This window comes from Drosophila hydei, unplaced genomic scaffold (assembly GCF_003285905.1).
Source record: "Drosophila hydei strain 15085-1641.00,03,60 unplaced genomic scaffold, DhydRS2 tig00000063-arrow-pilon, whole genome shotgun sequence".
Taxonomy (NCBI): domain Eukaryota; kingdom Metazoa; phylum Arthropoda; class Insecta; order Diptera; family Drosophilidae; genus Drosophila; species Drosophila hydei.
Window position 1 is genome coordinate 7264197 of NW_022045657.1, and position 68521 is coordinate 7332717.

General features: G+C 40.0%; 12 protein-coding genes across 18 annotated transcripts in view; 7 read left to right on the forward strand and 5 right to left on the reverse strand.

Annotated features, from left to right (window-relative positions):
- Positions 1 to 316: 316 nt before the first annotated feature.
- On the reverse strand, positions 317 to 2875 carry LOC111596078 (lipase 3). Its single transcript, XM_023310139.2, has 3 exons — positions 1995 to 2875; positions 1560 to 1741; positions 317 to 1494 (listed from the first exon to the last, which is right to left on the reverse strand). The coding sequence occupies exons 1-3, from the start codon at positions 2097 to 2099 to the stop codon at positions 549 to 551; spliced, it is 1233 nt and encodes a 410-aa protein (XP_023165907.2). The 5' UTR covers positions 2100 to 2875; the 3' UTR covers positions 317 to 548.
- A 5535-nt stretch (positions 2876 to 8410) lies between these two features.
- On the forward strand, positions 8411 to 14136 carry LOC111595421 (probable serine/threonine-protein kinase kinX). Of its 3 annotated transcripts, none has more exons than XM_023309156.2 (3): positions 8411 to 8807; positions 11765 to 12091; positions 12158 to 14136. In XM_023309156.2, the coding sequence occupies exons 1-3, from the start codon at positions 8627 to 8629 to the stop codon at positions 13801 to 13803; spliced, it is 2154 nt and encodes a 717-aa protein (XP_023164924.2). In that variant the 5' UTR covers positions 8411 to 8626; the 3' UTR covers positions 13804 to 14136. The 3 variants fall into 3 exon arrangements, with proteins under 3 accessions (XP_023164924.2, XP_023164916.2, XP_023164930.2); XM_023309148.2 differs by having other exon boundaries at positions 12155 to 14135; XM_023309162.2 differs by having other exon boundaries at positions 12152 to 14134.
- Positions 14137 to 15914: 1778 nt separating this feature from the next.
- LOC111595235 (xaa-Pro aminopeptidase 2) lies at positions 15915 to 23044 on the forward strand. Of its 2 annotated transcripts, XM_023308876.2 has the most exons (8): positions 15915 to 16016; positions 18970 to 19140; positions 20408 to 20481; positions 20549 to 21223; positions 21284 to 21396; positions 21485 to 22197; positions 22263 to 22331; positions 22392 to 23044. In XM_023308876.2, the coding sequence occupies exons 2-8, from the start codon at positions 19074 to 19076 to the stop codon at positions 22820 to 22822; spliced, it is 2142 nt and encodes a 713-aa protein (XP_023164644.1). In that variant the 5' UTR covers positions 15915 to 16016; positions 18970 to 19073; the 3' UTR covers positions 22823 to 23044. The 2 variants fall into 2 exon arrangements, with proteins under 2 accessions (XP_023164644.1, XP_023164652.1); XM_023308884.2 differs by lacking the exon at positions 15915 to 16016 and having other exon boundaries at positions 18552 to 19140.
- A 613-nt stretch (positions 23045 to 23657) lies between these two features.
- Positions 23658 to 27640, forward strand: LOC111595371 (beta-mannosidase-like). The gene is made up of 10 exons (XM_023309064.2): positions 23658 to 23916; positions 24203 to 24349; positions 24411 to 24927; positions 25089 to 25176; positions 25229 to 25403; positions 25467 to 25577; positions 25638 to 26123; positions 26186 to 26817; positions 26882 to 27064; positions 27119 to 27640. The coding sequence occupies exons 1-10, from the start codon at positions 23799 to 23801 to the stop codon at positions 27389 to 27391; spliced, it is 2730 nt and encodes a 909-aa protein (XP_023164832.2). The 5' UTR covers positions 23658 to 23798; the 3' UTR covers positions 27392 to 27640.
- A 700-nt stretch (positions 27641 to 28340) lies between these two features.
- Positions 28341 to 32818, forward strand: LOC111595801 (beta-mannosidase-like). The gene is made up of 9 exons (XM_023309694.2): positions 28341 to 28689; positions 28913 to 29059; positions 29123 to 29636; positions 29718 to 29814; positions 29894 to 30182; positions 30773 to 31252; positions 31317 to 31738; positions 31804 to 32184; positions 32498 to 32818. The coding sequence occupies exons 1-9, from the start codon at positions 28539 to 28541 to the stop codon at positions 32756 to 32758; spliced, it is 2742 nt and encodes a 913-aa protein (XP_023165462.2). The 5' UTR covers positions 28341 to 28538; the 3' UTR covers positions 32759 to 32818.
- On the reverse strand, positions 32781 to 39068 carry LOC111595810. Its single transcript, XM_023309706.2, has 2 exons — positions 38918 to 39068; positions 32781 to 34077 (listed from the first exon to the last, which is right to left on the reverse strand). The coding sequence occupies exon 2, from the start codon at positions 34060 to 34062 to the stop codon at positions 32881 to 32883; it is 1182 nt and encodes a 393-aa protein (XP_023165474.1). The 5' UTR covers positions 34063 to 34077; positions 38918 to 39068; the 3' UTR covers positions 32781 to 32880.
- A 2067-nt stretch (positions 39069 to 41135) lies between these two features.
- Positions 41136 to 41945, reverse strand: LOC111595860. The gene has a single exon (XM_023309779.2). The coding sequence runs from the start codon at positions 41855 to 41857 to the stop codon at positions 41204 to 41206; it is 654 nt and encodes a 217-aa protein (XP_023165547.2). The 5' UTR covers positions 41858 to 41945; the 3' UTR covers positions 41136 to 41203.
- Positions 41946 to 43629: 1684 nt separating this feature from the next.
- LOC111595672 (cyclin-G-associated kinase) lies at positions 43630 to 49198 on the forward strand. The gene is made up of 9 exons (XM_023309501.2): positions 43630 to 44105; positions 44602 to 44832; positions 44893 to 45032; positions 45280 to 46278; positions 46337 to 46746; positions 46814 to 47196; positions 47261 to 48276; positions 48331 to 48492; positions 48548 to 49198. Exons 1-9 carry the CDS (start codon positions 43913 to 43915, stop codon positions 48656 to 48658), a joined length of 3645 nt encoding a protein of 1214 aa, XP_023165269.2. The 5' UTR covers positions 43630 to 43912; the 3' UTR covers positions 48659 to 49198.
- A 174-nt stretch (positions 49199 to 49372) lies between these two features.
- On the reverse strand, positions 49373 to 51277 carry LOC111595556 (guanine deaminase). Its single transcript, XM_023309353.2, has 5 exons — positions 51131 to 51277; positions 50816 to 51076; positions 50440 to 50594; positions 50106 to 50379; positions 49373 to 50049 (listed from the first exon to the last, which is right to left on the reverse strand). The coding sequence occupies exons 1-5, from the start codon at positions 51224 to 51226 to the stop codon at positions 49495 to 49497; spliced, it is 1341 nt and encodes a 446-aa protein (XP_023165121.2). The 5' UTR covers positions 51227 to 51277; the 3' UTR covers positions 49373 to 49494.
- Positions 51278 to 51672: 395 nt separating this feature from the next.
- On the forward strand, positions 51673 to 55318 carry LOC111595565 (GTP-binding protein 2). Of its 4 annotated transcripts, none has more exons than XM_023309365.2 (4): positions 51673 to 52001; positions 53130 to 53810; positions 53865 to 54739; positions 54812 to 55318. In XM_023309365.2, the coding sequence occupies exons 2-4, from the start codon at positions 53144 to 53146 to the stop codon at positions 55085 to 55087; spliced, it is 1818 nt and encodes a 605-aa protein (XP_023165133.1). In that variant the 5' UTR covers positions 51673 to 52001; positions 53130 to 53143; the 3' UTR covers positions 55088 to 55318. The 4 variants fall into 4 exon arrangements, with proteins under 4 accessions (XP_023165133.1, XP_023165158.1, XP_023165151.1 ...); XM_023309390.2 differs by lacking the exon at positions 51673 to 52001 and adding an exon at positions 52427 to 52534; XM_023309383.2 differs by lacking the exon at positions 51673 to 52001 and adding an exon at positions 52765 to 52851.
- Positions 55319 to 55395: 77 nt separating this feature from the next.
- On the reverse strand, positions 55396 to 56868 carry LOC111595589 (evolutionarily conserved signaling intermediate in Toll pathway, mitochondrial). Its single transcript, XM_023309403.2, has one exon. It carries the CDS (start codon positions 56762 to 56764, stop codon positions 55508 to 55510), a length of 1257 nt encoding a protein of 418 aa, XP_023165171.2. The 5' UTR covers positions 56765 to 56868; the 3' UTR covers positions 55396 to 55507.
- A 6981-nt stretch (positions 56869 to 63849) lies between these two features.
- The window catches only part of LOC111595521, a 4913-nt gene continuing 241 nt past the window's right edge, over positions 63850 to 68521 (forward strand). The window contains exons 1-2 of the mRNA XM_023309305.2: positions 63850 to 64499; positions 67896 to 68521. The exon at positions 67896 to 68521 is cut by the window's right edge and continues 241 nt beyond it. Of these exons, the coding sequence (XP_023165073.1) occupies positions 64187 to 64499; positions 67896 to 68065 (483 nt within the window). The 5' untranslated portion in view covers positions 63850 to 64186 and the 3' untranslated portion in view covers positions 68066 to 68521. The remainder of the gene's footprint in view (positions 64500 to 67895) is intronic.

Below are 68521 nucleotides of genomic sequence, written 5' to 3' on the forward strand. Positions count from 1 at the left end.
ATCCTACAAATGAGTGAATGATTATATGACGAAAATTAATAAAGGAAACTAAATTTAATGATGCCTTGCTTTATGATATATCCAAAGTTTTCTTCATCTGATTCCTTTTGTTTCTCTCACAGAATCAATTAAATAATTAAATCCATTATTGTTATTATTATTATTATTAATAGAACATTGCTTAACTGTATTAGAAACTCTCAACTTTTTTAAATAACTTTCTAGCTATCATTCAGAAGTTCTAGTTTAGTTGAAAGACTAAGTTGAAACTATAAATAATATATTTATTAATCAGTACGCATATCCGCAGGTAATATCTTAGGAAGAATCAACCGTGGACTCATTATATATACTTAGCTAATTATTTGGCACTAGTAGAAGTTGTGGTTCAAGGTCCCTGGCAAATAACACTGTACAACCGCGATTTTGCCAGAGTTATTTGATATGATATTAAGACGAAGTCTGAATCGAAATTGAAATTGAAATCTGCAGAAAAAACCCTTTTAGAATCATATCATATTCTTGTGGCATAAGAAATTTCATTTCGTTCAGCGTCGACGGCGCTGCTCGTATCGATTCATGGAGAGCACAATATTATCGAAGATGTATTCGCGCACGCCCAGACCGCATATGAAATCAAAGTGATTCCAGCGCTTCCAGGGTACCTTATAGACAGCCTCGACGTTAGGCAAACGCTTGACCAGACGCCAGATGTCCGCGGGCGCTACAATATAATCGTTTTCCGCAAAGAAAATTGTTACCGGTGTCTTCACCATTTCCAGTGCATACTCCGGCGGCTCCAGCTGCTGATAGTGCAGCCAGTTGAGTTCCGGGCCATAGTCGTACTGTCGAAATTTGGTGGATACGTAGCCCTGAAAGTAGTGCATCAGCTGCTTTACGGAACCACCCGCCGGAAAGTTGGCCATCAAATCCGGCAGCAGGGTCTTGTTTAGAAAGCGCGTATCATAGCCAACCGCTGGCCAGAGTCGGGTGATGCACACCAAAGGCTTCTCGTTATCCAAGCATGTCATCGACAGAAACTTCTTAAAGAACTTGTTCGTTGAGAACATCTCAATGCCCTCGAGCATCTTGGAGACATAGTTGCGTGTGCCCAAGATCGGTCCAATGATTTTTGCCAAGCCACTTTGCGTATTGTCCACGTAGGCAACTGGCGCCAGTAGTGTGGCCGTCTTGAAGACTGCATTGTACTGCGGCAGCATTGAGTTGAGCACCAGAAACACTGTTCCACCCTGGGAGATACCCACGAAATGCATCTGGGATACCCCGCTTGTGCGTAGCACACGGTCAATCTGAGCAGGCATATCGTAGACGCTCATCTCATGCCAGCTGAAGTTCCAAAACTCGCGATCTGTCGTGTTAAGCCATAGATTGTGGCGGCAATAGATGTTGCCGCGATTATTGCCCAGCCACACATCGTAGCCCGCGCGCCAGAGTAAATATGCCAGCGAGTCCTCCCGTCCGTTGAGCAGCCACCTGCAAATGGACAGCTGCAAATATCAGTTACCAGGTCAAACGGAAGACGTTGCAGGCATACGCACACATCCGACGAGGCATAGAGGCCGGAGAGCAAAAATACTACAGGGCGTCGGAGCACTGTGTAAAACGTTCCATTTGCATCCAGCTGGACTTGGGGTATGCGATGCAGAGTCAGCACGTAGCCATCCTTCGTTATCACCGTATGCTGCTCCACATTGTAGCCGTCGTGCTGTATGCGACGCACCTGCAACGAGCACAAAAACCGAGCAAACATTGGCAGGAAGTCACACTTAGGTATTTACTTGGCTAACACAAACATAAATACACACACGCACGCACACACACACACTCTCAGTTGGCACATTTATTGCTTGACATTTGGAGGCCAAGCGACGCGTGCGTTGTGACATTCAAGTAATTAGGAATTCCAGTGGCGCGCACACGTCAGAGCTTGGAGCGGTCCCCTCCCCAGGTAGCCCTGGTACCACCACACCTACCGCGTCTGTGATAATAATTTCGCGCGAATGGCGTATGGTGGCCAGCACCTGGCGCAGCAGCAATGCCAGCATGACGAAATCCAGGCCCAGGCGCAACGATCTCATGCTGGCAGGATGGCGATTGCATGAAAGCTGGATTAAGTAATGCTAACCGTTTAGCCCGAACCGGTTCGCTATCGATCGAAAATGAAAGCTGCCACGCGTTTGTTTGCCAGCCAAAAGGATCGAGCGCACAATGAAAGAAGAAAGTGCCGCCGGAGCTTTCATAAACAACGGCCGAGGCACAGAGACCAGCGCCAAGAAGCAGTCGCAATATGTTCGCATGAATGGATATGAATGAAAATTGCAATCAAAGTGCCGTCACCGTCGCCTTCTTCGTCGTCGTCGTCGTCGTCGTCGTCGCGATCACGATCGTGGCCAGCGCTCGCTGCTTACGTTCGATTCGAGTGTGCTTTATCGACTGTGCACGCGTTTGCGGCTTTGGGCCGCACCGAGCGACAATCGTCGAGTCGCAGGGCTTGTTACTCACGCCGCTCCAAGCTCCAATCGGCTGAGCCACTGAGCGCAGCCAGCCAAGCCACCTGCATGTCGTGTGCCTTACCTGTGCGCCCAAGCTGCGGCGCATCCGGACGCCGCTACCTTCAAGTGAGCGTCAGTTTTCTACACTGCGCTTAATACTTTAATAGTTGTATCCAATTGGCCCCCTCCTGCTCGCCCCCCAGCCGCACCTATTTTCACTACGCTTCTGGCCAATGACTTGGCTAAATGCCACGGTAGTTTTTTAATTATAGCAATCCACTGCTGAAAGAGAGCCTATGACCAAAAAACTGTCAACGCCTCGGCTACAGTGGTTACAAAACGTGCTCAACTGCAAGAACCCACAGAACAAATACAAATACAAATACAATAAATTTGAAGTTCCTTGTTTTATTTTGCGAATATTTATTTATTAATTATTAAAACTTATTTTTTGTATAATTTTCGCAAGTAAGATAAAAGCTGTAAATATGAAAAATGAAATATGAATGTCCGAGTTTCTATTAACTTTTGCATTTTATGAAGATAATTGAAATATTTTGAAGTATTGGGATGCTTGACCAAGCATTACCCAAAATTGTTATAATTATTAAATTATTTCTTATTCAATATTGTAATATTACTTATTTAGCTTCTTTGAAGAGCGGACAATAGAGCTTTCGTTGCTGTCTGGGAAATTTTATGAAAATTTCATTCAATAGTATGCCGTGTATATGTTTTAGCACACACCTTGCATATTTTGTGCGCATGCAACAAATTTTTGGCGCAGTGTATTAATTTTTGGGAGCTACTTACATATTTGTTTTTTTGTTTTATTTTTTGTCGTCTTGAGTTGGCGCGGCTTCCACCACGTTCCATTGTCGTCTTCGTCTCCGCCTCCACCTTTGTCTCCATCTCCGTTATTTTCGCTGAATTGCAATAACCTGTTGCCTAATGTAAGCGCTGATCGCAGTGGCTGAGTTCCAACTGCGCCGACTGCGCCGTGGCAGCGGCAGAGCGTCTGCTTATTTAGGATCTGTACTCTAGGCCAAACCAGCCAGCCAGTCAGCCAGCCCAAGCCCAGATTTCTACGGCTACTCATATGCATGGCTGTGTGTGTGAGTGTGTGTACTTAAATACTTGAAAACAATTGACAGCACGTCCCACGTGCACCGCCGTCTTCATCGCCATCACAACAGTTGGCTCAAAAGCTTTCATTACGACAAGCTTGTTTGTTTATATGGCTTTTTAATAACGCGTCAAAAAGTTGGCAAGGGGTTGTAAAATGCTGTGCATACACTCATACACTCACGCGTACAAGTGTGCTCAGACCAACTCAATTTCGATTTCTGTTCCGTTCCGTTCCCGGTCAAATTTACCGACCGACCCACTGGCCCACAGCTGACCCTCATGTCAACTGGCTGCTGGCTGTTGGCAGGTTGGTTGGCTATCTGGCTGTCTGGCTGGCCATATATTCACGTACGATAAATATAGTATGTACTTTACATTGCATTGGGCAAGCCCACTGCCCAGACTGCGGCTTTTTGGCGTTAAAACAGTTTACGCTAATTTAAATATTGTGACACATCCGTTAAGTTTGACGCGTGCTGCCAGCGTCCGACTCGGTAAACAGTTGACAACAAGGTTTGACAATTAAACCTACGAGTGCCGGTAATTAAAAGGGATTGAGGCCACGGGCATAGCTAGTCAAAAACTCCGTCAACCAAGGCGCCGGCTTTAGCTTAAGGCCAACCATTTATCACCTTGTTAGCTTTCTTTCGCTGTCGCCTAATGGATTCTATGCAATAGGCACTTGCACTCTTATACCTCACTGGATTGTCCAACATATTTACTTTGCTCTTTCTACATGTAGTATGCATATATTTACGTATGATACTTATGTAATGGAACTTGGCCTGCTCGGGCCACTTTCATGCACTGCCTGACGAGTGTATTGTGCTTAAGGTTTACAGCCCTAAAAAGTAAAACAATTGATGCAGGTATGTTTTTATCAATTAATTAAATGTGTGTGAACCATAACTTGGCCAAAAGTGTAAGCTTATTATGCATAAAAAATAAACTTAGTTTGAAATAGTCTTGGCAATCTTGGCGATCTTTCATCAATAGTCTGGGTTATGATACCGATCCTCGTTGACTTACTAGGTCTTCATTGCAAGTGAAATATTTCAAAACTTAGTTTAAAGTTTATGGAAAATGGAAGTACTGTAATGTTCGAGTTTCTATACATGTGGCCAGTCTCTTCATCTTATTTATTTTGGCTGCAGTGTACAGTGAGGCGCGGATATGCTTTCGCTTTTTAATTGGTTTGGTAAGCTTTGCTTTGAACTTGAAAATCGAAACTCGAAATACAGTACATCTGCATAATGTGCGCGCACACAACCCGAAATATCGGCCACAAATCAAAGGCCGATTCAACTTTTCCCTGGGACAATGAATTGACATTTCACTTTTCACTGCGAGTGCTCGCTCTTGTTGTCTGATAAACTTAACCATTTCTTTAATTTTTCTGTTTTTTTCTTTCAATATTTACTTTGGTCATTTTCATACGAATCGACTCTGGCTTTACGCACTGCATTTCCGGCCGGGGTTAGCCCTTCTACTTGGTTATCGCATCCAACTAAAGAGCTGCCTTTATGTATATACATACATTTACATATGTATATGTAACTGCATTTTTATGTGCATACATATATGCATACATACATAATCCCATGCAGCTTATCAGCTGCAGCAAGGGCAGCAGGGGCCATATAGCTGCCGCCGGTCATAAAACGAAAGTGATTGATGCCGCTTGGGAAAAGACCCGATCCAGGCCTTGGCTGTAGCAAATAATCAGCAAAATGGCTTAGCTCTGCGCTAATCTGCCGCTAATTGTTTCTTAATGTGTTTATGAGTCGAAGTCACTTGGTAAGACCAGGTAGCAGACAGCAATTGCCAAGAACCATTTAATTATTGTCCATCTCGGCCGGTTCATTCGCGTCTCTAATTACATATGAGCAACTTGAGCTCTCGAGGTATTACCCGCATCTGTCTGACTCATAAGGCACGGCATCGTCTAGCTGGGCAATTGCCGATCGTAAAATGTTGTGAGCACTGCGGCAAGCAAAAAGTAAACAATAAAAAAGATAAACAACAACAACTCGCGCTTGCCACCGTCGTCGCCATAGACAACAACAAAAGGAACACTGTAAGGCCTTAGGAGGAAGTGGCCAACGGTCGACAGTCGTTTCCATCTCCGTCTCATCGCCGTGACTAAGGAAAACCAATTGATTCCTTCCTGTTGCTTGGCCGAGCTACAATAAGAGATCTAAAAGAAAAAACACACGAAATCTAAATATTTAACGACTAAATTGAATCTGAAGCCGCGCTCACATTAGTCAAATTTTTCATGCCACGACCCGGGCTTACCTGCTGCCGCTGCTGCTGCTGCCATAATCAATAAAACATAAACAGTGGGCCGACAAGTTGTGTCGAGTCGAGTTAAGTCGAGGCAGAAGCAGACCTCCCGACTGCGACTCCGAGTCCCCGAGTCCCATTGAACTGGCCGCATCACGTAACGGCAAATGTTACAAGGAAAACCTACTCAAACAACAACATCAGCAGACACACAAAAAGAAACACAATACAACTACTACAAATGTATGTAAATATATTTCAGAATACACTCGAACAAAAATAAGAACTTTCTACTATCTTCAATCCTACATCTTACATATTCAGTCTTCCATTTTATAATGAACAACTTTTAGCATCATACTGAATAAAATATTTCAAGAAATTATTAACACATTTTTATTTATGCTTATTTTATAATGTATTTTTTTAAGTGTACTGGAGTATATGTGAATAGTTCCATACATTGCGTAGTCAACGTCATCAACGTCTTTGTCGTCATTGTCGACAGCTTATCGAGAAGTTTTGTTTTGGCATTCTGACAGGCCAGTCAGTCTGTCAGTCTGTCAGTTAGGCAGTCAGTCAGTCAGTCAGTCAGTCAGTCAGTCAGTCAATGGACCGGTCTTTCAGTCAACTTTCAGTGCAAGACCCCCATGGACCACAGCTTGCAGGCGGGTTGAGCGCACTTGAACCAACGTTGGGTTGGTTGATTTGTTGGGTCTGAGCGGACAACTTGAATCAGATCATTGATAGAGGTTCGAGCTGCAGTTGCTTGGGATGGAGCTCTCCGTTTGCAATCTAAAGTTCATCATTTTATGAGCATGTCATCTATTATGCATTCAATTGCAATGTTTGCACGTGCCAGATTTTAACCAGTAGATTTTAGCTCATGTAATTGGAAAATGTTCAAAAGACACTTATTTTAGTAAAACAAAAATTGTTTTTGACATTGTTTTAACATATTTCTATATGACATGTATGTAGCTTTGACAATCCCACAATTGGACATCTGCCAGTTATATGAAGTGTGGTTTTTGCGATGTTTGTCATTTTGCGGTTGTAGTTCACATGTTGCATGTTGCATGTTGCATGTTGCACGTTATTCGCTACTGAGTAAATGTCTTGTTGATAATTCAAGTGGATTCACGACAAAACTATCTTGTGGTTAATCTGCTGAATGAAATTAAAATATATTGGGTATATTCGAATATTTTACTTAAATTCTTGACTTATTTTCCACTTACACTATAATCAGGAATCATTGAATGAATAGCTTATCCAGCAGTAAGATTAAATAAATTGTATACTTATTTCAGAATATATCTATTCATATTATGCTTTTAGTTAGAATTGAAAAAAAAAACGTATTTCAATGGCAAATGGGCAGACAAATAGCTAGATTTGGCTTTATTGGGTCATTCAAATATGTATATAGAGCACACTTTAATGCCTTATTAACATACTCTCCACAAGGGCATCAAAATAGCACAGAGCTAGATAATAAAAAAATTATTTTGAAAATTTATGTAATGCCTGGTCACTGAGCATTAAATAAAATATAGTTAAGTCGAAATAATAGGTTTAATCAATTTGAATTAACAGATACACACTACATACAGACAAATATATATATGTATAAATATATATATATATTTATATATAAATTCATATTTATGCTACTCAAGTGTATCTTGTGGCTCATGCGTTTACCGTTCCATTCCTGGTTCATTGCGTTCTACAGTTGATGCTCAATGCGGTGGCTGGTCCGAAGCTGTTTTTTTCATTGTTCCTGCTCTGCTTTGTATGGCGGGATATTGCATTGTGTCCAATAAACAATACAAGTACAGCGAAGAGGCTGGGACCTGAAACTGAAACTGCGGCACGACGACCTACGTGTCCAGCACGAAGTGCGTAACAGCGAATTGGCTACCTACAAAGTTCAAGATTATGATGATGTATAACAGCTCGAGCACAGTAAAATGTTGGTATACATACATCGGTACACCCCACGCAGAAGCCTGATCGGAGGGGTTCAAACAGTTCGGTGGCGCTTATAGGCACTTATCAGACCAACACAAGCCACTCACAGAGTAGGCCCACTCAGTAGAAGCAGAAGCCTCTGCCCTATTATTATCCAAAAGCAAATAAATGCAAGGCAGCTTCGCCCAAATGGTCGCATGTTGATGGATCTGGCAGGCAGACGGGTATAGGGGCCAACAAGCAGCCGGCAGTCAGCAGTCGGCAGTCGACAGAGGCAATGACAGTGGCAGAGGCATAAGCAGAGGCCGAGGCAAAGACAGAGACAGAGTTAGAGGCAGAGGCAGAGGCAGAGAATCTGACAGAGACAGAGACCTACACGACAACGTCAGCGTCATCAATAAGCGACGGACTCTTGTGTGTGGTGTGCATTGCCTGGCAGCACACAGGCAGAGGCAACAAAATTCCAGAGCGCACGCGTTCTCAACTTTAGTTCTTTGTGAGTGGCCAACGCGTTCGGTTCGCAGCGTGGCCTGAGTCGAAGTTGAAGAAAACGTGAAAGTGACAGCTGAATAAAACGAGAAAAAGAACAAAATCTTTCTCTTTCGCTCCCAGTCTGATATTAGTTCTATAACGAGTGTGTGTGTGTCGGTCGGGCTTTGGGCCAGTTTTATTCGGACGACGTTGCAACAAGAAACGACAGACTAATCAATCACCCATTCAACATGGCCATTTCGGAGAGCCATCCACTGGACAGCTGCAAAGCCGTTCCTGACAGATGCTACAACAGGAACAGGCCACATGCCCCCGCACATGCGTCGTCGTCTCAGCTGCTCCTGCTGCTGCCGCTCTCGCTGCTCTTCATGATGCTGGCTGCGATGCCCACTTCGTGCTTGGCACTGACTTGTAAGTACTCGTATCAGACACGCCAACTTCATCAGCTGCGCCTGCATCTTTACTTCGCAGCTACTTCATCTTGATCGTCATTATTATGGTTGGCGTAATAAACTTGTTGTTGTAGTTGTTAGTGGTTGATGTTGGTGTTTGTTGTCTTTGTTGTTATTGCTGGAATCGCTATAGGCCTTTGACTTATTTTGTAGCAGCCGCATCAGTAGCCGCCGCAGTGGCATCATTGGCATTTTCCTCCTTTTGGCTTTTGTTGGGGGCATAATTCAAAAGAGTCGCGCTGCCTGTGCTGTTCGTGTAATTATGCCACGGAAGAGGCGCCGCCAAAGCCACAACAAAACTCCGATAGCTTTTGGGTGTCATAGATGCCCCCTTGGTAACCACAATCCAACCCAATCCAATCGAATCCAATCCCTAAGCCCAAGCACCGTGCGAAAGTTCAATAATGTTTAGTAACATGGCTATTGAGACGATTGACGCGGGTTCAAGTTGTCCGATAAAACGCAGATAAGCGGAGCCGTTCAGATAATTGAGTTTGATTAACTCCATGTGTGTAAGGGTCAGCACATAAGCACTCATGCACTCTCATGAGCAGAAACCAAATTCGTAGAAAAGATTAATTTTATGTTGAATACTATATTTAGTTTTTCACATTACATTTAGACTCTATGCTGTTATTGTAATGTTTAGTGGGCATCTAAAAAAATAAAAAAAAAAACGCTATACAAAAGAAGGCAGTCCCATTGTATAAAGAAGCTTCTGGCAGCCAGCAGCCTGAACAATAGAATCAAACGCAATAAAACGATTTAGCTGCTAGCCGCACTCTTAAAGGACAGATGTCTATGAACTCATGTACAGGCAGATGTATATAAATATGAATATTATTAGATTATCTATATTCGTCACTGAAATTTGCTTATTACTCTAAGAATTCGTATAAATTATAAATTGTTCTTTTGTTATTATTATTACTCAGTTAACTCAGCGACATGATCTTCAGCTAAGGTTATACTAAATATACGATTTCTTAATATTTGTTCTGGCATCCCAAGCCGTTATCAGACAACATATATTTATATGCATTTAGCTATATATATAATTCAATATTTATATACACTTACTTGCATATTCCGGAAGTTAAGCGCAGTTACAGATATGCTTTTTGATTGATATGCAGTTTGCAAACTGCAAACTTTTTGCAGCTTATTTCCGCTTCCATGCTTAAAAATTTTAATCAAGACAAGAACTAACGGAGCTTTAGCGGAATTGAAAAAAAGATCCCAAAACTTTCCATTCGAATTTTGGTTCCTTATTTGTTATGCTTCGATGTATTTTTAAGCAGACAGACTAAAGTAAGACGACTTAAGCGCAATCATGAAAAATTCCAGCTATACATTTAGCTTTTATAATTCATAGAGTAGAGAATTGACAACTGAAGAAATTTGAGTTTTAAAAATATTCATATCAATAAAAAGTAAGATGTGCGAGCAGGAAATAACTTCCTGTATCAATAACCATGATTGTCATACATAATGAAATGATTTGTATGAGCTATATAGAATATAGGACATATCCATGTAGTATTCCTTTTAACACACTTCATTTCAACAGTGAAACACATGTATGTACGAATGTTTTCCCACCTATAAAACATGCCACACAACGTGAGGCCATTTCAATGCATTCACAACGATAATTTTCTAACACACATACACACACAGATGCATTTATAAAAGACTAGACTGGAACTGGCAGATGACACTGCTCCGGTTTGGGCAACTGCAGCAGCCGCCGCAGTCGTTGCAGCAGCATCAGCGGGCGGTGCAGCAGGCACCGAAAACTGAGAGGAAAATCGATTTCTTTTATTTTGTGTAAATGCCATTTCATTTGGATTCTTTTTGTCTTTGTTTTTGTTTGTGCCGCATGGTTTGTCCCATTTTAAGACATTTAGACACTTGGTCGCTGCCGTTGTTCTTGTTATTTTTGTTACGAGGCGTTCCCAAAGGGATTTGAGTGGATGTGAATGTGGCAGAGAAATGGTCATTGAGCCCAACGTAGATGCGTATCTCGTGCAGGGTAGTAGATAACTAATTTTCAATTTCCACGAATGCAGTTGCATCCATGTGAGGCATGTGTTAGTGTATGTGTGCGTCGGGGAAGAACAATCGAATCATAAATAAAGCAGCTACTTTGGGCGACTGCCTGTTGGATGGGGCGGTCTGCCTGGTCTCGTTGGTTTGTTTATTGTGTTACTAATTTGGGATTCCTCGATTTTTTCTGTGGTTGTTGTTGTCAAATGTGTGTTTGGAATTTTAATCACTGCATCGCGGACAATTGGACGCATTTTGAATTATGAGGCGCGGGCGTTTTTCTGGACTTCGTGGATCGTGACGTCGACATGGACATGGACATATGTATCTAGATAGCGACTGCAATGGAATGGGGAGCGTCAGCCAAAACATTTTCTGAATGGAAGTGTGTGAGAAAATGTGAGCTGCTGATGACGGCGATTATAGGCTATGTGGATGTATACACAATATATATATATATATATATATATATATATATATATATATATGTATATATATATATATTTATGTATTTGTATTCGTCTGAATGGATTGGGTTGGGTTGTCGTGAACCATAAAATAACAATCGATGTGCGTATGTGATGGCAGTTATATTAGTTTACGATTTGGTTAAATGGCATGTTTATCAAGTTTGTAGCGTCTCAGCTATTAATGAAACGTATATGAGAATGCATTTGGTGCATTTCTATTATTTATAATATTTTTGAATCTTGAATTGATTGGAGCAAAGAGAAAGTTCAGCTGGTGAAAAGCAGTTCTTGAAACTATTCCAATATGAATTTATTATGATAACGTTTTAATTATAAATATCATGTTCACACAACAAATATTAGCAAGTTTTATTTATTTATTTTCTTTTTGGTTTAGCCGAGTCAACAACCCTGCCGTCTGTTGACATTGATGAAGTCACCACGGCAAACTCACCACTGCAGCTGACGAACTTAGCCAATGTTGATCTAAATCCGACAGTTGTTGCCGCTATCAACGAGTCGAGCACTCGGCTCGAGGCCGACGAAACCGATGCCGCTGCGGTTTCTGCTGGTGACGAAGGCCTGGAGCAGAGCATACGAAACGCGGTGAAGAGTGAAGTGGAGTCGGAAATCGAAGCAGACTCCTCTGTTCTGGTGGAAACATTACAGGTTAACAATGAAGAAATTCAATCACAAACATCAAGCAACAATAATGAGCAAACAGGTGAGCTTACTCTAAAAAAAACCTTTGCACAACAAATATAAAATGGGTTCCTTATTTCAGAAGCAGCTCAAGGTGTACGCGAGCCCAAAACTCTAGCTGCTGATGCCAACGATAAGCCTAAAGAGGTCGAAGTAGTAAAGCATACTGAAAACGTGGAGCAACCCGCAAAGGAAGAGATAGCTTCAGAGGCTGAGCAAGCTAAGGATGAGGAAAATGTTGAGACAGAAAATGAACAGGAACAGAATGGGCAAGCTTTGACAGAAAAACAAGCTGAACTAGTTCATAAGGCAAGCGATTCACAGACGGAAATTGAGAGCGATTTGGTGGAATCAGAGAGCAGGCCGCTGCCCAGTGTAACCAGCGATTTGGTGGCCGTCATATTTGATGAGAATCGTGCGATTACCGAACAGCCCATAACGAAAACCAATTTGTTAGCCTTCGAAAAGGAACACGAATTACTCCACAAGGTGGTGACCACACCGCAGTCCAACATTGAAGTGCCCAAGCATCAGGTGACCAAAAAACAAGGTGTTGAAGACTTGCTGCCCATCGAGGTTCCCAAGGTGAATTCAGAAGACCAAGAGGAGCCACAGGCAGTACAGTCAGAAGATAAAGATCAGCACAATCTGGAGAATGTTGTGGATAGTACTTCTGAAACATCAGCTCAACCAGTTGAAGCAGTTCAGTCCGTTGAACTAGTTCAATCTGTTCAGTCAGTTCAACCAGTGCAATCTGTTCAATCAGTTCAACCAGTTCAGTCAGTTGAAGCAGCTCAGTCTGTTGAGCCAGTTCAGCCAGTTGAACCAGTTCAGCCAGTTGAACCAGTTCAGCCAGTTGAACCAGTTCAGGCAGTTGAACCAGTTCAATCAGTTGATCAGAAGGAAATTGAAAGTGAAGAAAAAGGATCGATCGTACAGCCTGCAGCTTCAAGCACTGTTGAACCCGATCATGTATTGTCAACGGAGGCAGCAGTTGAGAAATCAGTCGAAGAATCAGTTCAGGAATCAGTTGAAGAATCGGTTGAAGAACCAGCTGAGGAATCAGTTGAAGATTCGGTCGAACCCAAGGAATCTAACAAAGATCAACCGGATGCAACTGATGTAAAACCAGAGCTTGTGCAACCTGTTGAGCCCAGCTCAACAAATTCCGTGCAACCAAGTGAACCCAGCTCAACAGCTTCTCCAGTAGAGCCTAAAGCTGAAACAATTGATGAATCTATCGAAGATGAGAGCAGAGATGAGAGCAATGCCGATCAAAATAAATCGGGAACAGAGCGAGTCGCTGTCGAGCCAGTTGAAAAAGATTCATCCGAGGAATCTGACGAGCTGTCGGAAGAAGAGCCCAAGGCCAAAGCAGAAGATAGTACTGCAACGCCCCTCGTCTCTTATCCACCGCACAATGCAGGTCAAACATTTGACAGCAATTTGGCTGATGAGCGCAGCGCTCATCTCTCACTGGCATCCACAAACCGCTCCACTTTAATCATTGCCCTTTGTTCTGGCACCGCCGTCTTATTCATTGTCATCTCGTTGGTAATATTTGTGTTGTCGTTCCAACGTCAACATGGCACACTGGACATTGAAATGCAAGAGCAGCGTTTAGGCAAGGATGATCTGGACCAGGAGGATGCACAGATGAAGCTACTCGATGTAGAGCTATCTCCACCAGTAATAATTGCCATGGGCAATGAGGAAACTGATGAATGCCTCTAAGTCTCCAACACAGACTGCTTGTGGTGCATTGTAAATATTTTCAAATTTGAAATTTAGCTTTTTTTTTATTAAATTGAGCAGCACCCCAAATTTGAGCCAGCTCCTTCAACTCGTTGCAACATTTGGCGACAAACGCATGAAACAAAACGAAAACAAAAAGAAAAGAAAAAAATAAATAAATTGCCATATTGTTTAATTATAATTTCAAACTATTCAATAAGCTTTTATCTATTCAAGACAATACAAAATTATTTATCTTTAGCACTTTGATCTAGACTTAAGAACACTTTTATTGCGACTCTGATAAAAAGTCAGAATAAATATTTTCGATTTATGAAAACTCACAGTTAAACTTCTTTAAATTCGTTTTGAACATGCATTTTATATAAATATGCTTGAAAATTATAAAATCTTTTGCTTATCAAAATGAATGTAGATGGAGGGCCAGCAAAATTTTAACGCGCAGCCTGAAAGTATGCAGCACTTTTGGTTTTTAAATGACACGTCTGACAATTAGCTACTTGATTTGTGTAAAAAGAAAAGTTAAAGAATATTTTCTTTGTTAAATTTACAAAATCCAATATAAATCAATAATAGACTATATTTTTATGAGTCATGTCACACATACATAAGTACTCAACTATTTTGTAAGGATCCTGAGATGGAAGAAATAGGAATATATGTAATGAAATATAGATTATGTGTAATTTAATAAAATATAGTATTTCAAAAAGATATTTCTATATATATTCATATCTTTATATTTATAATAACAATTCCGATTTCAATAGTGTACTTTGCCCAATACTTTAAATTGGTCAACAGCTTTAATAAACAATTCAATTATGCCACAAAAGGAAAATCAACGTCTGCCCCAATAAAAACTTACAGAGGTCAACCAGAAACGATTGAGAAGTTCGCCACATTCAAAAATCCGCCAACGCACTACAGCAACTAATTGCATTGGATTAAAAGCTTTGCCACAGCGGTGCATCAAAGGCGTGTTTTAATTAACTAACAAATGAGAGCACGATCTATTCAACGATTCTATAGAGAATCAAAAAAGAGAGAGAGAAAGCTCGAGGGCAACAACAATTGCTATTCTATTCATAAGGAACGTATGGAACATTTCCATGCACCATAAATATTGACAGCAACGAGAGGGAGCCGATGACTGGAGGGGAAGGGATCACTTACAATGTTTTTTGATTGAGTCTTCTGTGTTGTAGTTATCCGATGAGCTTAATGAGCATAATAGGCGAAACAAAGAGGCGCTCGCATCAGCGTCGGCGTCGGGATCGTGACTGAAGTGAAATAAACAAATTCATTTTGAGATTAAGAGTCTTCTGATGGCAAAGTGTTTTTGTGGTAAATATTTGTTTATATGAACTTATGCAATCGCCTGCACAGTGGTTGATGAATTATTTAATTGCAAAAACCTAAAAAACTTTCGATTTCTCTACAATTTCCTCGATCATTGTCAATTTAAAAGCAATAAAATGTCAATTGACAGCATAATTTTCACAACTTTAATTCTGACGCTGGCAATTGCAAAATTGTTGAAAATAGTTTGTAGCCCAACAGACAGACGATACGCCAATGTGGATTGTCTGTCAAAGGCGAAATGTAAGCCACATAAAAAAGTTATAAGCACATACAATAATAGTCAAGATTAAGTTACACAAACAAAAGGGAAGAAATGCAACCACTGTACTGCAGCCAAGAAGAGACGTGTTTTTTTTACAATTTGCTTTTTAACCCATATCCAGGCGGCGGCGTCGACGCCAGCGGCATTGTCATTTGCTCGTCTAATGCGCGTCTGCCGCTAGCCAAAGCTCACGCTCACGCGCCTCTCGCTAGACTCGTTGTTGTTGCTGTTGCTTTTGCTATATCTCTCTCCCACTGTTGCGTGCGTTCAAAATAAATTCTATTTGAAACGAATTAAATAGTGGTATGCATGCATGCATGAGCGTGTGTGTGTGTGCGTGTATGTGTGAGTAGTGTATGCGTGCGCTTGTGTGAGCGTTTTTTCATCTTTCACATTTGAAAGCACAGAAAATAGCAAACATGAAACATGTTGTTCAGTTTGCTTGTTGCTCTGCACGCGTGCGGTTCGCATTTGGCTTTTCGCTCTCCCTATCTCTTTCTCTCGCTTTCTGTCTGCTCATTCTTCTAGCGAGTCGGGCGAGCATATTCAGTAAAATCTACAAAAGGTAGAATATTACATTTGTACATATAAATTCTGAAATGCGGTTGCTATTTTAAACAGCTGTGCAAAGTTGGTGGCATACGCGTCGTATACGTACTCTCCCACATTACAATTTAGCATATAAAATGTACAGTGTGATTGTGCCTAAGCCTAAATAGAAATTTAAAATTTCACCAAGGGTTACCAAATTTTATATAAATTGAAAAAGTTGAAGTATTAAAGAAGCAAAATTAAATTTCTTACAAAAAATATAAAGAGCAAATGAAATCTGTAAAAAAATCTAAAAGCTATAAAGAAAATGGAATATAGTTGATGAAGTTAAATTAAATATGACAAGATACTTTAAGTGATGATCCCAGTCGTAATTGTGATCTTTAGAAGTTACTTTGACAGTATTAATATTATTTGTTAATTCTTTTCAATTTGGTATGAAAAAATTAATTTGATTAGTGTTTCAATATAAAATTGGTATAAACTTAATCTCATATTTAAGCCTATCAAACATTCAGGCTAATAAACTAATTCAGTTTTACATTATCTAATGTTGCTGAAAGTTGGATTCAAATCCATTTATTTATTTATGTATACCTTTTATCCAAACAAAAACTGCAAACACTCTGGATTGTATACAAATCTGAATTCATAAAAGAATTTGTAAAATTAAATAAGTAAATATATGTTTATGTTGTATATACATAGATCCTATATATACTTTATTTTGTTTTTGGCACAATGTTTTCTTAGCTTTATGTGCGTGAGTCACCTGTGAGTGTGTTCTTGGTTGTTGGTCGCGGTCGTGGCATTGCAATGAAATTGAAATTGAAATTGAAACGAAATGCAGTGGATCAACAACTAAACAAAACAAAGCATAAAATAAACAGAACATGCAGCCTCTTTAATACTGTTCCCCTGTTCTACATAAACAGAGAGCGTCATAAATTGTCTGCCTTGTTTTTGGTTTGGCCTATTTGTAGTGCAGGTGTATTGCTCTTGTTATTTTAGTGGAGTAATATGATTATGTTTTTAAATATGTCCAGATTCGTTATCAACAAACTACCGAGTTGTCCTAGCCGAGTACATAGATCTGGTTTGGATTATAACAATGTAATGTTAGCGCAATTACTGTTCTCTTCATATATATAAATATAGTATCATAATTTACTACAGCATAGAAAATTGTTTTATAATAAAGTTCAATCTTTCATACGAGCAATTAAAAAAATTATTAATATATGCAGACTAGCAAGAGCTAATCCAATGCTGTGGGAAAGAGTATTTGATCTTTGGCTTACCAATTGCAAGTTGTAATTCTTGTTTTTGTTTTGTTTTACTTGCTATGTTTTATTTGTAATGTATATTTTTCTTAACAACTAACCACAGTGGACTTTAAAGGGCAGGCAACTAGCCAGCTCTCAGTTCCTAGTTCCTAGTTGGCGGTTGGCAGTTTGCAGTTGGCAGTATGAGATGCAATATGAGAGCATTTATCAAGGCAATTGTGTATATTATTGTTAAGCTGGCAACTGTTTAGCATGTGCTCGAGGATATGCTTACATATAAGAGTTATATAAAATCATATACATATCGTATAAATGTATTTAGCTCTTGCTTTTCGTCTTGGCTTGGCTGCCAAAGTCAAGCACATAATTGTTAGGCGGGGGCGATGAGACAAAAACAAATGTTGGGGCTTTCACATTTAAGTACTTATGAAGTGAGCGCCCACAATTTTTTTTATTTATAATTAATAGCTATTTTCACTATGGCATTTTGCCTTCAATGCAATTGCTGGAATTGTTGTCGTTTGTGGGCAGCATTTGCTGTGAGGCGTGCCAATTGTGTAACAACAAGGGCAACCACAATAATGGCAAAAATATGACTATGTTACAACGCCCAGGCAATCAATTCAAACTAATTTGAAATGCAAAACACGCATGGAATTATCTGATCCATTCTACGATTGAGCTTATCAAATTGTCAAATATTGCAAAAATTAAATACAAAATAATTTGATTGTCGATTTGTTCAGTTTGAAATGCATAGCACGCAGTATTTGAATTGAATTTGATGAGCATCAATAGTCATTAATCGCCATCAATCACTATCAATCAACTTGCTTGCCGTTTCTGATTGGCAGGCCGATCGGCAGCCGATCGTTGCGCTACCCTTTGAGCTGCTTTATATGGCACATGGAACTTGCCTATTTCAGTTCCAAATGAATGAATTAAAAGCAAAAATATAACATATGTAAACATAGAGACATAGAGCTTGATTCATTTCCAGCATGAGTAGCAAGTTATTTTTATTTTTGTCTTTACGCATGATCAATTTGGAAAAACAATTAAAAGTTTCGTCAAAACTACCAAAACTAGAACTAAACAGAAAAGAAAAAACCAAAAAGAAACACAACTAGTAGCCAAATTTTCGGTTTTCCAAAAATGTAAAATGATACGCACCACACACCGAAGAGAAGGCATTCCAACATATCGAAAAAGAACGGAAGTTATAAATACAAAAATGGTCTGATATCATAGTTATTTTTGCATATATGTATAATACACGTTCGACTACTCATATGCATAGCTGAATGAGTTATAGCCGCCGTTGAGGGAATTGTTAGAAGTTGCAATGTCCAACGACTCGCATATCAATTAGTAGAAAGCGCCAGAGCCAACACCCAGATGGCTAGCAATAAGTGACATTGTAGTGTAGTGCGCCACGCCCACCACAACTTAAACGAAGAAACTAGAACGAGGAGAAAAAGCCAAGTAATTAAATGAAAGTGAAAAGAGAGCATACACAGGCACACACACACATACACTTTCCGGTCATTAACCGGAAAAGTGCAGCGCACTGACAAATGGCCATTAAAGATGGCAAGCTTCCACTGCATTCCATTTCCTTAGACCATAGTTCATGCTCATTAATTGCAACCATTTGATTTGTTTACACCAAAAAAAAAGCGAAAGAACACTATTAATTTTTGCTGGCCAAAAACAAACAATTCTCGAGCGTCGGAGCACAAGTTTTATGCTTTGGAGAATCTTAAGTGCAAATACAAACAACAATGACGACAGCCAAATGGAATTGGATTTGGATTCGGATCTGCCGCTTGGCACTGAGCATCTTGCTGGGTAAGTACTTGTACTATTTTATGGTCTTTACATTATTTTATGTTTTTTCGTTTTGCACATGGCTCTGACTATGACTATTTAAACTTGAAAATTCGTAATGCCAGCGGCGACCTTCGACGTGCAAAAGAAAAATTTCATGATTTTAGAACTACAGATGGTTCGTCAATTGAGGCATAATTTCTAAATTTAAACATCCAAAACGAATCCAACCCATGAACATAACTGAGTTCATATATACATCATATATATATTCCACATAATTCTCTTCAATCGCAAAAACTAATTCGGTACATATGAATATGCGACTATTAACAAGAAAATTAAATTCAAATATTTCCACTTAAACAAAATGTAAAAAGTCCTAAAATTGTGAAATCACGATGAAACATAAATACACTTTCTTTGGTGTTTCTTTAGAAACATAAAAAATGTTCATTTATTATATAAGATGCATTTATTTATTTGAGAAATTTCAAACAATTGCTAATATTTTAATAGAACGACGATTAAGAGACGTTTGACTCGCCAATTGAACTCAGCTAGAAATAACAAGCTAACACGTTCAGGCATAGTGAAAACATAATCACCAAGTTCCTAGACCTCACGAACAAAAGTTTAATAATAGAAATTGAGGTCCAGTCTGTCTGTGGGAGGGACCATAAATCAATCCATTATACATGCGCTACATACATATAAGTATGATATGGACTAGGCACAATTCATGAAGAACTGTTCAGTTGCTTTGACAAATCGCACGTCAGCGTTTGGACAATATTTTGGCAATGGAATGGCCGTCATTCACTTGTCACAGCGGAAGTCTCGCTGGGCAATTGTTGGGGCCCACACGGCGAGCACTTCATATTACGCATACGCAGCGTGGCCGCTAGGTGACTCAACTGGACGAAGCGCATATATGTTGTGTTGAAAGCGAAATTGAAATTGCAATTAATTTAAGTATATGTATATTTAACGCTGTATTAAAACCATTACGCAGTCCTCGACATTTCACTCTCGTCCAAAAATAAACATACGCCGACTCGGCCATGCGAATTTTTAGCGAGCGTGGGAAATTTGTTTGGATCGTAAAAAAATATATATAAATAAAATATTGTGACGCACTTGTTGCTATTCTTAGGCATTTACAGTTGGTCTAGTGGGGCACTTAAGAGATATGCAAACATATTTCAAACAAATGGCAATAATTTTAACGGTATTTATTTACATTCCTTTAACGTATTTAACAATGTTTTTATTGCTTTTTTGATAGTTTTGTGCGCCGCTACTGCAGAGGCACCCGTCGGCTATCGGCGTGAGATTTGTGAACATCGCAAGGGCAGGCCGGTGTGTATGAACCGATAGCTAGATCATATGTCTGTCAATATTAACGAGCTTCACCTTTTATTTGCAGATGCAGCCCACCAATGTGTATCGGAGTCGTTTGCTGGCTATGCGGGAGCAAATGTTGATACGCGCCACGCTTGAAGGGCCAGAGATCTATGGCTATATATTGCCCTCCACAGATGAGCATCTGAATCAGGAGGTGGCGACCCGTGATCAGCGTCTGCATTATCTCAGCGGGTATACGGGCAATCGAGCCGTTGCCGCCGTTACGCAGGGTGGCGCCGCCATTTGGCTAGAAAATCGGTTTGTACAGCAGGCTGACGGGGAGCTGGACTGCGATTGGCAGATTTATCTAGCTAGCGGCAATGTCAGCATTGCCAACTGGCTAAGCAGCCAGTTGCGCATGAATAAACGCATTGGCGCCGATCCACAGCTGGTGCCGCATCATCTATGGATGAGTTGGGAACGAGAGCTGGCTGACAAGTTTTTGAAGCTGATCAAAATCAATAGCAATCTGGTGGATATGATTTGGGACTCCGAGCGTCCAGAGACACCCAAGCATCATGTGATTCAAGTGCAGGCACGTGACTTTGCTGGCGAGAAGTGGGAGGATAAAGTGAACGAGCTGCGTCGACGTCTGGCCCATCTGAACTGCGATGCTATGATCGTTACCTCGCTGACGGAAATCGCGTATTTATTTAACATTCGGGGCACAGATATTCCCTTTACACCTGTAGTGAAGGTATGCCTTGACAACTAGATATCATCTACCCAGGAGTACCTAACATTTGTTTCTCTTTAGTCATTTGCTATTATCAGCCAGAAGGATATTTTCTTCTATGTTGATCATGGAAAGATCAGTCTTGGCATTGATCTGCATCTGCGCACCGATTGCTACAACGACAACTGTGTCAGGTAGGTTACATAATGAAAAATCAATAAAGGCCTTTAAGTACGCTAGGCAGAATACGTTTTAAACTAAAGCTGTCCTTCTTCTCTGCAGGATTAAGGAGTACAAACAAATATGGAGCGATATACGAACTTATGTACAAATCTGGAAGCGTGTTCTTGTGCCAGCACCTTGTGTTCAAGAGCCGGGTGCATCGGAGGCCATCTACTCGGCTGTGCCAGCTAACATTGTGGTGGAGCATATTTCGCCAATAATTTTTATGCGTGCGCAGAAGAACTCTGAGGAACAGGAAGGCATGCGCATGGCACATATCCGCGATGGCGCTGCTATTTGCGAGGCAATGAGTAACTTAGAAGCCCGATTTGATATGGAACAGTGGACTGAGGAGAAGATTAAGTACGAAGTTGAACTGTGGTTGCTCTCGCAGACGCATGCCAAGGGCCTTTCGTTGCGCACCGTGATCGCTTACGGCGAGCATTCAGCCCTGCCCTACTATATATCCAACAACCTGACAGACATTGAAGTCTCCGATCAGAGTCTGCTGGTCATCGAATCCGGTGTTCAGTACTTGGAGGGCACAACGGATGTGTCAAGGACCTTTATTTTCGGCGAGCCTACGCGCGATATGAAGAGAGCTTATACGGCTGTGCTGGCGGGTATTCTTCACATATCAGATCTAATATTTCCCGCGTCGGTGAAGCCATCCGGTCTAGACAGCGTTGTGCGCGCCAAGGTGTGGCATGAGATGACCGACTATCCACAGGCAACTGGTCATGGAATTGGGGCCTACGGTTCAGTCGAAGAGCGTAAGTGTGAAGTTCGTCCACTTTTTGTCTCTAATTTGACTATTTCATATATTCGGCTTCTATAGCTCCTATCTCCGTGGCCTACGGACAGAATAGCAGTTTCCATTTCAAGCAAGGCTACTTTTTCTCCAGTGGTAAGTAGCAGGCATGCAGTAGACTTGGAGGTCTTCATAAAATATCATTTATTCATTTAGAGTCTGGCTACTATAAGCGCGATGATTATGGCGTCCGCATCAAGAATGTTCTAGAGGTGTTGGACACGGGCAAAACGACGACCAGCGCCGAACACTTTTTAGCATTCCAATCTGTCACCCTGGTGCCCTACGAGCCGAAGCTTATCGATGGCTCCATGTTGAGCTCGGACGAGAAGCGTATGCTTAATAGATACAATGCCAAAATACGCAAATATATTGGCGGCGAACTTAAAAGACTTGGCAACATGAAGGCCTTCTACTGGATGATGAACAAGACGCGACATATACGAGAGTACTTGACCGAGGATGAGTACTTGGCAGCAATGGGCGGTGGCTGCCACAGCCACAACCATGCCCATCTTCCGTTGCTGGCACTGACGGTGGTTCTGATGATCCTGTTGGCATTCATTCACTCAAAGTGGCATCTATAGATGCGATCTAGATAGCAGTGTGTGTGTGGGCGTGTGTGTGCTTGTGTATGTATTCGGGTGTAATTATATAGATTTAGTTAGCTATGCCAATTGAAGAGAGAATCTGGGACTAACAATAAGGAAATACTAATATTAACTGTTAGAATATATTTAAGTTGCTTGGCTTGATCCTCAAATTCCATGCGCATCAGGCAGTCAATCGCTATGAACTTAACATACTTAAACCAAAAGATCGAAATACTTAACTAAAATAATTTCGCGAAAATATTAGTTGAACTTTTTTATATTATAATAAAATTGAAAAATTTCTATCTTAGCTTAGAAATAATGCTGTATATTTTCTAAATGTGATTAAACGTAAAATGTATGGAAAACTTGCGAAAATTGTGTACTTAATGTTTTCAAACTATGAAAATGACAAATAAAAAACATATTCAAGAAAAGTATATGAAGTTTTAAGATATATTTGTATGTGCATATATCAAACGGACTAAAGCAAAGCAAAGTATTTCAAATATTCCTAATCCTTAAGTCTTACAGGGGATGTGACTGCTTACCTTTAACTAGCTTTAATTAATTTCTTGGTCTCAGTCTCAGTTCGCTTCTACTAACTTATGATACTTTCAGTTATCAAAAGAGAATTTATGTATATGTTATCCAACTCAACTTCACCAGATGCCCATAGCTTACACTATGGTTAGATGATTGTGCTACGCTACGTATATGCTGTGCTGAGGCAATCTCACCACAGCCAATCAGTCTGATAAGCCTAGCCATAAGTGGGTCCCAAAGTTTTGTAGACTTTGCCAATTGTTCAGTTATTAACGTGATTCCGACTCGATACATTGTGTTCTAAAAATCGTGGAAAATTAATACAAGAAACGTCTACATCAGTGATAAGATTCAAACAATAACAAAGAGCTTTCTAAAAGATGTCAATTAACTGACTGCGACACTGATTGAAAACAAAGAAATCATGTTAAAAATAATAAACTTTTTATGTCTTTCTACACTCGTACTTATACCATTAGAGGCGAAGAATGTGCAAGTCGATGAGTTAACCAAGGGCTGGACCTTGAGGGACGGAGACTCCAGTAAGTATTTATAAATTTACCTTAATCAGTGTTATTTCTCGACTGCATGACTGCGCTGAGTAATACCAAATTGATTTGATTCAGTGTCAAATATTGAATTTCGCATAGTCCCCGGCCTCCCCAGAAATACACAAACGGTTGTATATCTGCGATAAGATAAAGTATCTGACGTCGACTTCGATTTGTAGCTATCAACGCTTGTGGCTATTAATTGGTTGTAAAATTTATGAAATGCAACTTCAGTGATTTGGGAATGTTTAATAACATATTTTTATTGTATTTTCAGCGATGCAATTCAGTGTGGCAAAAATACCTTCCGGCGTTTATACAGCTGTTAAGGATAAATACGGAGATCTGCTTGCACCGGACAACGATGTTAAGCTTCGTTGGATTGCGAACAAGACTTGGATCTACAGCAGAAAATTTGAAACGGGTTTGCACATCTTTTCAAATTTTTTATATTCCCAATTTTCTCTACATAAAGAATTCTTTAGCCAATGAATTAGGTCAAGACAGTTTGGTCAATCTGACATTCCATGGCATTGATACAGTGGCCAAGATCTGGTTAAATGGCGAGCTTCTGGGCGAAACAGACAACATGTTCATCCGTTACTCCTATTCCGTGGGTCATTTACTGAACTTTAGTCCCAATCAAAATAATCTAGAGATCGAGATACTCTCTCCGCTGGTGGAGGCAAATGCACGTGTCCAGGAACTGGAGCAAAAGGGCAATAGTGCTCCACCCAGCTGTCCGGAATCTCGTGGTGATGTTGAATGCCATCGTAACATGTTGCGCAAGATGCAAATGAGTTTTGGTGGCGCGTGGAATCCTGCAGCCCTGTCATCCGGCATCTGGAAACCGGTTACCATTGAGTACTATACAGTCGCAATATTACGAGATGTGGATGTGGCCATCAAACGCACCGATACCCACTGGATAATGGACTGTCGTGCTATTCTAAATACGCCTGATTCCGAAAAATTCTATGTGCAACTTTTCGTGTATGCCAGGTAAGCATAGATTAAGTGAATATATTACCTATACCGACCTGGACCTGGCTACATGTATAACAGCTAGAAATTTGAAGATCAATTTAACTTAATTTGAAGAATTTTTCTCGCAGTCATATATATATATATATATATAATATATTTGTTATACGTATCTCTAGCCAGCTATTGGATGAACCATTTATCATAGAAGAGAAGCAGCTAAGCTATGCTTCACCCACTCTGGAGTTTCAGATTCATATACCAAAAGTACGTACTATTTGCCCTAGACATGCCTTATTTTATCACTAATAATGGTTAGGAGAAAGTCAAGCTCTGGTGGCCGAATGGCTATGGCACACAGCAGCTCTATCCAGTAATGTTCAGCATAAAAACCTATCGCAGCAGTGGGGAGCCCAGGCTAAGCTCACGAACTGATTCGCAAAAGCTGCTGCATATTGGATTTCGTACCATCGAGTTGGTGGAGGATAAAGATGGTGGGGAAATAAGTGAAGGCATGGCATTTCAATATGTTACTAAATACATTTGTGTTATTTCAGCAAGGGGACGAACCTTTTATTTCCGCGTTAACGGTCATCCCATCTTTATGAAGGGTGTGAACTATGTGCCGGCGCAGACGTTACCTGAGTTATCGGCCGAAACGGAAACATGTAAGAGATTGACATCCATCTAAATAAATGGTATTCTCTAATAAATCTGTATATTAACAGTGAAACACCTTTTGAATTCGGCCCATGATGCAAATATGAATATGATTCGAGTCTGGGGCGGTGGCCTCTATGAGTCGGACAGCTTCTACAGCCTGGCTGATACCTATGGGCTATTGGTATGGCAGGACATGACCTTTACAAAGGCAACCTATCCCATCGATGGTGAACTCATGGCTTCTATGCGTCAAGAGACAGTGCAAAACGCCCAACGACTCGCCTACCATGCTAGCCTAGCCCTGATTGTGACCAACAATGAGATCGAATTATATTTGGTGAAAAATCGATCGGACTTTGGCGCGGAAGCGAAGCGACTGGAGGACGAATACAAGCTGCTCTTCGTGGGAAATTTGTGTGCTGAACTAGACATTATCTCCCGGAACGATTTTAATCCGCGACCAGGTCCCATGATTTCCACGCCTTCGCTGGGCATAATAGAGCCTGGCAAAGAACTAGCCAAGGATCCGCAGAGTCCAGACTATGGCGATGGTAAATATCACCGATTTTATGCTAAATTCAATTAAATATCAAAATTCATTTTATGAATTCAGTTCATATCTATGAGGATGAAAGAGATGCGCTCGCGCAGAATATTTATCCACAGGCTCGCTTCGTCACTGAATTCGGTTATGCGAGTCTGCCGATGCGCTCATCCTGGCAACGCGTCCTTGGCGAGGATAAGAGTGATGCAAGCCTGGCGGCTTTAATACGCCAGCGTCAGCATGATCCCAAAGGCTTTATACCGCTATTGCAGCAAATAGCTTACCAGCTTCCATTTACACTGCAAAACTGGGAGGACAACATCGACGAATTTATCTACTTTAGTCAGGTGTCACAGGCCCTTACCACCAAGTTGGCAATAGATGTGTTTCGGAGCAGGCGTGGCGATTATCAGACAATGGGAGCTCTTATCTGGCAATTGAACGATGTTTGGTTGGCGCCCACCTGGTCATGCATTGATTTCTTTGGCAACTACAAGATGGTCTACTACTGGGCCAAAGATTTCCTGGCGGCCACCAATATCATTGCACTATATAACGATGAACGAGATCAGCTGAATATAACTATTACGCGTGAAGACTACATGGAAAGTCCCGATGTGAAACTGTATAATATTTTCATTAATACATTTCTCTGGAAGGATATATTTTCCAAAAAGGCCATCGCTCGAGCCATTGGTCTGGTAGGAGTCATAAGTACAGTTATACCCATCGATGATTATGAAATTAACTTTGGCTTTTATGCAGCGCTCAAGTTCGATAGATCAGCTGGTCATACCTCTGGAGTCTGTACTATACGAACACCATTCCAAGGAGGAAATTTTCTTGGAAATTCTATTAAAGGATGAGGAGGATCGGGTAGTGGCAAAGAACTTTTTCTACCCGGTACCCATTAAGGATATTATTGGCATAAAAGATCCGAAACTGAATGTAAGTATTTAGACATAAGTGTTGGATTCTCTTTTAAGTATCTTTTTTAAATAGATCGATGTTATCGATGTTGAATGCAGCAACACGAACTCGCACTACACAAACAAGTTTACTTTGCGTATTACGATTAAATACCCAGCGCTGTTCGTTTACTTGGAGCTGACTGATCCTGAATATGCAAATCAAATGCACACTTTCTCCATGAATGGGTTTACGCAGACGGTGCCGCTGCAAAATATCTACCTGGAGATAAAAAATGATTTGTCTTGCATAACACTCAATTCTGAGCACATCAGTGTAAAGACTATGAATCAATATATGCTTTGAGTATTATATTGCCTAAAATATATATTTAAATAATACACTTTAAAATAAACATATTACTCAGGCAATATTAGAAAATGATTTTGAACTCTTATTCATGAATTTGATCCAAAATGCAATGCCTAAATTTACCCCAAGAAGCTTCTCAATCTTTGTGCTCAAATCCCAATCTATAGATAGCGATGATTCTGAATATAAAATGTGTAGCGATTGTATTTTGGGACACAACAAACCAAGATATAGGTTATCTAATATTGCAATTATTATTTAATCCAATTATACATTGAAATGGGAATTTAGGCTTTAATGTTGAAGTTCATAAATCATATATAAATAAATTTAACTTAAATACTAATAAAATTAGATAGAGTTAGTTTTGTCCTCTCACTGTGCTGGATATCTCCTGGTTGAGCATTCGCAACTCTTTCTTTGACTATTAAATGGACTTTTCCAATCGTTAAATATTTTTCTATTGTTATATTTAAATTTAAGATTGACACGCTAAAAATAATAGCTACTAAGGAAAGTGTTTTTTTTTTTTTTTGTAGTAAGCAAATTTGTCTCTGCTTAAACTGAGTTATATATTTTAACTTTTACTGTGCAACGTTAACGTTTTTATGGTCAGGTTGAGATATACGTATATGTACGTTTATGTATATGTGTATGATATGATATAATAATTGTGTCTTTATATTAATAAATATTTTATATATATCTAATATAAATACAATCAAACCAAAAATAAAAATAAATGAAAGAAAACATTCGTGTGGCATTATGAAGCTACAATTTTGTTAGCTTGTGTTATCAACACAAATAATATTTCTCTCCCTCTCTCCCACTCCCTCTTTCTCTCTGGCTCTCAGTGGTGCTACTCTCTCTAGAAGCTGACGATCGGCGATCGTCAAGTATCGGCCGACTGCTGTCAGTACTCAGCAGTCTATTAGTAGCCTTTCCCGGTGACAGACGTACACATATTTGCACTTCGGGAAGCAGCGTAAAGAAATCAAAGTTTAAACAAAAAACTGTATATAAATACAATAAGTAATTTAGGTTGTTGCTTTTTTAGCAACGAAACAGCCTCCGGAAACTTAAAGAAGTTTGCCAAATTCTGAAATAACTTTGTACCCGCTGCTGTGCAAATACAAAAATGAGGTGTTGGCTATCTAGTCAGCTTTATGACCGTCAATTATTTAGGCTTGGACTGTTGCTCTACCTGTTGATGGGGACGCGGGTCAAAGGCGACGCCGTCGAAGTTATCGAGCTGAGCACTAATTGGAGTATATCTAATCAAAACGCGTGTAAGTAGTAGTCAAATTTTAAGCAGCTGTCAGTCATAATTCTATTAATCGAATTAACCGAAATTAAAACAACAACAGCACACTCCATGAATGACCACACAATCAGCATTGAGTGATTGTTGCTTATCGAGACTTTTTTGTGTGTGTTTAGTTTATTACTTGCATCAAATAGATGAAAGACATTCTTTGAGTATTGTTTAAAGTGTGTGAATTTCTGTTGCAGCTCTTACCCTATTCAAAAATCAGACACTCCCCTCAGGCATATACAGTGCCTTTTATCCCGGATCGCCCAATGTGCTGGATGCGTACAACGATGTGAATCTTCGTTGGCTGGCCTACGACAATTGGACATATATAAATGAATTTAAGTGTGAGTGCAGCATGAGCATCCACTGCAGATGTATTATAATCACTTAAACTCAAACATGTTCAGTTGATGTGGAGCACTATAAGCGTGTGCGCTGCTTTAATCTGACCTTCCATGGAATCGACACAGTAGCCGAGATTCGACTGAATCGCCGACTCTTGGGACGCACGGACAATATGTTTGTGCGCTACTCGTATGATGTGACCAAACTTCTGGAGAGGGACAATGTACTGGAGGTGGAAATCAAATCGCCAGTGTGGGCAGCTCTAGCCAAGGCGCGGGCCCTGGACTCTGAAAAGCTCAGTGTGCCGCCAGCATGTCCACCAGAACGCTATCATGGTGAATGCCACGTGAATATGCTGCGCAAGATGCAGGCCAGCTTTGCATGGGACTGGGGGCCGGCGGTGCCTTCAATGGGTCTGTGGAAGAGTGTGCAGCTAGAGATGTATGAAGTGGCGCTGCTACGTGACGTCGACGTGGACATCAGTCGCAACGCAACGCACTGGAACATGCACATTAGCTGCTATATGGACACCAACGTGAAAGATAACTTTTATGCTCAGATAGTCTTCTATGCCGTGTAAGTAGACCTTGAAAATTTCCCTCAATCACTTTATAAAGCTGGCGATCTGCTAAACATGAAACGGTTGAACGCTTGCAGCGAGCTACTGAACCGGACGGTGATCATAGACACATACACCACTAAGCCGATCAGCTACTTGGCACCCGTAATTGTCTTTGATCAGGCTGTGCCAATTGTGAGTACCGCCTGCTAATTGTTTGGCCGTCAATTCAGCTCATTGGCAACTGTGTCAAGTGCATTTGTTGTTTGTGCAGGAGGATGTCGTTGTCTGGTGGCCCAACGGCTATGGTGAACAGAAGCTCTATCCGCTGCACTTTACACTGAACGCCTACCTGAGCGCATCTGGACTAGAGCCGCGTGCCAAGACCGAGTCACATAAGTCGCTGCGCGTTGGCTTTCGTACATTGGAGCTAATTGAGCGTCCAGCGCCGGATGGTCGAGGAAACACTTTTCTCTTTCGTGTCAACGGCCTGGAGATGTTCATGAAGGGCAGCAACTACATACCATCCCATATATTGCCAGAGCAACAAACTCCAGAAAGAAGTAAGTATATCAATTCAAATATGTTATAGACGAACCAATTACAATTGAAAATACGAACTAATTATAAATTGATTACCACATGGAAAAGCCCATTTTAATTAATTTAAACAAGTAATATGTAAGATTGGGTTTACCCCATTATTTTGAATTGAATTGAATTAACTGATGTTACTGATACTGATACTGAAACTGAATTGCATTTCTGTTATAAAAATATTTACTTAGAATTTTTGTAAATATGTCAAGAGCATGACAAGCAGATACCCATTAGCCAAGCATCTGCGGCTGTTGTAAAAATTATTCTGTCGATATGGTTATTTTTGCCCTGCATACTGTATGTTCTCTGACATTTGTCATATTATCTGAAAATCTATACTTATCGATATTGGGGACAGAAAGTAACCAATAGGTAATAGCAATACCATAGAGAGATTGCAATAAAGCTTTGGTCAAAATAAAAGCGTTTGAGTAGAATGGATATTCTTACTTCCAAATTTTATATATAGTTTGGAATAAATCTTATTTATTTTATTTATCCATTTTCTATATGCTCAGGAATAAATATATGAATAACGCTTACATCCTTTCAGTTGCTTATTTGCTGGAATCAGCCAAGGAAGCTCACATGAATATGATACGTGTTTGGGGTGGAGGTATTTATGAATCGGACTATTTCTACGATATGGCCGACAGTCTGGGCATACTTATTTGGCAGGATATGATGTTCGCCTGCGCCATGTACCCAACAACACCCGAATTTCTTGCCTCAGTGAGCGAAGAGGTGCGACAGAATGCCAAGCGTCTGTCCCACCACGCAAGTATTGCTATTTTTGCTGGCAATAATGAGAATGAGGCGGCGCTCGTGCAGAACTGGTATCATACGTATCAGGATCTCGATCGCTTTAAGGCCGAATACCGCGAGTTGTACCTGGGCACTGTCCTACACGAGCTGAAAATTGTTTCCCACAACAACCGCCCCGAGCCGTTGGTATCGTCGCCGTCCAATGGCAAGGCAAGTGAGAGGGACAACTACATATCAGAGAATCCACAGGATAATCACAATGGGGATGGTATATTCTGATGAATATCACAATAAGCTTAATGAACTCATCTAACACATCTTTTTGCCTGCAGTTCACTTCTATGACTACTTAAAGGATGCTTGGGATCCAAGTATTTACCCACGACCGCGATTCGCTAGCGAGTATGGCGTTCAATCGCTTCCTGGATCATATGCTTGGGATCGCATCAAAGGTGATGAAATTGATCTGACCAAACTAATGGGACATCGACAGCACCACCCTCTTGCTATGGTGCCCATCACCACACAGGTGCATCGTCATTTGCCGCTGCCATTGCCCGAGGACAAGGACTATAATCAGGCGCTTATCTACTTCAGTCAAATATCGCATGCCATGGCCACTAAGGTGGAGACGGAGCTGTATCGCACTATGCGCGATACAGAGCACAATACAATGGGTGCACTCTACTGGCAGCTAAACGATGTCTGGGTAGCTCCATCGTGGTCTGGCATCGATTTCTATGGAAACTGGAAAGTGAGTTACAGTTATTATATTTTATATATGGCTATTAACGCCAGTTTTTCTTACTCCTTATAAAGCTGCTACACTATTGGGCCCGTGACTTTCTTGCTCCAGTTGCCATTATGGCGCTCTATGACAAGCCCACAAAATCTCTAAACATCTCATTGGTTTGTGACAAACCAACTATCAACACTGAAAATTTGAATGTCGTTGCCAACATTCATCTATGGTCGCAGCTAATGCCACGCAACTCCACCAACTGGTCGGTTACCCTACGCCCCAATGGTGTACAATATGATAAGGTCATACCAGTAAATGAGTTGTTAAAGGGTGATTTCAACGAGCACAATGCCTATCTGGAGTTTCAGCTGAGACGCGGTCAAAAGCCAATCTCTCGCACCTACTACTTTCCTAGTAACATTGCCAGTGCTGAGGGCATTACTGATCCGGAGCTAGAGGTGAGTACGCCCTGTTACAGTGAATACTGTACTTTACTATCTACATCGATCACGAGTAGCAAGAATATGGCAGAAGCAAAACCCTCGGATTCTTATATTCCTGATGCGCATTATTCCCATTCTCTCTCATACTGATTGCCTTACAGAAGAACCAGAAAAGTTTATAACTATTCCAATTCTTTTTGTAATCCCTTTTTTCTGGGGTAGATATATATTAAATTAATTAATATTTCTTTTCCCCCCAGAAGTTTATAAATTAGATAAAATCAGTCTTTTCTTTGAGAATTCAAAAATTATAAAATTCTTTTCGCAGTACGAGATCACCTCGAAAATGTGCGTAGAAACCCCTACTATCAAACGGAACAGTATCAGCCTCACAATCAAGGTGAAGTATCCTGCGGTCTTTGTTTACATTGAGCTACAGCTACCTTATCGCTACAAACTGTCTGAGAATGGTTACATGCAAACAACGCCCGTTCATGTGGTGCATGCGACCATAGAAACCAACTCCTGCTTGCGCATATGGCGCAAGAACAACTTTAATATCTGGACCGTAAATCAGTTTATGCATTAGCTGTGGGCATATACTTTTCAAGTTGAATGTAACATTTATAAATAACTTAACAATAAAACAAATCAATAAATATAATAGAAATATTTTAAGTGCGCCTGTGTTGAAGCACACGCTGTTCTCGCCTATCTGTCAAAGCTGGGCATTTGGACACGTGGCGGCGTGTAGCCCTCGGGATATGGCACCAGCTGATTGTTGAGCACACGCGCGTTGCGCCAGGTCTTCACCTTGTCCTCGGGAGTGTCTGGGACGCGGACACCTTCGATGAGGGTGACTGCGGGGCCATCGACGACGTTGTGCGTGCTCTGGCCAATGGGGTTGCGATGCGGACTGGCCTGAGCAGGTCGGCGTGAAGGTGTGGCTGAAGGTGCAGCCACGCCTGCACTGGCCGTTACCACCACAGAATGTGGCATGTAGCTGACAAATTTCGATTTCTGAGGCAAGGCGTTGTAGTTGTGCTTGGTGATCAGATTCTGTGGTGGACGTGATCTGTGGTTAGGATAAGCGCGTGCATCTCGGCTAAAATATTCCAGCGGCTCAGAGGCCGCATACTGCTGGTCACCGGGAAAACTGATTGGTGTATCTTGCGCCTGACGCAGTACGCGTGGCTGTGCTTCCACTGGAGCAGCGTAGGTGTACGGCTGCCACTGGCGCTCAATGCCAAGCGAGAAGTTGTTGTTAAATGCCGTGGGCTGTGCTTGGAAATACATTGGCTGCCAGGCAGCGTTACTGCCGAGCTGACGTCCATTTCGCGAACTGCTCCCGATGTCTAGTGCCCGCTGCTCCAATGCTTTGCTTTGCGCCTTGGCCAGCTGCAGCTGTATAAACTTAGCCTGTCGCTGTTCTGCCTCGGCCTTGCGTTGACGATAGTCCTGCTGCTGCAGTGCCAGTTCACTCTGCTTCAGCAGTGCTGGTGTATGTTCGAAAACTAGCTGACGGCCACTGGGATTGGCATTGGCGCTCCTGGCTTGATCCGCTGGCCGCTTGACATCCGAGCTGCGCACAAAGAATGAACCAGCTGCCTCCTCGGCACGAGCTTTACGGCTGTTCTTGCCTACGAGAATCTCTACATCTTCCCCTTGGCTCGACTTCACGTTCACCACGCGCACCTTTGATGGATCCAGATTGCGCCCAAAGCGTAATTCGGTGCGTAGTAGTGAAGGTCTACCGGTGGCGGGACTGCCACCGCTAACGTAGCCATTGCTGCCATCAGTTACGCCCATCAGCAGCGCAGCAAAAATAATTAAGGCTACAACACTCATACGCCCAGTTGCCGAGGTTGCCCTTGCAGTCGTTACTGTCGCCATCTTTTGGTGCGCACGCTGTGAAATTGATGCAAAATTGTTACAAATTAGTGAGAGTTAATTTCGCCACCATTATATTATATATGTGTTTTGACTGGGTGAACAATCTTCAATTCCGCAACAACTTCTTATTGCAACATTCCAACAGCTTCAACTCAACTGTGCGCTGACTATAAACGAGTACATGTATCATAAAATTTGCTATATATATATAGCGTTTAGTATACCTTTTCATGGGTAACACCTTAAAGTAAAGTTTTTCGTTCCCATGGAACGCATCTTAAGCCTTACTAAGACGCATCGTTGCCTTACGTAAATTATGATTGCCGTTTGGTTTAACACAGCTTTCTACCTTTTTAAAGGTTAATTAATGAACTTTGATAAAGATAAATTATGTTTTTAAGTTTGTTACATTTGACTATTTCTTTCGCAACAAATCCAAAAAGGCGTTGTGTGAAAGATAATTTTTGTATCGTGAGAAAAATGCTGTTATTCAAATGTGTCTGATATTAATTTCCAATTAATTGCTTTTTAGCTCAAAATAACATAAATAAAGAAGTAGACTTTATTCACGAAGCACTGTGATAACACTCTGGAAGAGCTCTCTGGTTGGAATAATATTTTGAGTTGGTGTCAAGAATATCAATGAACAAATCGAAATTAAAAGTTGATAAATAATAAATAAATGCAATCCAAAGATTTATAAGAAAAACTTAGAACTTATATTTATTATTTTTCTATTCTGAAATCACTTTTAAACACAAATATTTTTTTGTGAAAGAACTTGAAGCACTGAGATAAAATGAATAAGCTTCTCCTTTATTACTTTGATTTTTATATCAAATGATAATCAACTAGCTTTTCAATACATCTAGTTACGGCTTTATGCGGATCTTCAAATGTTATTTGTTCCTGTTTTCACACCGGTTAATTAGCCTTGGCTTGACTCGTGTTGTTATACTTTTCAACACCTCGTTGGATTTCAGCTCATTATTGGCGCTTGTGGTGCTCTTTATTTAATTATTGACAACCAGTCAAGCAGCCAAACAACCCGAGTGCATCTGCAAACTTTTTTTTATTGCATCTGCGTGTCTATGTGTGTGTGTGTGTCTGTGTTGCTGTTGTTGGTGAGCTGGGCTCAGAAAGCGAAACAGCAATTAAAAAATGCAATGCCTAACTTTCGTTTGCCGCTGTGGCATGAGGAAATTGTCGGTTGTCGATTGTCGATTGCCGGCACCAACATTTTTTCCACTCAATGGCAATGTGACAACTCCTAGCAGCTTGGGCGTTAAATTGCCAGTGCCACGCTCTTTTCATAGTGTTCAAACATTGCAATTGCGTTAAGCTGTTAAGCCCTAGTAGACTAGAGCTGATTTTCAACAGCTGAGCAGCTGCATTCCCGTCAAAGTCAATGCATTGCCTTTGACAACAACAACATGTTTGACCATCTTAGGCTTATGCACCTGGCGCACACTTCACTGATACAATTTTCACAGCAAGTTCAAGTTTCTCAAGCTCTTATCTAAAAGGGGATGTCCACTGTTTTAAATTCACTCAGAGGTGTCGCATCTAAAAATATCTTACTATTTATTGATATGATCTAATATGCTCATACTATACTACATACTATATTCAACAAACGCTGTTCATATTATTGATCTATCTCTAAAAATATTTCATGAAGGAGTGCAGCTTGGAATTTTACAGAATATACTTTAACTAATTCTTGTTGTCTTCATGTCTAAAGAAAACAATTATTATCTATATATAAACACAAAGTAATCAGAAAATATTTAATATTTTTAGATTGTCTACAACAAATATTGAAATTGCATTTACTAAAAAAAGATAACATATTAGATTGAGAGATAATTATTACTGTGTCTGATAACACGGGGTCATAATTCAACTTGTTTACATATAATGTCAACCTACGAGCTATATTTATATTTCCCCACTAATTGGATTTAGAAAAAATATGAAATCGATATTCGCCTCTTCTTCGATGCACGCAATACTATAAAATGCTGAGGAAATTCTTAAAAATCTAAGAGCACCAAAATTGTATACGTTCATTTCAGGTTTATCCATATAAGAATCATTATCAGCGCTCTTAACTTATTTTGGTATCCGAACTCTAACTCACGACTGCTTCAGTCTGATTAATCTTGATTTGCAATCACGCCTCGAGGGCGTTACCCACGCCAATCAATCTGATAAGTAACTAACTATTTAAGTGTGGCGGCAAAGATTGATGGCCGAGTTGCAGTACCATTTATCGCAATTTGCGTCAGATCAATTTAAGCCTGGCCTATTGATTGGCTGCATAATTGGGCTGAATGAACTGCGATATTACGCATACGCCGCGTACCGCCACCAACAAGTCACTAATGAGTGAAAATTCACCGACAAAATGAGAAAAACAATTAAGCGAATTGTAAATTGTGAATTGTGAATTGCAATTTCAATAAATGCGCACGGTAAAGTTCACGGCACGACTACGACTCGGTCAATCTGGGTGCTCGTGGCCCAAACTCAAACTGAGACTGCCGACTAGCAACTCGCGACTTGCTGACTTTCACTTTCAACTCAGAGTTTGCGGCGACGCGGCTGAGTGCGCCGCGCTCCCAGTTCAACTGGCTGCTACCGCTGGCTGTGTGGTTTGTTGTTATGAAATCGTCGCAATCATCGCGCACTATAACAACAAAAACAAGTTTTACTTTTTGCACAACAAATCAAAAAAAAAAAACCAAGCGTCAAAAAGAAGTCAACGCTTGGTATTGAGCGCTTGGTCTCTTTTTCTATAAGCCTTTTCTTAAGTGTCGGCCAACGTTTTTAGGCCGCTGCCCGGTAACAGCTGCGTCGATGCCAGCGATCTCAGCTTCAATGTCACGGCACAGCCGCTGCCGACGTCGACGCTTTGTTTCGTAGCCGTCACCTGGTGTTTCGCCTTTTGAAGCTTCGCCGTTGCGTCTTGGTAGCGTCATTTTTGTTTCTTTTTTTCTTTCTTTTTTCGGCCACTTTTGTTCAATGAAAATTACATCACTTCAAGTTTTGAAGCGAAGCGGGACAGGAAGTGCGACTGAAACACTTTATCAGCGCATGGTCAGAGTCGAAGTCGAAGTCGGAGTCGGAGTCATAGCCCTGCGGCTTGCTATTATGAGCATAGCTGTGTCGAAATGCAAACTGCAATTATTATTATGTGTGTGCAATTTAAGTTTAAGTTTAGGTCTTAGTTTCATCTCTTGCAATTTGGATTTTTTCGTATTGTCGTTTGCACTTTTTCACTGGCGTTATCTTAGCTACTACTTAAAACGCTCAGCATTTACATACTGCTACAAACTACTACAACAGACAACAAGCAAGCGCGACAGACGGCGCACATTTAATGATGGGCTTGCTCACTCAAGGCGTGCCGCTTGCCATTAATTGGGTATTACGTTTACAGTTTACAGCAACAAGCACAATTGAGCACAATTGCTAGCAACTGTGATACAAATCACCGACTTGTACATTGACTCTTGAGCTTGAGCTTGAGCTCGAGTTCGAGTTCGAGTTCGAGTTGTGTCAGCTTCTAGCAGCTCAGACAAAACTCTCACTTTTCTTGCATCAGCAGCTCTTCTAGGGCCCTTGGTCGGCTCGCTTGTCAGTTTGTCAATCAAAAGGCAACAGCCACTTCCCAGCTACGATGGGCAACGTTGCGAGCATTTCCAATTGATCTGGCAAACAAAGAGTGCATTCAAATTACGTATACGCCCCCTCACATGGGCAACAGCAGCAGCAAGCGGCGCCTTCTTCTTCTGCTTCTTCTCTTTTGTTTCGATATTCGCACGTTGTGCGCTGCATTTAATGAATCTAAATCGGAGCTGTTGTCGATTAACGATGTCCGATATCATTGGTAGTCGGGTCAACAATCGAACGTTCGTTGCTTATTGTTATCAGCGATTGTTGTAATGTTTGTGTGCTGTTGTTGTTGCTGCAGTTGTTGTCATGTGCAAAATGCAAATGTGCCTGCGCGGTTAATGTAATTTGTTGTTGTTGTTGTTGGTTTTGATGCTTGCCGGCGTTGTATTAATTTCACTTTTACTTTTTATGATTAACATTTCCCACCCAAAAGTGAGAAACTTTACATGATTTTTTTGTTTTTTTCACTTAAACATATTTGTACTTTGTGTTGCTGTGACTATGAAATGTGAAATTTGAAAGATCGTAAAGTTTAAAGATGCTGTAGCCCTTGCTGGTCTCTTCTTAAGATTAATGTTTTTTACTCATGTGTTTTTTTCTTTTTTATTATTACTTTTTATTATTATTTTTCTTTTTTTGCCAGCATCTTTAATTACACATGCTTGTTAGTCAGCATTGGCAAGCACTTTCCGGCTTACGGCAAGAGTACAAGAGTAAATACATGTGTTTTGGCGCCTGGGTTTTTTTTTGCGCCCAAGTGTCGCAACTGAAAGTGAAATTTTTTACTTTCGGACACATCAATCGAAAGCCAAGGTAAAGGTCCGTAGGTTTGACGGATAAGGCCTGTCACCTAAAATATTATCCAAAAGCGGATAGCTATTGCCCCAACTCATTATATCCCACGCACAAATGTGGCAAGCTGTGGACCTATCGACTTTGTAAAGCACTCGCTTTTATATTAAAAGATATCAATCTCATAATATATATGGAATGAGACTAAATATGTGACTCTAAATACTTAGCAGATTATGTTCTATGAGCTGCATTCTACATGCTTAATCTAATCAACAGCTTTTATATCTTAATACTATCAAATTACAAAGAATATTTAAATTAAATTTTTTTAAATTGAAAATATATCATTTCGCCTCATCAAATCTCAGCAATAACTCACATTATATTTTGACGCTCGACTTAAAATCCTGTTTGTTAAGTAGTCCAATAGTTGCTGCTCCTGGACGCCTTGCTGACAGCGATAACAAGAAACGGCTCTTATTTTGTAGTTTTATTGTATCTGCGAACAAGCCAAGCGACAGATCGCAACGCGAACCGAAATACAACTGAACGCAAATGAAAAACTTTTGCTTGCAAGTAAAAAAGCATCGAGCTGGAAAACGACAGAAAAAAAGTAAAAATTATTATGCATACAAACACACATGTGTATGTGCACATGTATGGATCTATGTGTGTTTGGAGGCCGACACCAACAACGACTTAACAACAGCAGCCGCAGCCAACAAACGCAGCGAAGGTAACTGCGCTGTTGGCAACGGTAACAACCACTAACACACGCACACACTCACACATACAACAGCGCCGAGGCGATGTCGGCAGCGGCAACAGCTGGCCAAAGAGACTTAGATTGGGACTCAGACAGAGACCCAGACCGAGCTGTAGCTAGAGCTGGAGTTGAAGCTTGAGTGTCAGACAGCTAAACAAATACAAGAGCTGAGAAAAAGCACAAAATGTGGATCGAAGGGGCTGCAGCAGACGAAAATTCAAGCAAAGCATGCCAAATAAAAACCGAAGCAACAACAATGCGGCAAAAAATCTGCGAACAATTGCGCAATTACAACAACTCACACAACAACAACAACAGCAGCAAAGAGAGCGAATGCAGAGATTCAAATTTTATTCACAATATTTCATTTTTTTTTGGCGATCCACTAGTCAACGACGTTTGTTTCGCATCACTGCAGTTGATTTGATAATTAAGTAACTATAATTTATCTCTGATTTTAAATATTATATACAAAATCTGCGGTACAAAATGCTTTAAAATATCTCCAAAAATAATCTTCAAATGTTATAACATTAGTTAGTTGTGAGTAATTGCTTCGGATATAAATACAAAGTTGATATGAGTGCAAAATACATTTCTAAATATATATTTTTTTCGCATATTTTCATAAATTTTCGAAGTCTAACGACTATAATTAAAAATAATAAATAATTGAGAGTTCAATGTAGTTTTATTAATTTCAATTAAATAATAATTTATTGTTTTAATTTTTTTATTAATAATTTAGAGTACTAAACGAAATATCCTCGCTCTATTTAAAATGCCAGACTGTTTCTTCGTCAAATAAATCGTTTAACCGGACCTTTGATATTTTAATGTCCATCTACACTGCATTATGTACTCAACTGTATTTAATAGATTTTCATACACCAGTTCAAAGCAAAAGCAGTTAAAGCAATTTATTTATATTTTAAATTAAAATCGAATAAATATACTTAATTTCAAACAGTGCTCAACAAAGGCAGTTCTTAATTACACAGACCAACAAGCTTATTGCTCAAGTATCAGAATTAAACTTAGAATTTGTTATTTGAATTTACTGAGCATTTACCCTACACTCATTTTCCCATACTCTTTTCGGAAAATCTCTTTCAACAGACGAAGACTTAAAGAAGATTTTAATTAAGGACTTATTTTCAGATAGCTTCAAGATTCAATGTGATAGGACATCATATGTTTTCAATAAAAATAAACATTTATGCCTTGATATCTCAAGGATAGATATTTTGTACATATTCGTCAAAAACATGCTCCTATGCTTTGTTAGACAATTACATCCAATTGTATTGGCCAGTGTAATTTGAACTTTAACTTTGCTAATAAAATTTGTTTAGTCTAAGAGTTAGGCTTTAACTACGATTAGTTAAATGCTTAAAGTGACAAATTGCCATTTGGCAGCCCATCAAGCTAGAGTGCCGACGGCGCTCCCCAGCCCCAATTCTTCTTCGTAGTCCCACTAAGCTTGTGTACTCGAATAATGTTTTGTCGGCTTCAGATGCATGCCGTTTGATAGCGGGCCGAAAAATAATTGCCATGTGCCGTAGTGGTTAAACGAAAGTGGCCAGAAGTAGGTGTGTTCCAATGAGCTGTGTACCTTGTTTAAGATGCTGCGATACAGATACAAATCCAAGGCAGTCGCATCATACACACACACACACACACGCACGCAACTGCCACACACTTAGGCCAACTTTTTATTAGCAATTTTCGCAATTTTCATAGCGCTTTTTTGTGTCGTTTCTTGTTGGTGCGGCTTTTGAATAAAATGCTTTTTTTAATTAACAAAATTTCACTTTTTTCTTTTGTTAGATTTAATATTTAGCAGAATGAGTGGAGGGGGGATGAGTGTACATGGATAAGCCATAAGCAACAATGAACTTATGCAGCAGAGATTTCAAGTTTATTATTAGGCGATTGATTCGGATGCGTCCTTAGCTGAACCCGATCCTTATTCCAATCCATTTCACCAACAACAGCCACACCACTGAAGCTCAACTCCAAGCAATTCAGTTTGTATTCAAACATCTGCTGGAAAAGTATCTTAAATACCATCGAAATGCATACGTACAAGCTCCGATCGATGATATGTATGTTATAAAGTCGCAGGCAGGCAAAAACGGGAATCGGCAGCATTACGGGTGTACAAAAATCCGGCAAATTCCTGGGCGATATGTCAAAGTTAGCCACCGATCTGTGGTTCAACTCAACGCCAAAGTGCACACTTAAGTCCCGTCGACTGCACACGATCATAACGCACAGGCCCTCTCTCATCATGCCAAAGCCCAGGCCCAGGCAGCATTTGCAGGCGTAGTCCTGGCAGGAACATGGCCGGCCCATCGTGGGCAGCTCAATTAGATTATCGTTGATGTTGCGTGAATGTAAATATCGTATGGGCACCAATCGCTTGCCATTCGAAGGATCATAGAGATTAAAGTTAAGCACATCGCTTGGTACCGTTTGGTAATACTGTGCGTATACGTAATGCATACATAACGCCGACAGAAGCCAAAGTGGTGCAAGGCAACTCATCATTCTTGTCGACTTATAGGTTGTGGACTTTTATTTGTTTGTGTGGGCGCGTGTTTTCCCGTGCAATTGTCCAAACACAATGTGTACTTTATTTAGCCTCAATTCGATACATTTGAAAAGTTCTAACCACATTAGTTACCCGGCTAAATGGCGTGGAAAAATATTTATTAGCTGCAATTATTTCCAACTGACGAAAAATGTGTCAATGCTAAATCGCAATGCTGATGATAACTCAACTCTAACAGGCTGCAGCCGCAACTCGAGAATAACTGCACTCATTTGGTTAATTATGAAGCATTGTTTGTTGTGCCTCACATGATAAGCCAAATACATTTTTTAAAAATGTTTCTTTTATTGTTTTTCATTGTTTGGTATTTGTTACGTTTTCTAGAAATGCAAATGTTACTGAATTGCTCACTTGACACTTTAAAATGTGTCAAAATTACCTGAGACGCTCAATTTACGCAAAACAACAATTGGCAACAAACACAGCGAAAACAGCAGCAAAATGAAACTGTCATTGGTATCGCAATCCGCAACGTACCTTGCTTTTGAACAGATACAGACACTCTTAGTGCCGTAAATGGGGCTTTAAAGTCGCAATTGGTCTTTCTTTCTTTATTTTGTCATGCATTTCACATTTGTTTGCGAACGACAACAAAGCTCAAAATTGTTTTTTCGATGATTTCTTAATTATTTGTTTTAAGTCTTTTATAAGTCTCGGCGGAAATCGAAACCGTTACAACAGCATAATATGTACATATCTATAATTGACAAATGTTAAGGCGACCTTGTATTAGTTCAAAGCCACGAAATCATGTTTGGAAAATTTGTTTTTTTTTTGGGGCTTATACTTTATGTAATTAGTAATACATATTTATATTTATGTACACACCTGCACAGGTCGCACTGAAAGATGCGGGCGACTCCACCTGCAAGGTCAACGAAATCATCCCAATTTTTGACGGTAATTGTTATTTGAAGGTCAAAGGTTAATATTTCTGGATTACAAATAAGTTATTCATGATTAGGATAACTCACATATACAATTGTTGGATTTATTAAATATTCACATTTTTTATTACATACAAATACAAATTTTTAATTTTGAAAATATAACTTAAAATTCCAATGGATAAATATAATTGCACCGAATGCCATTGAATGTAGTTATTATTTGTTAAAATCTATAAGGTAATGACATCTGAGCTCATATGCAAATTATTTACATTCATATTTGAAAAATTTTTTTTAAAACAAAATCAATAATAAAAAAATCATTTGAGATATTTCTAATCTATGGTAACATAATTTCAATATATACTCCAAAATTATCTTTAATTATTAATTACTGAAGAAATTAGAATTATTTTCGAGCTTGAAATTTTCTTTAATATCAAAATGCCTTGTTGCAAAAAACGATACATGTAGCATAGTGTAATTATGTTATATTATTATCTTCAAAAAACAATTCCTATATTTACTGTACTATAACTAAGCTATCAAACATACGCTACTTCTCCTTCAACTTAAAAAAATTAATTATTGAATTATTATTATTAAAATTTAAACACATGCATATTTTTACATAACATAATTACTCCACACTTTACATACTACTCCACTTTACAGAATTTAACTATTATTATAAGCTCTGCAGAAGTAACAGACGTCTTATGTTAATAAGTACAACAATTCTCCCATCAGTGTTGAATAGCTTAACACAATTTAATAAAATTTAAATTTAGAAATTTAAAATTAAGTGCTCTTTTTTAGGTTAAGATCAAGTAACGACCGTAATAATGTAGCTGGTATTAATATCTACTCAGCAAATGTTAAATTGGGTCACTGTTAAGCCAACAGCTGACCATATTTGTCCGTCCAAGTCAGCAAAAAAAATACCAGAACAGAAGTAATAAATACTAAACCAACGCAGCAATTTTTGTTGTGTCCACAGCGAAAATGTTTAAGCTCGGTTAAAATAAACAAAATCTCTAAAATTAGTTCGCGTTGCAGCAATCAAAAAGTTTAATACATTACGTACCATTGTCGAGTAATATGGGCGATTTCTTCAAATCCCTAAACTTTAATTACTTTAACACCACATCCAGCTTGGTCGATGCAGGTGGCAATGGAGGAGGAGGTTCCACTAGTACCACAGTGAACAGTGGCAGCATGGACAATGATTACGTTGGCCAATACGTGGAAATAGCTGGGCTGAAGCTGCGCACAAAATGTGTTATAGCCGAAGGTTTGAATAATTGGGGATAATACAAATAAAAACAATTACTTAACCCCATGCAAGGGCATAAAAATCAATAGGAAATAGAGTATTAAATATAGACGTCTTCCTCAGAAATGTTTTGATTGCAATTATAACTGGCGACAATGACACCACAGCGTCATCTGAGCTCTTCGTTTCCGCTTTCTGATTTTCGCATTGAAACAGAATGAAAAACTTGTTGCTTTGTTAATGAGTATGAGATGTACGCTAAGAGTCATGCTAGTTGTGCATGAGTATTGGTGCTCAAGTTGTTATTAGAGTTCAAACGTTCTTGAGCAGTTCTCTTGACCCATGAGTCACTTTACCACACACACGCAATCGAAACAAAAGAGTACCAACTCTCTGACTTGAATTCATAAATAATATATATTTAATTATATAAATGAGTTTGATTCGTTACTGAAATTGTACGCCCCCGCTTATCAGTGTGATTTGTTATCAACATTTTCCCTTCTATTTGCAGGCGGGTATGCTTTTGTGTACGTCGCACAAGATGTGAAAAATGGCACAGAATACGCCCTCAAGCGCTTGATCGCCGCTGATCAGCAGGCCTGTCGAACTATCAACAATGAGATTAGCGTCCATAAGCAACTATCTGGACATGGCAACATTGTCACTTGCATTGGCACCAGCTGCATTCCTCCTACGTCTCATCATGGTGCACAGTTTTTGCTGCTAACGGAACTGTGCAAGGGTAAGTGATGGCGTCCAATGATCACGTAGAACACTATTTGATATATTATACTTTCGAAAGGTGGCTCTTTGGTGGACTGTTTTAGGGTAGACAATTCAGCGCTTGATCCACCTGTTATCCTACGCATATTCTATCAAATGGCACGCGCCGTTGCTCACATGCATACACAATCGCCGCCCATAGCTCATCGTGATATAAAGGTAATTGGGAATTGTCAATGCTTTATGTGAAGCTTAATAATTATTATTGAACAATAATGAATCCAGTGAAATTGAATGAAGGGTAACTTCTATAATTTATAGCAAGCGAGAATAAAATTCAATGTGTGTATGTAGTAAAAATGTGAAGTGTTAAACAATGATATCTGCATTTAAATTAATAGACAATCAAGATGAGAGTATTTATTATTTTGTTAACAAATTAAATTCTTAACTGTCTTAATTTTAGATTGAAAATTTCCTTATTGGCAATGATAAACAAATCAAACTTTGCGACTTTGGCTCAGCCACCAATGAGCTGTTGGCGCCTACATTTGAATGGACCGCTCATCAGCGCAATATGCTTGAGGATCAACTGAATACGGTGACCACACCTATGTATCGTGCTCCCGAAATGCTGGATACGTGGTCGAATTATCCAATTGGCCCGAAGGCGGATATATGGGCACTTGGCTGTATATTATATTTTCTGTGCTATCAAAAGCATCCGTACGAAGATGGGGGAAAGCTGCGTATCATCAATGCCAACTATATTATGCCACCGGACTCACGTTATCATTGCTTTCGTGAGATTATAAAAGGCTGTTTTAAAGTGAACCCAGCAGAACGGTGTGACATTTCGATGGTGCTGGAACGATTGGCAGCCATAGCTGAGACAAACAATTGGTCGCTGAAGGGACCATTGGATCTGCGTGGCATGCCCATAGAAACATCGCCAGCCCAAAGTCCAGAGAGGAGTATGCCCGAAACGAGCCATTCTGAATTTTATTGCGACAATCCAAATCCCGTGGCTACGCCTACGCCAACAACATCTGTGAATACGCCACAAACAGCCTCTGCTGGGTCGAGCTCCACGTCCAACCATGCTAGCGGTAGCTTATTATCCTCACTGCGTGGCGGTGCCGGTACATTGTTGAAAAACATAAAGGATACTTCAACTAAGGTGATGCAAACAATGCAGCAATCGATTGCACGAAACGATTTAGACATTAGTCACATTACATCGCGCATTCTGGTGATGCCCTGCCCCTCAGATGGCTTTGAATCCACCTACAAAACGAACAATATTGAAGATGTGCGCCTATCATTGGAAAGTCGTTTTGCACCGCAAAAGATAAGCATTTATAATTTTGGAGCACGGACTGTGCCTCGCCTACCGCCACCAGTGCGCACTGTAGAAGCAGGCTCTGTGTATGGTTGTCCTCAAGCACATGCGCCCAATCTTCAAGTATGTGTGAAGACATATCTATTCTCGTAACATGTTTAACAACCCAGCTATATTACAGGGTCTCTTCACTGTTTCTGCGGATATGTATAACTTCCTCAACGCAGATCCAAAATCTGTTGTCATTGTGCAAACGGGCGACTCCGGTGGCTGTACAGCGGCGACTGTTATATGCGCTCTGCTTATGTACGCAGATTTACTACAGGAACCGGAAGATGCGGTGCAGGTCTTTGCTGTGAAACGCCACACAATTAACTTGCGCGCCTCTGAGTTTCGATATCTCTATTATTTTGGTGATATTCTACGCCCTACACCGCTTCTGCCGCACTACAAGAATATCAATCTGGTTTCGCTCAGCTGTCAGCCGGTACCGCGCATGACTAAGGCTCGCGATGGCTGCCGCATTTACATGGAGGTTTACTGCAACGAGATGCTGCTTCTCACTACGCTGCAAGATTACGAAAAAATGCGGTAAATTTTAAAGCTTTCTTTACATAAGTTTTCATAATTAGGTCACTTTCATTTTACCCTCTTTCAGCTTATATATAGCAGGTCCTGGTAAAATTGTGTTGCCAATTAACTTAACAGTTTGTGGGGATTTGACTATTGTATTGTACCATGCGCGCAATGCTTTAAAGGGCATGGTGCGACCACAGGGTCTCAAGATTTGTCAATTTCAAATTAATACTGGCTTTGTGCCCGAGCCAGAGACACTCATCACATTTAACGCGCATGATCTCGATGATCTGCCTGATCCGGAGCAAGTGCCGCCCCACTTTTGCGTGTCGCTCTCGTTAAGCGTAACGGACACGGAAACTCCGCCCAGCCACAAGCCACCATGGCTACCAGCCAAGTCAAAACGTACTGCACAAAATTTATTTAGTTCCGATTTAGAGTATGTCGAGATGCTGGATAATTTTGGTAAGCCTTCGGTAGATTTAGTTGAGATAAATTACTAATGTTGATAAATGTGCTTTGATTGCAGTAACCAAGCCTAGTAAACAAGCCTCATCGCCACCGTTTGTTAAAAAGCCGGAACGGTCGAGCTCACCCTTGGTGCTGCCCGATGTCACTGAAATCGCTCATGATACACCCACAGCAATGCCAGATCCCTCGCCACCTATCGATTTGCTCAATCTGAATCAACAACCTAGTACAGGCGCTGCAGCAGCTGCTGCTGATCCACTAGCTAGTGCCATGCCCAGCTCGGATGCTAGCTTCGACCTGTTAGGTGCCTTTGGAGATGATGATTCCACGGGCATTGGATCGGCCCCCGTTCCAGATGTGTTGCCACCGCCAACGCTGCCGCAGTCTGCACAACAACCCCAAATCAATGCTGATCTTTTTGACATATTTGGGTCTATGGAGCAAAACAGCGGGATCGGCACTACCAATCTAAAACCAGCAACCAGCAGTAACCTGCCACCTTTCATGAGTACGGTACCGACCTTCGTCACAACGCCAGCTGCACCCAGAAAGGAACCATCTCCTACGCAACCTCAGAAACCAATAGATCCATTTGCCGACATAGCCAATCTGGCTTCAGATCTAAATATAAACTTTAATCGAAGCACGCTTGGCGCTAAGTCGGCGGGCAGCACGCCCGTTGGTCATAGTCCACAGCCTACACAATTTTCCAGTCCGACGCACAAATCAGCGCCTAGTCCACCACAGACACACACCCAACCTCAGCCACAAGCTAAGCCTCAACAACAGGCACAGCAACCGTTTGTGAAGACACCACCGCAGCCGCATCCGCAACCACAGGCTTCACAGTCGCGTCCCGACTATAGCCGGACACACTTCGATGCACAGAAGACATCGCAACAACCAGGCGCTAGTGGGGGACCCAAGAACTCAGATATTTTTGCAGATATTCTGGGACAACAGGGCTACTCGTTTGGTAGCAAAATGCATCAGGGCCCGCGATCCATAAATGACATGCGTAAAGAAGAGTTGGTGAAAGATATGGATCCCAAGAAAGTGCGCATTATGGAATGGGTAAGCTTAATTATTTATAGCTCAGCATTATCTGTAATAGTATTGTAACTACAGACCGACGGCAAGAAGAACAATATACGTGCCCTGCTCTGCTCCATGCATATGGTGCTCTGGGAGAATGCTAAATGGCAACGTTGTGAAATGTCCACCATGGTTACTCCGGCAGAGGTAAAAAAGGCCTATCGACGGGCTTGTTTAGCTGTGCATCCAGATAAAGTAAGCTCATGCACTTATTATTAAAAGGTTTTTATTTTTAATATAACATTTACAGCATAATGGAACGGAGCACGAGGAAATCGCCAAGTTGATTTTTATTGAATTAAATAATGCTTGGACGGATTTTGAGAACGATGCCACACAGCAAAACATGTTCAATGCTTAAAATGTGTCCTAAAACTATTATAAGTATATAATAATATATATATACAGAAATAGTTTTAACAATCCTTCTATTAGCTAAACCTAGCTTAAAGCCATGTAAGAGTGTAAGCTTTAATGTGTAAAGTGAAAGTATTTGTGTATCCCATATAAGGTATACACATTTTAGTTAGCCCAAAATGAACCCGATTTGAAATTCTAAAATATTTATGGACAATTTACTTAATTTTGTAACTAAATCTAAGGTGCCCATCCACATTCCCACAAATACACAAGAACAACATTGTGTACGAGCAAAAACAAGAGAAGAAAATGATTATTTTATAAATTTGAATTAAGAGTGTGCAGTTAAGGCAGCATATAATCCTTAAAGCAATTATAACTGTACATTATAGAGCTATAATTTGTGAAACAAACTATTCTATATATACTCAATACATCAAAAGCTCAATTATGTATTATTGGCGTTAAAAACAAACTGACCTGGTCCCAGCCTAATATGTGATTATGATACACGCCTATGCAATTATGAAAATGAAATACGCTGATCTAATTAACTATATACATAGGTATATATATATATATATATATATATATAAATCCCCAAGTACATTTACAACTGTTTGTAAAAATTAAATAATGTGTGTGGTTAAGCAATCCACACTGTACTAAATAGAATAGAATGTAAAATGCTTGATTTATTATTAATCCATAGCAACTCTTTATTTTCAGCATTTAAATTAGACCCATGAATATACATAAAAACGTAATAAATTCTATATGCATTTCTCTGCGAAGAGCTATTGTTAGCAATCATAGAATTCTTATTTGATTATTATTTTATATTGAGCCTTTAACAAGATTGCCCGCCACAAATACAGCTTTTATATTGCGGTCATCGCCAGTAAAAATGAACTTCTCCAAGAGCTCGTCGACAGTAAAGGCACGATGTGGTTTCTCCAGCACACTAACGTCCACGAGCAAGGCATCGAAATCCTTACCAACGGAAAAGTTACCGGTTATATGATCCAGAGCCAATGCTTTAGCCCCACCCAAGGTAGCTAAATAATAAGCCTGTTTGTACGACAATTGCTGGTAGTCGTTATCTGGATTTTGAGCTTTCCCCGTGCCCAAAATGTCTTGCTTCTTAAAGAAGGCAAGATGTTTGGAGACATCTATTGCACGCTTAATGGCAGTTAGAACAGATACAGAATTACCTCCGGACACATCCGTTCCTAGGCCCACTGTTAGTCCAGCCTTAATTAGGCGTTGTACATCGCAGATGCCCGAATTTAAATTGGTATTGGATGCAGGGCAATGAATAATGGCAGTTCCACGCTGGTTAAGCAAAGCAATCTCGTCATCCTGCAAATGCACTCCATGGGCCATGACAGTCTGCATTGGAAATGCGTATTAGTTCCATCTGAGGCTTGGGTTTGAATTCAACAAACCTTTTTGGTTAAAAGTCCTGCATCATCATAAGCACTCGCATAGCTAGTGTTAAAGATCTGCTTTACCGCCTCTATCTCATCCAAATTCTCACTAATATGACTCTGCACATGCAAATCATTTTGTTTGGCTATGTCACCCAGTTTTTGCAGTAGATCTTTGCTGCAGCTCAGCGCAAATCGTGGGGTTATTGTGGGCAGCACAAGGGGATTGTTCAGTTTGCGTATTGCCGTAACAAATGCTTGCGTTCCGTCAACCGATTCGTCTGTCGTTTCTCTGAATAACACATAATAATTAATTATTTATGATCAAATAATCGTCGAACTTCATACTCACACATAGAAGTCTGGACTGTTGCAATTTGAGCAGACCTTGCCAATCAGAGCGCGCTGACCTTGACGTGCCGCTTCCTCAGCTAAGATCAGTGTCGATCCCAAATCATTGGTAGCGAAATAGGAGGCCAAAGTGGTGCCACAACGCAGGGTCGCTTTCTAAAGAGTATCAAGTTATCAGCTAGTGTAACAAGCCCCCACATGTATATGCAGTGAGCTTGTGTGTGCGTGTTTGAGAATGAAACCGATCGCTAGTGATCGGTCAGCAACTTATTTAACTGTATGTGCGTATGTGTGTGTACGAAAGTTAAGCAATGTGATGAAAGGCTGATAAGGAATATAAACTATTAATAATCATTCTGAATTACAGTTATACTTACAACAACATTCCTATAGATCTGCAGCGCAAATTCTTTGTCAACATATTTCGCTTCAGTTGGAAACGTATACGCGTTTAACCAATCCAACAACGGAACACTCATTCCCAGGCCAATTTGCGCATATTGCGGAGCATGAATATGACCGTCGCAAAATCCCGGAGAGAGAAATTGGAACTTGGACAACCTCACTTCGGTAAACGAGTCCCTATCAATCTTTGAGCTGGACAACCAATTGTTAAAGTCATTGCCAATGCCAATTATCTAATTGAGATCATTAGATTTATATTAAATTGATTTAATGTCCAATATGTATACCTTTCCATTTTCTACAGCTAGAAAGCCTTCATTAAACGACTCAAATTCATTTAAAGATTTCGTGTGCACGATTGTTCCGCGGTATACGGTAGGCATGTTTGTAATCAACGTGCTTCTAGGCTGACGACGATCCAAAACTAAATGGAAATGCTTGATGAACAAGTATTCAAATTATTATCAGTATGCTTTCCACAATTGAATCGGTTGGCAGCGCCACCAGCATGCGGTGTTGGTAAATGACAATATAATTTGGCGGTACAAATTATTTCAAAAAATCTAGATTTCAGTTACGTCATTTTCAATACATATACAGTATGTTTTGCAAACGCACATTTAGTACTTGAATATATGAACTATAGAACTCATTTATGCTCTAAGCATAATTAATTCAAACAATTTTTAACTGAAGCTGTTTTCCATTCAACTGTATAGTAAAGTAAACAATTTTTTCTGACAACAAGCTGGTCACTTTGTTGCTGTTGTTTTGGTTTTTAAGAAACAGCTGACTTGTTATCGATAAGTTTGAGCTGAATAAAACTATGTGACAAGAGGGAATACGCTTAGTATCTTATATTCATTTACATACTTGCACAGTCTGGTTGAACTTTATTTACAAACAATGTAATGTAAAAAATTATAAGTGTTTGTGTTTATAATGTCTCTTGGCTCTAAATTTCCAAATTATTAGTTCACACTGTCCAATGGCGATAAGCTCGTCAATATCTGTTTCATTTAACTGAGCAACACCAAGTCAAAAGCGTCTCACGCAATCCAGGTGCATTATTACTCAACATAAATTGCACAAAAGATCGCGGGCATAACATTGGATAAACAGGTTTAACTCAAAGCGACTTAACATCTATTGTGAAATGTAAGTATGATGATATATGCGCATATGCACCTGTAATCTACAATTGTTCGACTAAAGTGAGGCCTGATTAATAGGATAAATACAAGTATATTTTCTTATGTTAAACTGTAAATGAATACATCTATTTTAAAAATGTGAGACATTTGTAATTGATAAGTTATATACAATTGACACGTACTTAACACATAAACACGTAATTCTTATCGAAAGCTTTCTCTGAAATAAAATAATAAGAGATAATAATTAAGCTAGAAGTGCAAATAAGTTATTTCAATTTCATCAGATGGGACAGCTGATCAAAACAAATATAAAAATCGCGAGTTGTATAGAAAGCCAAGAAGCAGCGCCAACGACGTCAAAATGCGAAAAGCAAAAGCAAAAGACAGAAGCCAATAATGAGTAGTGCAAGCTTAACTGAGTGTCGTGTGCGCTACACAATTTACTGTTACGAAAAGTAAAACACACGAAAACAAAAGATAAAGAATTGTGAATATGCTCCAATGTAGAGAACAGGAAACAGAAAGCTTTTCGAGGTTTGTGTACGTGTGATTGCCACAAAGCAGAACAAGTTATAAACAAAATCGAAATTCAGCTGAAAACGAAAAGCACATTCATACCAGATACGAAGCGCACCCAAGAGCAAGTTAGCCAAGTAAAATACATATGTATGTGTATGCATGAGCATGTGCGTGTGTTTAGACACATGCATACGTAGTACATGTGTTTGTAAAACGACTGGGCCAAAGCGCCAGCGTCCCAAAAATCGATTTTTTCGTGGCAGTGACATATTCGGCGCACATAGCCCATCGAGTCGAACTCGGACTAAGACGTTCTGATTTAGTTAAACCAGGTGCTTAATATAAAAGTTGTATATTTACGTTTGGTAAGAATATTAAATAAGCATAGGGCTTTGCGTGTGTAAGTAGGAAAAGAAAGACGTGCTTGTATATGAGTATGTATGTATGTATGTATGCAATGGCGTACCAAACATAAACAAGCGTTTCAAGGTCGCTGCAAGCGAAAGAGGCCAAGCCAAAAATATAATGTATACGCTCAATGGCGCACTTGGCCAAAAAGTTTAACATATATTATGATGTGATCGTTCCTTTGTTCTCCGCTCTTTCATAGTTAGCTGCCACAATATGGAGTCGTTTTTAAGCCTATTCGATCCGAATCAGCCAGACGATGGCTTCGACGAGGAGCACGAGCTAAATGGCAACAGCAGCGGCAGCAGCGAATATGAGGTGGATGGAAATGTCAATGAGAGCAACAACAGTAGCAACAACAACAACACTACAAGCAATGTTAAAAGCAATCTAATCTTTGACTTTGAGCAGGGAGTCCTACCTCCGGAGCCGCAGCTGGGCAATGTAGAGTATAAGCTCAAATTGGTAAATCCGTCAAAGCAACGATTTGAACACTTGGTCACTCAAATGAAATGGCGTCTACGTGAAGGTCAAGGTGAGGCCATCTATGAGATCGGTGTCTCTGATGCGGGCCACCTGCAGGGCCTTAGCGATAAGGATATGAATGCATCTCTTACCACGCTCAAGCATATGGCTCATCACTTGGGCGCTAGCACATCCGTGCTGCGACGTAAGACAGTTGACATGCGGCGTTCTGTTGCCGAAGTACTGGTACGCAAGATCCCCGATGATCAGCACAACATTGAAGTGCGCGTCGCCGTTTTAGGTGGCGCCGATGCAGGCAAATCCACTCTGTTGGGCGTGCTCACACAAGACGAACTGGACAATGGTCATGGACGTGCGCGCCTAAACATGTTTCGTCACATGCACGAGATTCAGTCGGGTAATAAGTGAAATTAACTACTATTTTCAGTATCTAATTGGAGGCTATTTTCAGGTCGGACCTCCTGCATTTCGCATGAAACTCTTGGTTTCGATGCATTGGGAAATGTGGTTAACTACAAGTACAATGAAATGATGACTGCTGAGGAGATAAGCGATAGTTCAACAAAGCTGGTTACTTTCATGGACCTGGCAGGTCACCGTCGCTACATGCGCACAACAGTCCAAGCTCTGAGCGGCTATTCGCCTCACTATGCGATGCTTGTGGTGTCCGCTGGCAGCGGATGCAATGACACCACCGAGGAGCATTTGGCCATTGTGCGTGCGCTGGATATGCCATTCTTTATATTGATTACCAAAACGGATATTACATCGCCAGATGCCACGCTACAAGAGCTGCGCACGCTGCTCACAAATATTGGCTGCCGCAAAGTGCCGTTTATTATCACCAATACCGATGAGGCCATATCAGCAGGCTCGAATCAGGTATCTGAGAATATTGTGCCCATATTTTGCGTCTCAAATGTGACTGGAACTGGACTCAATCTGGTCACCAAGTTTCTCTACGTGCTTTCGCCAGGCATCAGCAATGCCGAAAAAGATCGACTGGAACTGGAGCCATGCGAGTTCCAAATCGATGAAATTTTCCGAGTTACCGACGTAGGTTCCGTTGTGGGAGGCCTGTTGGTACAGGGAGTCCTCACAGAAAATATGCCCATGAAAATTGGACCACTACCGAATGGAAGCTTCCATGCAGTTACCGTGCACACCATACATCGCAACAAGGCTCCATGTCGAGTGGTGCGAGCTGGCCAAAGTGCATCGTTATCGTTTACGCCAACTCAGGAGCTGCCACCGCTACGCAGTGGAATGGTTCTGTTGGGTGATTCAGGAAACATTGACGAGCCCTATGGCACTTACTTCTTTCAAGTAAGTTGTGCACTAAAACTGAACACTTAAACTTTTACAGACAACTAAATTACAACTTATTTAACATTCCAGGCCAAGGTCTCTGTACTCTTCCATGCCACCGCCATCTATGTAGGCTTTCAGACAACGGTTCATATTGGGAGCATACGTCAGACGGCGGTTATACGTGGTATCATGGGTGGTGAGAAACTGGGTACCAATGACTCCGCCTCTGTCATGTTTGAGTTCGTTGGACACCCTGAGTATGTACGACCTGGTATGCGTATACTATTCCGCGAGGGAATGTCCAGCAAGGGCATAGGTGTTGTTACCCAGGTATTTCCCGTTAACAAGACACGTACGAAGTAGATGCAAGCCTGCGGCGGAGCAAATGAGATTTCTTCTATTTGAAAAATAGATGCGCGAATCGGCTCTGCATTTGGACAGTGAACAGATTAATACTTATTAAAGCTTATCAATATATCTCAACACGGATTACATATAGAGACATGTACATATTACTTACAATTAGAGTTTAGAAATTTCGATTAGCATATGTACAAAACTGAATATGCAGAAATTGTAGCAGATCTTCTTTACATTTAGTTTGAGTTCTGTGATTTTTCTTTTAAGCTCAACTTCTCCAGTATATATATTATATATAATGCAATATCAAATTGAAAACCATGTACGAATTTTAATTTCACCCTTGCAACTTAATAAAACATAGATAATAATATACTCCACAAAACAATTTCTCAACAATTTTAATTTATTTTAATAAACTCACTACGATCTACTGCCCGGATGCTCCTTATTGCTACTAGTATCACTGTAGTGCGCTGGTAGGTTGGAAGGGCCCTCGATTTCCTCGGCCTTGGCGGGTACTGTAGATGTAAATCTAAAGAGTACGGGTATTTCACCCAGTGTTGTATTGCCATGTGCCTCTAGTAGCCGAATCCATGAGAGCAGCGAGTCCTTTGTGGAGGTGCCCGTGGCGCAGATTGCGAATATAGTTCCATCATCTTGCTGGTGTACTGATCGCAGTTTGCCCAACTGGTTGTGCCGACGTGGTGGCGCACGTCCAAAAAACGGCACACCAATCTGTGTCACGTCGTCTTCATCCACCTGCCGTTCGTCCAACTGCGCCAGAAACTCTGTGTCAGCATCGGCTCGTAGTGTAAAATAATTTATTCGTCGATTTCGTATCCATATGTTAAAAGGGCCCTCAATAAAGAGCGCTTTCTGTCGGGAATGCTCACGTAACAGCTTCGACTGCTCTGGGCTCATGCCACTCACAATCCATGTGTCATCCAGCGAGTCTTTGATTTCATTTGTCTGAAAAACATCAATTTTTGATCGTAAATCTACCGTGCACATGCGCTCTAGAGCCAGCTTGGCAATTTCTAAAGTATCATCGGGCACAGGATCAGGTAGCGGCCATGGTGACAGATTTTTAAATTTGGGCATCCAGTACATCATGCGCCAGTACTTGCGTAACGGATGTCCCTTATTGCCGAACACATTTAATAGCATAGCCTCCATTTCGTAGTCTGGCATAACGCCGTAATCCTCCATTTGCTCGAGCAAATCAATAATACATTGCTGCTGTTTCGGATAGTGCATGAACTCAGCCTGAAATAGATTGGTTGGTATGAATTTTCCCTTGGGCATAACATTTATCAACGCCTTGTAGACTTCCAGATCGTGTTCAACACCGAAGTCAGGCATATGTTTCAATGCGGCATAAATAAACTCCACATGGTTCCGCCGGTGAACATCGCGTTCCTCGAATATTTGCACCATTGTTAAATAGGAGTTTTTGGTCTTTTCATGAGCCGCTGCGAATGGATTTCGTATGCTGGGCAGGTTCTTGGACGAGCCGGCAGCACCTGCACGTTTTGAATTGGAGTTTTTATTTTTATGATTTTCGTTCGCTTCATCCGTGACGTAGTTTCTGCAGAAAAGCGTTGACGCCTGCTGCCTATAACTGCTTTGAGTAATTGTGCTGTTGAATCGCAGTATGCAATGAAATTTTCGCATCATTTTTATTAAAAATAAATCTATTTTATAAAACTAAGCTGAACGATTATAAAACAACAACAAATGCATTTTACAGCACTGTTCACATCTGATGACCTGTGGATATCGAAACCAACTATCGATATGAAATGTAAGCAAGACGATATAAAGTAATCGAAGAAATTGTGTTGTGTTTGAATGCGCTGACAACCACAATTTAAATAGAAAAATATACCCTATAAAAAATTATTTATTTGCATGTGTCTCAAAACAATTAAAATTGATCTTTAGAGCAATGCAAATATTTCAATATCATATATTTTGATCAATCTTACCCTGTTTAAAAAGAAAAGTGACTAAAATTAGTGATAAACTAATTAAAGACATATAATATTAGCTACTTTACTCATTTCCTTCATCAAATATGTAATTTCGCGATTTAAACTTAATAATCAATCGATAATCGACGAACGCTTGGATCCGCCCTCATAGATCACTCATGAATACGCTGAGCTCGAATTAAACATAAACGACAGAAAGTCATTAGCCCGCATATTAGACTGGATGATGTTAAATATTTATTCACCAGCTGCTCATGTTTCAGGGATAATAAACGTAATTTTCGATCTTTTGTTTATGATGCCAGCAAAATTGGAATGCGCTGATATAATGCGTCATTAAAATGTCAATGCAGCGGGCACTGTGTGAATCGTAAGCAGAGTTATGCGATAAAAGACAAAAACGTCATCACTTAAGTCAGTCGGAATAATTCTTTGCTTTTCTTTTTGTTTATCTTTGCGGTGGCACTTAGCACTACTTAACGGTATAAATCAGTCGATTAGTGTGAAAATAGACCGCATTAACCACAAAACGAGCTTTGAAATACGCCGTTAAAATTTTAATCATAGATTACCTTCCCAGCGTTGACCCAAGCTATGTTGGAGTTGTGGCCTAAGGGCGAGAAGTGTGTGTCTTACATAATTAGTTAAAAATTCAGAAAAAATTATGAAAAAAGATTTTAAATACAAACATTATAGATTTTTATACAAATCTTAACTCTATTGAGACACAACAAAAACTATTAATTTAAATTAATTGGAATTGAAATGCTGCAAATTTGTATTCAATTTATTCTTAAGTATCAACCTGCTGTAAGGGAGTCATAAATTACATATTTCTCTCCTCTCTTTTTCTGTCTCCTTTTTTCATACACTGTCTTGATCTGTATCTCACTTTCTTACACTCTTTGTACTTCTTTGATTAGTGATGTGCTTATCGGCTACTTAATGATCCTACTCCAATGTATCTAAATTAATCAATTGGTTCTGTGTGTTCGTAAATTATTTAGTTAAGTATACATTTATATACAAAGATGAAAATAATTTATATTAGGGCAATGCAGAACTGCTCACGGCTTATCTGCTAATCTATAAATAAGTTTTTGTGGTTTATATATGCACATGTGTACTTTTATATACAAACGTAAATGTCGGTGGCTACTGAAGGGGAACTAGGTTTCCAATGAGAGGTTTTCATTCCATTCACAATAATGTAAAGATAAAAATTTCTCATTTGTGATTTTTCAGCATTCAAATACATGAGCGAAAACAAACAAAAAACAAAATTCTACCTAGGGAGACGTTGATTCTTATTGCGTCTCTTGCATGCAATTTGCAAATATTTGCCGATAAGCTTTTGCTATGCTTACATAAAGGCACACTCATACAAAGATGCATTCTAAATTTAGGTACAATACGAGTGAGTGTGCGTGTGCGTGTGAGTGTGCGTGTGCATACATGCTTCATGCAAGTCTATCAATTTCAGATGTCGTGTAGTACAGTTCTCTTCTAAAATGTCATACCTCTTATCGATGGATATAGTTTTTGAGCTTACCTTAATTATATACATAGGTAAATGGTATCTTTTAGTCAAATACTTATTATATACGTTGACGAAGTATAAAGATAGCCCCTTTAGAAAAATATATTCTGGACAAATCCCCAATTTCTAATAGGCTATATAATATATGCTATATGCATAATGATATACAGACTAGGACTACCTTTGTTATATAGGGTATGTATTGTTCGGCTCAGATTCTGGCCGTTCCCTCCTCTTACTTAGGATGTGTTTGCGCAATTATTTATACAGGAAGTCAGCCGAAGCTGCTGTCGGAGATGCAGGAACGAGGCTGGGTATGGAAATGGAAACAGGCGCAGGGCGTGTGACAAAACAACAAAAACAATAATGAAAAAACTCAAGTAAATAAATGAAAAGCCAAACGGCGGCGCATAACTGAAATAGCAGCAGATAAAAATAAACAAAACGCGCGCGCGCTCTGATGACAGACAAAGGGCAGAGTCGAGCCAGGGATTGGATGTGGAACTAGTATACAAACATACATATGTACATGTAGATAAATATGTATATGTGGACTCGCGTGGTAAAGTAACAGCAGCAGACAAACTGCAAACAAATGTGTTTGATTGTGTGTGTGTGAAAAGTTTATCATGTGGCGGCGGCATTAGAAAAGAGAGTCTGTAATAGGGAAGGCAGCCTCCGCTTCCGCCTCCGCCTCCGCTGGGGGAGGCAGCTGAAAAACTTGCACGCTACCAATTTTCCATTAGGGCAATGTTGACAGCGCAGGCCAAAATATTTGGGCAGCTGAGCGGCGGCCCGTGCGGGCCACAATGTAATCGAATATGCCAAAAATAGTTTAATTTTCTTTTTACATATCATCACTCGAATGCCTGACCAACCGCTGACCATATGCTGTCGGCCGAGCGCACAAAAACTATTGAGATACAGATACAGATACACAAATACAGTTGCAGATGCAGATACATCAATGTCGGAGCAGCGAGGGGCATCAAATCAGTTTTTTGATTTTCATGCAACACGTATCGCATTGCCTTTATAGAGTCCATTTGGGTCTAACACAACATTTTAAATTAAAGTGCATATAAAATTGAGCCGGAGTGAAAGCAACCACCGCGCGTCCTAGTCAAGAGGTCACCACACCCAGGTCCATAACTCATCTGAACCCGAGCCAAGCGGGGAGCTGATTTAACAAACTCTTTTGTTCGCAGTGCATTACAAAAGCCAAAAAGAAAAGAAGATAAAATAAAAGAAAAACAGGAAAAATCTGAGACAATAAAAAGGCAAAGACGAGGCAATAAAAAGGCAAAAAACAACACAAAAACAAAAAAAAAATTAAGAATAATGAAGAAAACCAGTTAGAAAACGCAGCCGCAATCTAAATGTCTATCAGCTGAGTGCCCATTGTTTGGCATTTTCCACGCGGCTGCCTCTGTCGAGATTGTCGACAATCGTCGCTAGTTTTCGCATTACGTCTCAACCAGTTTGGGTGTGAGAAGTAACGGAACGGTAAGATTTCCACAAGTGGGTCAGTTGCAGCAATGGCAGTGGTAACTGGCGTGCGGCATGCAATGGCCGCCACTGAGGCATGCCACACGGCCGCACAAGGCAGAGGCCAACAGGGTGCGGGCCACAGATCGTTCAACTGACCCACTGGGCAACGCACATGCAAGGCGCAACTTTGATTTACTCAAGCGCCGACTGCCCCCAGACATTATGTGAATATACCAATGATATATATGTATATATATGCATACACTTATGCATATTCTCACATGCATTTATCATTTGAGAGAGGTGTTTGTCGCTTTGCGTCTATCAACAACATTTGCAACAAGCAGACGCAACCCCTTCGCTGCTGTTGGTGGTGGTGCTGCTGCTGTTGTCCGTGAATTATGAGATGGACATTGGTCACTCGAAACGGGCCAGCTGGTGGGTCTGTGCCCTGTGAGAGCGGGCCACAGACACATCACCTTCTTTGCCTAATTGCGGCTGCAATGGCTATCTATGCTTAGACACTGGACACTGGACACTGGACACCCCACAGCCGGAGAGAAATCAGCGCTGCAATCGGAGGAGCGTGAGATTAATGAGCTCTCCGACAGCGGGCAACCATTGCAATTAGGGTACCCAAACAACACAGTTCCATAGAGCAATTACAATCCACAGCATATACACATAACATGTATGTGTATACATATATCGGATCTCGGACATATATATATATATATATGCACATGTGCCTGGCCGAGAACCGAGATAAATGAACCAAATTAGCACTGTGGACAACGACAACAACAACGACGACAACGACAACGACAACGACGACAATTACAAATGTGAGACATGGAAGATGATATTACGAACCGGAACTGTTCTTCCCGAATGGACTCCATACACAGTTGTGATCATGAAAATAGTAATAATAAACAGAAAATCTAAATATTCGTTTCCAATCATCTGCTAAATAAAATCTTTATTACAACATTTTTTTGTCAAACATTTAGGGCTGATTCCTGTATGTCTTGCAATATATTTATGTGTGTGTATATGTACTTCTATGATAATTAAATAAAATTTCGAAGCTCTAATATTATAGACGCGAAATGAATTGTCAATTTTGTATATTTCATTGCTGGATATACCTATGAATAATAGTAGGTTAACTTGCTGGCTTTTGTCTATAGACCAAACGAGCGCAGGTTCTTCTTCTTCGTTGCAGTTAGTTCGCAGGCAATCGAGACAGCTACGCCAATTCCGGTCTATGCTTTTCGGGAGCAGATGTTATTTTTTCGCGTTTCCCTTGGCCGTCTGCCTCCGTTTCCAGAAAAAAAAACAAGAATTTGTGTTTGCTTTGAGCCGCATTGCACATTCAATATGTAGAGAGTATAAAATAAAACAGATGAAAACAAGAAGACGAAACCAAAGCACTTGTTCAGCTTGCGCTGCGGCTCAACAAAATGTGAAAGGTGCGGAAAGAGCGGGAAGAGTGGCCCGCTTCCAGGTGGTGAGTGGTGCCTGGTGCCCGTGTCTGATTCAGGTTTTGGTTTTTGGCAGCAAATACAGAACCGGGGTGGCAGCAGCAGCCGCTGCACAAATTGGCGCAAAATTAAGACAGAACGAAGAAGGAGACACGCGCAGTGTTGGCGAGGCTTAGCTAACTCTCAGCTGTGCGCCAAATTTTCTAGCTCTGGAGTTGTCAAAGGCGAGCGTGAGCAGCAACAACAACAACAACGTCAGCAACAGTACTGTGTACCGAAAGCCGAGTGCTAAGTGCCGAGTGCCAAGTGCCGAATGCCGAGTGCCGAGTGCCAACTACACTAAAAATAAATTCCCGGCCCTAATGTAGATGCTAGATACGTTTTGCATATGTCATGCTCAGCTACATACACACATACATACACACATCCATACATATGCATATGTATGCACTTATACAGACACGTGCACGTATATAATGCCCCCAGCCCAAGCCATAGTGCACAAAGCTTGTTGGGACTTCAGTTTAATGAGCTCATTTATTAATTAGGTAAACGTGATGTCAGCGCCAAGCAACGGGACACAGGCACCGACACTAACACAGGGGCAACGGGACACAGGCACCGACACAGGCATATACACAAAAAAGAAAGGAAACAAAACAGGCAACCCTCTGGCTTTCAACTTTATGTGCACTGCCTAACTATTTTATGTCTGTGGCATGCCTCGCGTGCCACACATTTCCAGCGAGAGTGTGCCTCGTGCTGTACGTGTTCTGTCTATTGCACGACTTTCCGATGGCGACAAATCGAAAGAAAAATAATATATACACAAAAGAGCATCTGATTTTGTGCGGATCAAGCTGCTTTGTACGGAAGTCGGTAAAAGTCGATCGGTGGCGGGACAGTCACGTAGGCAGCTCTTAAATGTAACAGATAATTATATATACATTCTATGTACACAGATACATACATGGACGCATGGGTGCGTGTGCAGAGCAACTGGCAATGTACCCAAGTGCAACAGCAACTGACGCATTCGATTTCGTTGGAAAAGCGAAAAGATTATTTTCATGTAATGTTTCCGAAATGCAATTTGAAAACGAAAATATAGTTATAAATATTCATATAACTTTCGAAATGCAATTTGTATTACAATATATAATTTAATCTTTGGTGTTCTGTCTGTTAGTATTTTTGAGCGGCGAGCAAGTATTGTGCAGTCGATTACACCCGACCGACCGCAAAATGCCGACTTGCTTTATTTTTGGCGCGAGGGTTGCGTCTTGCATAGAACCTGTGCACAACCCTCGAGCCCAACCCTTATTGCTGCACACGCTGTCCGTTGGGGGCAGGTAGGTTTTTGGTTGCGACTAGAAGAGTTTCTAGAACTACACATGGATGATAAATCCAATCCACGTTGCCAATAAACATGGCACCGTTATTTTGTAATCAAAGCCAAACGCTCCACAATTTCATATGCACACATACAAATACGCACTGTCTCACACACATGCTCACGATTTCAAACTGTTTTCACTTTCAATCGTGGTCAACAGTTTAAAAAAGCGCGAAAGTGTTTTTTGTCGTACTATTTTTTATTTTAATTTTTTTTAAAGCACGTCTCACTAATTATGCCGTTTAATGCCGCATGAAACTGGCTTTGACCTTGGACTAGGGCCTAAACATCATTAAAGCATCAACTCACAACAACAAATTCATAGGCATAGATATATACATACATACGAACCACACACACAGTCTTGCTTAAATATTTCAATATTGACGGTTCTAGCAATGAGTAGTTATGTTAAATAACAGGCTTCAGTTCGCTTTCACTCTTAGTTTGCTCTCTTTTCGCAAAAATCACAAATTTTATGTGAAGATATTATTGTGTCAAAAATGATATATTAAAGTTTTAACTTATTAAATATTAAATGTTTGCATGATTTTCTTTGCATTTTATTTAATTTAAGACTTTTGTACATTAATTCTAATAACATTCATTTAATAACCGAATTAGTGACATCATACTCTCTGTTTAAAAAGCGAATCTTTGCACAACCTTTACATTAACTGTGTCAAACTACAAATTCACCTCAAGCTCTCTTACGATAAATAAAGAGAGTCACATATTTCTCTTTCATGTAATGTTATTAACACATCTTTTATTCGTGAAGTTGTTCTGTTATGCCTCTGTTAGCAACAGCTTATAAATTACCACTCACCATTCATTTAACCATTCGTGTTTCAACTATCAGCTCGGGAGGTTGTGCTCGTATGCGCTGTGTGTTTCGACATCACCTCGTCTCGCATACGTATAAATAAGAGTGAAAAATAAAAAATATAGAAAAGAAAAACAAAAAACTGTGCCAAGAGCAATTAAAAATAAATAAAGAAATCGTTTGAAATTTGCATTTATTTATGTGCAGCTTGCAATGCTCTCCCCGTACGGTACGTGACTTCGTCGCCACCTGATTTTGTGTGGTTTGTTTTTGTTTGTTTTTTACGAAAAGAAATTGCTCTAGTGAAACAAAGAAAAGAGAAAACCAATTGCAAATAGAAAGCATAAACAGCAAATTTTGAAAAAATGTCTTCGTTTATAATGGTGCGACCGGTGGTCCAGCCATTAGCTACTCACAAGCCACGCCCCTGCATTTCCTCGCCAGACGTGCAGTCGAAAAGGCGAAATCTGTTCGGCACTTGCGATAGTGCCGATATCGACGCAAGGCTAGAGGAGGAAAATAAACGCACAAGCACCTACCTGATGGAACGCTATAACATGGATCTCGAAAAATTGGAGGAACAGTGCAATCAACGGAACTCAGTGGAGGCAGTGAAATTTGTGGACTTGGATAGCAACAAATCAGCTTTGATGGTTATAAAAGCAACCGGCATCAAACGTAAGTTTTACCAATAGAAAATCGCAAGATTCTTGTGTGACACTCAGCAACGATTCAAATGAGTTGAAGCTGCAACATACATTTTTTTATTCAGTGTTGTGATATTTATTTTAATCGTCACGTCGATATATTTTATTTTTATTACATTGTATAAAAGCCAAGAAACTCTCTCTCTCTCTCTCTGTAACTTATTTAGTCACAAATTTCTTCAGGTGCACTGCCCTATAAACTGTCAAGTTCATTAACACACCTCCGGCAATTCAATAAACTTTGTACGTATTTTTATTACTCAGTCAATATTTGCACCACTGTGCAGTTTCGCTGCTTTTGCTTTGCTAACTCTTTTCTCAAAGCTTTGTCCCTTTTTCGCAGGCTGTTCGCGCCTAAAAAATTCTGTTTTGATTTGAGTCTCGTGTTTTTACAGTTTTGTTTTGGTAGACGTTTGCTTTTGTCGTTTCATTTTGTGGTCGTCTTAACGAATACACTGTCTCGCTCTCTTTTCATTAATCAGCGATTTCAATTCGATTTGCTTTCCCTTTCCCACACACTTAATATTACCATTCATAACAAATTATGAGCAGAAAAATAAATTTAGGGCACGAAATAATTTGAAAAATTTTAAATAGAGATAAATCCAAATAAAAATAAAAATGATAAATAACAACATTGGCGCTCGAGTTGACGCTGGCAGCGGACTTCAATTGACAAAATATTTGCGCGCCAAAAAATAATAGCATAAATGTATATGTTCATACGCATATGTGTGCATGTGTATCTATCGTACATATAACCGAAACTTTTTAGTAGTTTTTGCTCAAAAATACCGCCGAAACGAAAAAAATATTCCACTGATTACGTCAGTAGCTGCAGCTGCAGCTGCAGTTGTGGCAATTAATCGAGGGGCATCAAATAAAATGGAAATCGCTGTCAGCGCTCTCGTTGTTGTTATTGCTGGTTGCTACACATATACGTACATACAGACGCATGCACATACGTAGGCATGAAAACGAAAAATAAAACATTCCAGAGAAAATCAAAGCTTGGCACACGTCTGGGAGCGACTGTACATGTATATTGTTATAGCTCCCTGACAACCTCACCCACAACGATATACGAAAGCAACGCCGCTACGTCGACTCTTATACACGCCTTGTCAGCGACTTCTCACACTTGTGTGCGCGACAGTACCAGACAATCGGGCAGGCTGAAATGATCGAATATTTCAATAAAAGAGAGTGCGAGAGAAGCAGAGAGAAATATAGAGCTGTTTGTTTGCACAGTGACACGAGGAGCCTGTGAATTTTTGTTTTCTTTGCGTTTTGGCGCGAATTTGTGATTTTTATTTTTAATTTTTGATATAAGCGCTCTTCTACTAACTTATGCGTGAGCGTGTTTTTGCGTCTGTATGTGTAGGCTATGAAGTGACACGCATGTTATTGTTGATATTGTTTTTCGTTTTGAAGGTCACGCGCTTTACGCGTACGTACGTAGCGTTAGCGTCTGGTGCTTGCGACAGCTTCTGCTAACAACAACTATGAATTCTCTATTTGTCAATTGACATATTTGGTATTTAGAAAACAAATTTGTTCTCCCAGTAAATACTTTTATAAATATATTTTATTTTGTACTACATATAACTACAAATAAAATGTATAAAATATATTATCAATAATACTTTTATAAATATATTTTATTTTGTACTACATATAACTACAAATAAAATGTATAAAATATATTATTATCAATAATAATTATAATTATATTTTTATGTATATAATTATAATTATTATCTAAATATATTTTGTTTTAAGAGTAAACAATCTGTGAAATAGTCAGTAGAAACACAATTTGTATCTTATAAGCTGGAGAGCTTCTCTTATCTTTTTGTATAGCTTTCTTCAACAGTTTTTGCCATGTTTTGTCCACCACTGTACTTCACAGTTAGACGCATTTGTTTTCTTTCTCTTTGAGTTATTTGCGTTTTTTGTTTTGCTTTTAAGTTTTCACCACGCCTCCAGCTAAAGCTTATAATTATGTATGCAGCAACTCTCACGGCCTCAACCATATGCATACTTATATGTATGCAAGCATGTGTATGCATATCAGCATATATATATGTATGTTTATAAATATTTATGTTATGCGATGATGTCTCCGTTCCTGTTTCATCGTCGCTACACACACATTTCGTAAACAAAACGCGTTTTGTTGTCGTCTCACCGTTCTATCTGGCGCGGTTTCTTTCTTTATGTTTTTGTAGTAAAATTTGTTTGTAGTAGAAAGCGCTGTAAACGTATTATGAATTGAGAAGCTTTACGTGCCCATAACGGTAAATTACAATGCTTAAACTGTGCGACAGTCGACAGGCAGTCAACCGATCGACCATCGGCTCGGCTCCCTCGTCTGCCCGACAGCTGCCGCCAACGCCACCCGCTTTTTAGTGACCGCATTGCTTGACGTTCTTTGTTGTCGTCGGGTTATAATTTTCTATAACTGTAAAATCTTTACAACGCCACTAGCGCATCCATCATTATCTTCTTATTCTGCGATGTTTCGTTAGAGGCGAGCGCGTACCTTTAACGTGAGTCTTAGTTTCATATATTGCTTGATGGTTATGTAATATTGTTTAAAAATTTAAATGGGGCATAGATTATAAATTAAAAGAGTTCAATTTAAACCATAATGTTTTTATCACTATGCGTTATCCAAACTTATATCATTCTCTTCAACTAATAGTCCTCCACTCTCATTCACAAATCACGTTTATACTATCTACAATATGTGTATGTGTTTATATCTGAGAAACACTAACGTCAAATATGTGAACCTGCTTGCCTTTTATCTCTGTTGCTTCGGCTCGCTTTCTGTGCAATGCGCAAAGTAATTTAAATTGCGCAAGTAAAGAAATTACTAATTTGTTTGGTTGATCGAAAGTCTACTATTGTTTGTCGTCTTTGCATGAACTTCTCAAATTTTACATGGTAATACCTGCACTTTTACTTCTTCCACCTAGTTAGCTTTTTCAAACTCGTTTTTAATTACCTGTTACATACATTTGCAAGAAACCAAAAACCCTATTTATCCATTTACTTTGCGTTCAGCGTATTGCAAAAGCGTGTGCACCTACACATACATATTCCATGATAAGAGAGCTCCATGCATGCCGTGTGTGTGTGTGTATTCGCGTCTGTATATGTTTACTCTGTTGAAGTTTGTTTGCTGTAAATGTCAACGCGTGCATTTGCGTTTCGTCGTCGTCGCTTTCCCTTTTCCATTAGCTCACATTTGAAGGTCACACACATAAGTACACACATACAGATATACATCAATACAAACAATCGTGTTTCAACTGTATCTAATTATTGCAATTTGCATTTTGCTTTATTTTACTTGCAGGCAACTTTCCCGTACGCAAAGCTTACAACGGAGATTTGATAGTGCCAAAACGTAAATTTAATCAGATCAGCAGAGACCAGGTTGAAGCTGATAGCCATAATAGAGAAATGGGGCCAAATGGGGAAAAGAGAATGTGCAAAGGGTGTAGGAACAATAACTGCAATAATTGATATTTATTACATATTTTTTATTATTATTTAACTTATATTTTTTATATGTGTATATTTTTGTTTAAGCAAAACCAAGACTTAACAGTACATATAGTGGGCTTCAAATACGACAGCACACACACACGCACACTCAAAAAAAGTTAAATTATATTAAATTAATAACTAATAACAAATCCCCAATTTCAAAGCGTTCTCAGCGTGTTTCCGGCTTCTGCTGCACGCGTGTGCCGAAAGTATTTACAGTTTGTCATGATCTCAATAAAAAATGTACATTATTTTGTCTAAATGTAATTTATTAATTGAAATTATTTAAAAGAAACATACTGCAAAGACCTTTGTACAGAAAAACTATATTCGAATTATTGTATTTATTGTACGTTTTTCGGTCTTTGTTAATTGTGTATAATATGTTAATTCGCATTACGGTAAACAAAATTGTAAGCTCCCCAAGAGATA

Bases quoted from the DNA above. Each gene is read 5' to 3' on its own strand.
- LOC111596078 (XM_023310139.2), bottom strand. From the start codon at position 2,099: ATGAGATCGTTGCGCCTGGGCCTGGATTTCGTCATGCTGGCATTGCTG. The intron at 1,742-1,994 runs GTAGGTGTGGTG...TGCTCGTTGCAG, and splicing joins AAATTATTATCACAGACGCG to GTGCGTCGCATACAGCACGA. The intron at 1,495-1,559 runs GTGCGTATGCCT...GTCCATTTGCAG, and splicing joins CTCTATGCCTCGTCGGATGT to GTGGCTGCTCAACGGACGGG.
- LOC111595421 (XM_023309162.2), top strand. From the start codon at position 8,627: ATGGCCATTTCGGAGAGCCATCCACTGGACAGCTGCAAAGCCGTTCCT. The intron at 8,808-11,764 runs GTAAGTACTCGT...TTTTTGGTTTAG, and splicing joins TTCGTGCTTGGCACTGACTT to CCGAGTCAACAACCCTGCCG. The intron at 12,092-12,151 runs GTGAGCTTACTC...TCCTTATTTCAG, and splicing joins CAACAATAATGAGCAAACAG to AAGCAGCTCAAGGTGTACGC.
- LOC111595235 (XM_023308876.2), top strand. From the start codon at position 19,074: ATGACGACAGCCAAATGGAATTGGATTTGGATTCGGATCTGCCGCTTG. The intron at 19,141-20,407 runs GTAAGTACTTGT...CTTTTTTGATAG, and splicing joins GGCACTGAGCATCTTGCTGG to TTTTGTGCGCCGCTACTGCA. The intron at 21,224-21,283 runs GTATGCCTTGAC...GTTTCTCTTTAG, and splicing joins CCTTTACACCTGTAGTGAAG to TCATTTGCTATTATCAGCCA.
- LOC111595371 (XM_023309064.2), top strand. From the start codon at position 23,799: ATGTTAAAAATAATAAACTTTTTATGTCTTTCTACACTCGTACTTATA. The intron at 23,917-24,202 runs GTAAGTATTTAT...TTGTATTTTCAG, and splicing joins CTTGAGGGACGGAGACTCCA to CGATGCAATTCAGTGTGGCA. The intron at 26,818-26,881 runs GTAGGAGTCATA...GCTTTTATGCAG, and splicing joins TCGCTCGAGCCATTGGTCTG to CGCTCAAGTTCGATAGATCA.
- LOC111595801 (XM_023309694.2), top strand. From the start codon at position 28,539: ATGAGGTGTTGGCTATCTAGTCAGCTTTATGACCGTCAATTATTTAGG. The intron at 28,690-28,912 runs GTAAGTAGTAGT...TTTCTGTTGCAG, and splicing joins TATATCTAATCAAAACGCGT to CTCTTACCCTATTCAAAAAT. The intron at 29,637-29,717 runs GTAAGTAGACCT...GAACGCTTGCAG, and splicing joins CAGATAGTCTTCTATGCCGT to CGAGCTACTGAACCGGACGG.
- LOC111595810 (XM_023309706.2), bottom strand. From the start codon at position 34,062: ATGGCGACAGTAACGACTGCAAGGGCAACCTCGGCAACTGGGCGTATG.
- LOC111595860 (XM_023309779.2), bottom strand. From the start codon at position 41,857: ATGATGAGTTGCCTTGCACCACTTTGGCTTCTGTCGGCGTTATGTATG.
- LOC111595672 (XM_023309501.2), top strand. From the start codon at position 43,913: ATGGGCGATTTCTTCAAATCCCTAAACTTTAATTACTTTAACACCACA. The intron at 47,197-47,260 runs GTAAGCCTTCGG...CTTTGATTGCAG, and splicing joins CGAGATGCTGGATAATTTTG to TAACCAAGCCTAGTAAACAA. The intron at 48,493-48,547 runs GTAAGCTCATGC...TAACATTTACAG, and splicing joins TAGCTGTGCATCCAGATAAA to CATAATGGAACGGAGCACGA.
- LOC111595556 (XM_023309353.2), bottom strand. From the start codon at position 51,226: ATGCCTACCGTATACCGCGGAACAATCGTGCACACGAAATCTTTAAAT. The intron at 50,595-50,815 runs GTAAGTATAACT...GATACTCTTTAG, and splicing joins AGATCTATAGGAATGTTGTT to AAAGCGACCCTGCGTTGTGG. The intron at 50,050-50,105 runs GTTTGTTGAATT...TTTCCAATGCAG, and splicing joins CAGGACTTTTAACCAAAAAG to ACTGTCATGGCCCATGGAGT.
- LOC111595565 (XM_023309365.2), top strand. From the start codon at position 53,144: ATGGAGTCGTTTTTAAGCCTATTCGATCCGAATCAGCCAGACGATGGC. The intron at 53,811-53,864 runs GTAATAAGTGAA...GGCTATTTTCAG, and splicing joins CATGCACGAGATTCAGTCGG to GTCGGACCTCCTGCATTTCG. The intron at 54,740-54,811 runs GTAAGTTGTGCA...TTAACATTCCAG, and splicing joins ATGGCACTTACTTCTTTCAA to GCCAAGGTCTCTGTACTCTT.
- LOC111595589 (XM_023309403.2), bottom strand. From the start codon at position 56,764: ATGATGCGAAAATTTCATTGCATACTGCGATTCAACAGCACAATTACT.